The sequence below is a fragment of the Solanum lycopersicum genome, chromosome 6 (assembly GCF_036512215.1).
Source record: "Solanum lycopersicum chromosome 6, SLM_r2.1".
NCBI classification, from domain to species: Eukaryota; Viridiplantae; Streptophyta; class Magnoliopsida; order Solanales; family Solanaceae; genus Solanum; species Solanum lycopersicum.
In genome coordinates this window covers 33,646,870-33,718,958 of record NC_090805.1, presented here as the reverse complement: position 1 = coordinate 33,718,958, position 72,089 = coordinate 33,646,870, and the positions used below count along the sequence as shown (strand labels likewise).

Sequence of the window (72,089 nt, the reverse complement as noted above, 5' to 3'; positions counted from 1 at the left end):
TGTTTTATAAATTGTTTTCTGTTATATGTATTAAAACTATATTATAAATATTCAACTGATTTTTTTATTGCTATAAATGATATATATTTGCTTAATATAACAAATTTTTGTAAGTTTCCCTTTTTTGATCCAATAGATATATTGTCGAGGAACTTACTTAAATCTACTAATTTAGGAGTTAATTATTTAGATATACTCTACTTACAATATTGCGTATATTATCAGATTTTGTGCATCCAGATACGTCAATGCATGTATCTCGAAATACATGGGCTCAAAATTAAGTATAATTTGTTCTAGGTACAACGTATCCAAGTGGATTCATGTGTATTTGAGATACATAAGAAATCTCTCTCCCCTCTGTTTCCTCCCTCGCTTCTCTCCCGTCTCGTTCATCACTCTCTCATATATTTGGTATATTAGATACATGAGGATATCACAATATACATACATATACATGTATCTAATGTAAAATTCACACACACATAATATATATATATATATATATATATATATATATATATAATATAATATAATATGGAGCATATAACAAGCTACCTCCTTCACTATCTCTTTTACCTTTCTCCCTATTATAATGTATTTGATAGTAAAAATATATGTATCTAAATATTTTTTTCAATATACTATGAGCGAATTAAAGAAATCGCATATTTTTAATGTAAAATTACAATCCCTTAAAAGTTTATAATGACAAAAATCTCTCAAAACGGATACAATGATATAACCGTTGATACATTAATATAGTGCGCAAGATACATTATTTGATACACGAGATACACTAATTTGATGCAGGAGGTACATTTTGTACATGATACACTAATCTGATGCAAGAGATACATTAATTTGATGCGCAAGATACACTAATATGATGCATGAGATACCTTAATCTGATGCGCGAGGTACATTTTATACATGATACACTAATATGATGTGCGAGATACATTAGTGTTATGCCCGAAAATAAGAACTTTTAGAAATTTGTATAACTTATATGGGATAATGGTAATAAGTAAACTAAAAAGTGTAATTTTCGTTATTAATCCATATATTAATTAGTGGTAAGATAAGTAATATTTTTAAGGGATAATTGTAGAGAATGACAAATTGATGATTTAAATTAAATGGTAACTATCGTTGCAGCTATTTCCTTTAATAAGCAAAATCTCAATCACTTTGCTATTACACGTCCCACTGATTTGTATAAATTATAAAAAGAATAAAATGAAACAGACATTTTTTTCTTTTCTCTTCCTTTTATGCAATCTCTTCTCCTATTTTCTTCAATTTCTCCCAAATCTTCTCTTCAAATTCAATTTCAAATTTCAAATTTCTCCAGCACGTCCTCGTCACGTTTTCAAAATTACTTCAAAAATTTCAAGTACCGTCAAAAACTCTTCTCATTCTATCAATTTTTTTTATTTTTCCCACTTTTTTCAAACAACTTTTTCACATCAGTTCATAATTCATATAGATTTTTGGTTCAAACAATGGATGTTCAATCTCCATCGAAGAGATTCACAAGAGGTGTACGATTGAATGTCGAAAATAATGTTAAACATCCATCTTTTTTTTGGGTCTAACTCATGATTTTTGGGAGATTTCAAGTTCAATGTCTAAAATCAAATACAATGCAAGGGATTAGTTCAAATTGAGGAATGACTTAATTAGATTTCTGGATGGAGGTATCAAAGATAAGATTGATGTTGTTGCTGTGTCAAGTAAGAAAAGAAAAGATAAAACTAACGTTTATACAGAACACAATAATAAAATTGAAGTTGTTGTTTCTGGGTCATTGGAGCATGTTAAGGAATATGTATAATCATATGTATATCTTACAATTTTATGATATTTTTATAGTTTTTTGTGTTATTCATGTCTTCTACTGCTTGCTTATATAATTGTGGTTGTATAAATGTATAATATAGTAATTGTGTAATGTTCATTTAACCATATAAATTTTCTCACACTTATGCACACACATAAATTGATGTATTTCACTATACATACTATGTAAGAATTATACATTGAATTTGTTTGTATAAACATAATATCAATAGTTATTACCTTGACTTTTTGTCCTGCTTGTGTGCTTTTATCTTTTGCTTTGCAATTTATGAAATCGCTCTATTAATTATATATGTTTTGACTTTTCTGATTTTCGTATTTGTGTTTAATGTAGGAGAAACATTGTAGATCATGAATTTAAAAGATTGTTGTCACGACCCAAATCCGGGTCGCGACTGGCACCCACACTTACCCTTCTATGTGAGCGAACCAACCAATCTAAACCTTAACATTTCAATATAATATCAACAGAAAGTAATGCGGAAGACTTAACTCATTAATAAAATCAATAACTATTATTATCCCCAAAATCTGGAAGTCATCACCACAAGAACATCTACGATCAAATGACTAAACTAAGAGTATTCTAAGAAGCTAAAACAAATAAAAGCTAGTCCATGCCGGAAGTTCAAGGCATCAAGACATGAAGAAGAAGATCCAGTCTAAGCTAGAAGCATTAGCTCACCCTGAATTTCCGGTGTAGTAAAGACTGGCTTGAATTACTATTGAGTTGAAGACGACAGCACGTTTGCTGCACTCCACAAATAACAAAGAAGAAAACATAAAAGTAGGGGTCAGTACAAAACACGGGTACTGAGTAGATATCATCGGCCAACTCAAAATAGAAAACAATATATATTAAGCAATATCATAAAATCAACTAATATCCTTAGCATGCAGCATTTACAGTTACCATAACCCTTGGTTACAACACCAAGCACATCAATGAGGACTCACGCCTCCTCATCATACTCATTTGGGAATTAGGTTCATTAGATTGAATATATTAACATCTTTCAAAATTCATTATCTTTATTCCCCTCGTGTCGGTACGTGACACTCCGCTCCTCAATATACTATCCTGGTGTCGGAACGTGACACTCCGATCCTCATATACTATCCTGGTACCGGAACGTGGCACCCGATCCATATTCTATCCTGGTGTCGGAACGTGACACCTGATCCATATTCTATCCTGGTACTGGAACGTGGCACCCGATCCATATTCTATCCTGGTGTCGGAACGTGACACCCGATCCATATTCTATCCTGGTACCGGAACGTGGCACCCGATCCATATTCTATCCTGGTACTGGAACGTGGCACCCGATCCCCTAATCTCACTACTTTCATTCATCAAGCCTTCTTTTATACCAAGGCATCATCATTAACAAAGTAGATTAGGGTTTCTTTTCAAGATTTGAGATTCAATAGCTTCATCATGCTTATTTATTCATAATTACATAATCACATCATTCATGCAAGCATACAATTAAGCATATAGAAGGTTCACAATACTACTAACACATATGATTCGCTATTAAGAGTTTACTACGAATAGCATGAAAACCATAACCTACCTCCACCGAAGATTCGTGATCAAGCAAGCAATTTCCCAAGCTTTGTGTTTTTCCTCTCGTTCGTTCCTCTCTCTCGTTCAACTTTCTCTCTCTTTCTCTTGTTCTTTTTATTTTCTTTATTCAAACCCTCTTTCTTTTACCCTAATTAGTATATAATTAAGAATAAAAGGTGGCAATAATGACCCACTAATTAACTTAAGGTTACCTCTTTTAACCCCCAAGTAATTAGACTTATTAACATTAACCCTCTAACTTTATAATTAAAGTAGGAATAGTCCAAAACGTCCCTCAAAACGTGTAAAGAAATCTGACCCAGACTGGGATTTCGCAGTCTATGACGGCCCGTCGCGCCTGCGACGGTCCGTCCTGCTGCCCGTCACAGAGTTCAGAGACTCAATTTCTCTGAAGAGTCTGTGACGGTGCGTCACACCTGTGACGGTCCGTCCTGCCATTCCGTCACGAAGTTCAGAGAGTCGATTTTCAGTACCCAATTTCAGATTTTCTAAGTGTTTTGAAACGAGACCCTGCGACGGTCCGTCGTGCCCATGACGGTCCGTCGTGGGGTCCGTCGCTTCTGCCAGTTTTTCCAAAATTGAAATCTGCTGCTCAAAACGACTAAACAGGTCGTTACAATTGTATTTCGTCTGTTTGATTGCTAAATATATTTTGTGTTAATTCATCTCTTCTATTACTTTTTGTACAATTATGGGTGTATAAATGTATAATATTAATTACTGTATAATGTTCCTTTAACCATACACATTTGCTCACTCTTATACGCGTTTATAAATTGTTTCTATTTCAATATATATACACTATGTAACAATTGTATATTAAAATTTGTTTGTATAAGTATAATATCAATACTTATTGCCTTACTAGTGGTACAACAATGTACCTATATGAATTATATAAATATTTATACAATTGGAGTCACTGTGCATAATGAAACAGGATGTGCGTGACTTCATGATTTTTTTCCTTTTTTATAAACGAAATTAGCGTCTTTTTATTTATTTCCTATACAATCAAAATGTATATAAAAAAAGGGGAGGACTAGCGAATATACATAAAGAAACAAACTAAAATTTTGCCACGAAGTGCAATTTTTAAAAAGTTTGCTATAGATATAGTTAGCAAAAATAATCTAACTACACATCATTTATTATCATACTTTCTTATTTTTCCTACTATTTTAAAAACATATCAAATATCCCTTCTTTTGCTCCCATCATCCCTTTTTCTGGATACATTAATATGAAATCTCATATCCATGATTTTCCTTCCTTTTTTCAAGCCACAAATCTCTCTAGAGTTACTTCTATTAATTCATTTTTTAATTTTAATCTTTTATCGTTTCAATGAACGGTTGTTGATCGAAAAAATATTATGTCATGTCAAATACGTCTGCCTTCAAATAAATTTCTCAAAGTTAGATCAATGATTCAATTACTTACCTTATAAATTTACTATTATATAATATACTAGATCTGGGAACGTGCGTTACACGTTTATTTCAAAATACTTCATATAAATTTTGTATTGCAAATTACATATTTTATCCCCTTTGAATCTATGTAATTTACTAAAAAAAGTCATCTTTTTCAGATAGAAACTACATATATCTTTCTAAGAAAAGAATATATATTTGATTACTAAATTGATCAAAAGTGAATAAAATAAAAATAAATAACTATTGCACAAATTCAATATTCAAATGAGGATACTAAAATACCACATGCTAGGCTAATGTATATATAGCAACAAATCATGGTAAATTCTCAATAATAATAACAACATAAATTATAAAGTTTTTACAATAACAACAAACAAGAAACATAAATATTAAACTAAACAAATAAAAAGAGACGAGAGAAGAGACAAGAGAGAAGAGAGTAAAGATTTTTTTTTTGTAATTGGTTTAAGTATGTACATTATTGTGTCAAATGTGACTATTGATATGATAGTATTGAGGAACACAAAGAGTTGTCATGAATATGAAATTAATCCATTTGAGATTATGGTGAGAGATAGGAATAAAAACCATACTAAATATAATCAGGGAGTTACATATATTTACAATGAAAAATTAGTGATAATAAAATTTATGTGTATTAATATGATGATTTGTTATTTACTATTTACTATTTAGTTAAATAAATAATTTATACATTTAAATGTAATGTATGAGTAAAAATCTAAAGATAAAATATGTAAAAAAATGTATATATTAAATGTGTAATGAAAAATCGTTATGACTAATTTTTAAGAAATTTGTAGCAACTATCAATACAAAAAATCATCTCTATTAGTACGTGAAAGTTGTAAAGATTGTGATTTTTTTTTGTTTTCTTGTTAATAATAATTTACAATTTAATAATGAGTATTGGATTCTAAGTCTAGTTAGACATAGGAGTGTTATTATCATAATACGAAGAGTCAAAATCCATGAATTCCAAAATAAATATTAATAAAAAATTATTTCAAATGATTTCAAGATAATAAATTAATAGTCAAGAGATATTTTTGTAATTCAACTTTTGACTTAGAATCTTCTCAATTTTTTGTATAATTAATTTCTGGACACGTGTCTCATCCTAATTATATATTAATATAGACTTCCTAAAATGAAGTATATAATACTCTATTTAGCAATTGAACAGTCATTTAGTTAAAAAAAGTAGATTCAAATGCAACATATATTTGTAATGTAATATTATTTATCTGTCATGTAACAAAATGAGATACATGCTTGGGAGTTATTCTATTTCTACACGAAGATAGTAACTTTAGGTATGATACTAATAATATTTTAAAAATAAATATACATACTATATAAGAATTGAGAGGCCACAAAAGCATACAAAAATGACACTAAATGAAACCAAGAAAGTTAGATTTAAAATCAGACTAATCAAATATATACTCCGTACTTATGAATTTGGTTCAATAGCTACTCCCAAAGTGATACTTTTTGGAGCAAACTAAAAATACAGAGTGTGTGAAATAAATAAAATAAAAATAGTATCTATACACATTATTTTATAAACACAAGCCAAATTTAAGCAGTAAACAAAAATTGAACTTGTTCAAAGGAAAAAACATAGTATTACCTTATGCTAGGGTAAACTCAATAAATAAGAGGCCGATAATAATAGTTTTTTGTGTAGTCTAACAGAATAGGAGTAAGAATAGAATGATAAAGAAATTTGACAGGATGGTAACTTTATAAAGTGCAAAGAATATGAAAAGAGTATATATTATATAACTGATTGAAGTTTAAAAGACAAAAGAAATAAATGATGTAATAGAAAAAGTTTGATACATTAGTTAAATGATCAGGACAAAGTGGTTATTTTAAATATGATTAGGGATATTTTTGTAATTCAACTTTCAACTATGGAACTTCCCACTTTTAGTATAATATGATGAATTTGCCTCTTTTTATGTGATGTGTCGTCGGACCATATTTCATTATGGTAAGCAAATTATTATCTACAAAATATCTCTATAATTAGCTTATTCAGATAAAACATTGATTTGGAAAAGATCCTTTTATCATATTCCATAAATAATAAGTTGACTAAATAGATATGAATCAAATAACTTATGGACAACAATTACATGTTTAATATATTCCATAACAATACAATACTTATCAATCTAAACGAGATATACAAATTGGTCATGCACTAATTTTTTTTTAGATATGATACATAATTCGAATTTATGCTAAATGTATCAATTACATGATAACTACCACACGATAACGTATGATTTCAAATCTTACATCTTATAGGCAACAATTATTCATTTAAATGTATCTAGTATAAATATAATATTTATCAATTTAAACGAGATACACAAATTGGTAATATATCATGAATTAACTTTTTTAAACAGGATACGTAAATTCAAACTTATACTTAATGTATCAATTACATAACAACTACCACCGGTAACAGTTACATGCTAAATGTATCAATTACATGGTAACTACTACACGGTAACGTATGATTTAAAATCTTACATCTTATGGGCAACAATTATTTATTTAAATGTATTTAGTATAAATACAATACTTATCAATTTAAACGAGATACATAAATAGTAATGTATCATGCACTAATTTTTAGTTAAGATACGTAAATTTGAACTTATACTTAATGTATCAATTATATAGCAACTATCACCCGGTAATGTACCGATTTCAAATGTAACATCTTACGCGCAACAATTACTTATTTAATGTATCTAGTATAAATACAATACTTATCAATTTAAACGAGATATATAAATAGTAATGTATCGTGCACTAATTTATTAGATAGGATACATAAATTCGAATTTCTATTAAATGTATCAACCACACTGTAATGTATTGATTTCAAATCAAACATCTTATGGACAACAATTATTTATTTAATGTATCTAGTATAAATACAATATTTATCAATTTAAACAAGATATGTAAATAGTAAAATGCTAAGTAGCAAAAATATTTATGATGAATCTTCTCAAAAATTTCGATACTGATCTTCAATAAACTAGTAGAAGAACTTTGAATCAACAACTTTGAATCAAAATTGAAAGGATCTTCAATGAACTGGAGAAGAAAGAATCTTGAATCTCAATTTTTTTGACAATCTTGAATCAAAAATTGAAAGTGATGAACTTGATGATTTAAAAAGGAAAACAATTCCATCACTTTTGTCGCTTACCCAAAATTTCGATAAAATTTTTTGAATCAAATCTGAAAGATTTCTTCGTTGAACGGGGGAACAATTTGAAAATTTAAAATATTGATATTCTTCGATTTTTTCTATTTATGAATGAGAATAAGAAGAACGTAAGGCATAATTTATGAGATTTAATTAATTTTCAAATTTTATTCTCTTTTTAGCGCAATAAAAAGATTTTTCTTGTATTAGAATTAAGGCCAAAGTCATATGCGGTCACTCAAACTTGTCCCGATTATTCATTTGGACACCTCAACTAGACGTACTACCTATGGAACACCTCAACCACCCCAGATTTGAACCGTACAACCATTTTTAATCACTTCTCATTAATATATGGCGCGTGTAGTTAACCTCCCCAAGTTTATCTGACGTGTATTGAATGACCATTTAAAAAGTACCACGTGTATTTGACGTGTATTTTTTAACGCCTAAATTGGGGAAAATTCTCAAATCGTTAACTTTAACAGAACAGTTCTCTCTCTCTCTCTCTCTCTCTCTCTCTCTCTCTCTCTCTAACTTCACAATTTCTTTTGATTTCAATCTCTCCATCTCGCGATTCATTCCAGATTGAAGTTCGATTGTTGTCTGATTCCTCTTCTTCGTGTTACGATCTATCCTCCTGTAAGTTTGATTTTTGTTTCTTTACATGCTTTCTTATATGAATTTCATAAAGCTCTGATTTTGTAAAAATGTAGGGTTTGCGAATATTCTGTCCATTCTTTACTATTACCAAAAAGTATGACTTAAAGCTTTGTTTTTAGTTGTTTGTATGAGTATATTCCATTAAATCTAGGGTTTGGTTGATATTTTGTAGGGCTAACAATTGACCATGGAAGAAATCATATTTACGAAGATTTACCATATTGGAATCTTATCTGAGTTATCTGTCCCTACTTATGTTGGAAACTGTGTATCTGCACTCAGGTATATCATCAAGGACCACTTTTTCATTTTGGAACTATTGTATTATACTAAAGAATTAGGGTATGAAACTATTGGAGGCTTTTATGTGAAAGATTTATTGAATAAAAAATGAATCATACTTACAACTGAACAACATTTACTACACCTTATTAAAGACTTAAAACATAAGGACACTTTTGAAGTATATGTCTGTCATGTATTAGATAAACTCTTACTTGACACTGAGGTAACTATAGGATATCTAACTAATGGTGAAGATGGTGAGACTGTTAACTTAGGTGAAGGTAAGGCTTGTAACCTTAGTGGTGAGGGTGGTGAGAGTGAAGCTGTTAACCTAGGTGGAGAAGGTGAAGCTTGTAACCTTACTGGTGAGGGTGAGCATGTTAATCTAGGTGTAGAGGAAGTGGATGATAACCTAGGTGGAGAAGATGCATCTGATTTTTTGAGTAGTGATTCAGATTTAGATATACCTTCAGAAGATGGTTCAGATATTGATGAAGAGCTGAGAGTTTTTAGAGAAGAAAGAAGAAACAAAAAACAGAGAAAAAAGGCTACTAAATTTGAAGAAATACCAGTTGGAGAAGCTGGTAGTATAGATAGAGGCTTTGAGGATACAGGAAAGAACAAAACTGACAAATATGCAGGAAAATTGGGTGGGATGAAGATTAAATTGATAGCTTTGACTGTTGGAGTGATGATAGTGATGAACAACTAGATGTGGATGTTGTTAGGGGAGTAGACATACCTGCTAGAAGGAGAAGCAAAAAGGTTAGATATGAAGATTGTGAAGTGTCAATTTTTGAGCTTGAAATGGTCTTTGAAGGTGCAGATCATTTCAGGAAAGCAGTGACAGATTATGTTGTAGAGTATAGAAGACATTTAAAGCTAAGACCTAATGAAAAACATAGAGTGAGGGTGAAGTGCAAAAATGTTAAGTGTAAGTGGTTGTTATATGCTTCGATTGACAGGGACTCATGTGATTTTATTGTAAAGAACTATTATCCTATTCACAAGTGTATTCCATTAAACAGAAATAAGTTGTGTAATTCAAAGTTTATTGCTAGAAAGTTCAAGGACATAATATATCTCAACCATACATAAGGATTTGGGAAATTCAAGATTTGGTTAGAAAGACATTGGGTCTTTATGTTGGTAAGACTCTTTGTTACAGGCCTAAATAGATTATTATGAGGGAAGACATGGGTGATTGGAATATGGAATTTTCCAGATTGTGTGACTATGTAGATGTGATCAAACAAATCAATCCTGAAAGCTCTTGTTGGGTAAAAATTGATAAGAAAACTGAACCAGGGAAGAACCTTTTTGTGTATTTTTATGTATGCTTTCATGCATTTAAGCAAGGATGGTTGGAGGGGTGTAGGAATATAATTGGATTTGATGGTTGTTTTCTCATGGGAACTTGTAAGGGTGAATTATTAGTTGCTGTTGAAAAGAATGAGAACAATCAAATGTATCCCATTGTCTTGGCTGTTGTGGATACAGAAACAAAACATAGTTGGAGTTGGTTCATAAGTTATTTAATTGCTGATCTAAACTTGAGAACTGGTGAAGGTTTGACTGTGATATCAGATATGCAAAAGATATTTTTTACACAATTTCTTATTTTTTTAGTTTTAGTTTTACTACTCCAATTACTTATTCTGTATATACTTTTTGTTAGGGACTTATTCCTATATTGTTGGGGTTGTTACCAAATGTTGAGAAAAGAATGTGTGCTCGACATATATGGAGTAACTGGCATGTTAACTGGAAAGGAGAAGAAAGAAGGAAACTGTTTTGGAGATGCTCAAAGTCCTCTTTTGAAGTCAAGTTTGGTGAAGAAGTTCATGCAATGTCTAAGCTAGGTAAGAAGAAAATAACAGAGGACTTATTACATTATGATCCCATAAATTGGTGTAGACATTTTTTTCAGACTCATTCCAAGTGTGATGTTGTAGAAAATAACATGTGTGAGACTTTCAATTTTTGGATCTTAGCTGTTAGACATAAATCAATCATTACCATGCTAGAGAATATTAGGCATAAAATGATGAACAGACACATAGACATGATCAAATTTGCTGAAACATGAATATCAGACATTGCACCTGTGGCAAGGGAAATACTAGAAAGAAACAAGGAGTATTCAAAGAACTGTAATGTTCAATGGAATGGGATGAATGGTTTTGAGATTAGTGATGGTGAATAATCATTTATTGTTGACTTGGAGAAGAAGCATTGTAACTGTAGGTTGTGGATGTTGAGAGGTATTCCTTGCCCTCATGCTATTTGTGCTTATTATTACTTGAATCAAGATCCTGATCAACATGTAGAGCACTGGTATATGAAGGAAACATTTCTCAAGGCTTACAATCATTTCATCCAACCAATACCCAATATGAGAATGTGGCCTAAAACTACAAATCCATAAATAAAGCCTCCAAAACCAAGAAAAATGCAAGGCAGACCTGGCAAGAAGAGAAGAAAGAGCAAGGATGAGCCTCAAAAATGGGGAAAATTTTCCAGAAAAGGAGTAAAGATGACATGTTCCATTTGCAAGAAAACTGGTCATAACAAAGCTGTGTGTGCAAGAGTAAGTAATACTAGTCATATTCACATTTGTAAATTGCTTAAAGTTTATAATCATATGTTTTATTTTGTGGTGACATGGTATGGGACGGGGAGCACTTCTCAACCTACAAGTCAAGGAAACAGCCAACAAAGTTATTCTCAAACAAGAGTAAGATTTGTTTTACATATTCATTTAGACAGTTATTCATATGTACTTATTTTTATTCAATAAGTTAGAACACAAAGTTCTGTTTGTCCTGATACCAGTGCTGTGCCAAGAACTACGCAAGCAATAGTAAGATTAGATAATGGCTAGCCTTTAAAAATTCATTTGCATTTTAAGTTTGTTCTACAAGTTTTCATATATCCTTATTTATGTTATATAGTCTACAATTGGAGTTCCATCACATTCTACTTTCAGAACCACATATGCAACTATAAAATCAAGTCAACAAACTTCTATTTGTGCTGTCACAACATATGTGCCAAGACCTGCTCAAAATAGGGTTCAAGTTGGAATTGGAAGAGGATTAGAAAGAAAAAAAACTAATGCAAGAGAAACCCCATTTGTCACAGAAAGAGATAGTTCTTCTAGTCAATTGCCATCTTTATCAGGTCACAAGAGACCATACAGTTCTACCTCATTTGCTGCTGCTACTGGAGAAAACAGAAGGCCTGCAACTGATTTTGGTGTTTACTCTAATCCTACAACTGGAGCCCAAGTATTTAATGTATGTTCACTTAACATTTTTACTCTGTTTTAGTGTATATTTTATAGCCTTATAATCTAACCTTATTTTACACTTTCTATCTTATATTGCAGCCTGATGCATCAAGTGAGAAGATTCTACGAGGGTCAACAACATTGAAGAGTGCTTCACCAACAAATATATACATTGGTTTTAAACCCCGTGTCCTAAAATGGAAGGAAAAAGATGCAGTCAGCACCTCACAATTACAACAAATGAAAGCTAAAAAGAAAAACGGGAAGTAGTTCATTTGGGAAGTTGTTATGATTTTGACCCATGTTAAATGGGTGTCTATTTGAAAACAATTTACTCTTTGGTTTATTTGAACATCCGTCTAATGTATTTTTGAACATTGTATTTGTGTTAGCAAGACTATGTATTTTGTAAGACAATGATTTTTGATTACCTCTAAATGCATTTGTGTTATGTATTTTTCAACCATTACTGTGTGCTATGTATTTTCAGTCATGCATTTGTGTTATTAACTTGCTTTTTGAACAACAACTACACTACCTTTCAATGCATACATTTTGTTTTTGTCAATAAGACTACTGATCAATTCAATTCCAGAAAAAAAATTCAAAACACATGGCAAGTGATCAATTCAACAGTGATCAATTCAACTTAAACTTCCAATTTGATACAAAATATGAAGGACATATACCAATTAAAACATCACTAATTGATCTAGAATAGCTACCTAACTACTACAAAATTAAACAATTAAGTACTACAATCCTGAACTACTATCAACTACAAAATATTAAAGAACCATTTTATAGTTAGTAGACAAAGAAAAACAGTTACAACTCGGTTAAATTTGACATTTTCCCAATTCCTTTGGAGTTTAACTTCCTTAAGCTTCTTGTTCAATACCATCATTTCACTTCACTTTCATTCAATCAAAATTTCAAAGAATCTTTTTCTTCTTCAAGCTCTTTCACTTTTCTCTTTAGTCGATCAATCGAATTTTGACTGTCTATGAGTCTATTCATTGAGGATTATTCATCAACATTTTCAAGCGACGGATTAATCCATCTAAAATATCTACATCCACCATTTTCCTACAAACCATATAACAATAGTAAGGCGTAATAAATATACAAAAATGTTGATTTTTCAAATAGTACAACAAGAACAATTTTTGTTCGAAAAATAACAAATCTTTGATGCTTTGCATCCAAAAAATCGACGACCTGGGTTCAAAGGAGTCCTCGAAGTTTTCAGTCGACAATAATTGGAGATTTAGAGAAGAAGAGAGAATTGGAGATTTAGGGTTCTAAATGAATTTTGGGGAAGAGGAATTGGGAATTTCACTTCAACTTTAACATTGAAGTATAATATTAAAGTTGGTGCCATGTATGCAGGGTAAAAAACGAGAGAGAAAAAAATTCATGCACTTCATTTGCATGAATCACAAACGATTTGCCATGTAGGCCAAAAATGGTTGTACGATTCAAATCTGGGGTGGTTGAGGTGTTCAATAGATAGTACGTCTAGTTAAAATGTCTAAATAAATAATCGGGACAAGTTTGAGTGGCCGCATATGATTTTGGCCCAGAATTAATATATTCGGATAGTAAGTTAATATATTCAAGAGATACAAATTTTAATGAATTATTATAATTAAAAAAAGGAAAAATTGTATATAATAGCAAACTAATAACCTAAATTAAATGGAATAGCTAGGGTTTGATTTAATTGTGCTCCATAGCAAACATTAGCTAAAATTTGCCAGCGTCTCTCTTCCAAAAATCTCGCTCGCCACTCTCCATTCTCGTTTGCCTCTCTCGCTTTATACACAGAAGTGTATAATTATGTTTGTGTTTTGTATAAAGCGAGAGAAAATTGTATATACACATGCAAAAATGTATATCTTCGTGTTATACACTTAATTATACAATTTACAAACATTGTACTTCAAATATTGCAGAGAAAAAGACCAACGAATTATACAATTACGAATTATACAATTGCAGTGAAATACAATTTTCTCTAGATTTACACAACAGAAGTATAAATATTGTGTTTCTGTTTTTGTATAAAGCGAGAAAAACACATATCTTTTTGCTATACACTTATAATTATGCAATATACATACATTTTAATTCGATTCAACTGTATGCAAAACAAATTATACAATTGCAGCGAAATAGGCCAACGAATTATACAATTTAGGCCAGCGAATTATACAATTGTATATGTATAGCAAATTATACAATTTTATGTTTGCTATGGAGCGCAATTATGCAAAGTTTGCTATAACATACAAATATGAATTTTTTGTTTGCTATATGTGAAAGTTGTCCATAAAAAAAAAGAATAGAAATAAAATAAAAATATAATTTACTCTTTACGCTAGTGGGGATTTGTGTAAAATTTGCTCTATTTTTTTTAAAAAGCCCAATCACGATCGACCCAAAAGAGAACTCCTCGACCGCCCAGTACACTCCGAGCTCCTTTTTTTTTTTTCTTTGCTGTTTGAATAAAGTGAGATTGATGCAATCAGAATTCAGAAGTCGTTAAACGGATTTCCACTTATCAAATTTGTGTTGTTCCTATGGCTGTTTTCAGTCCCACTTGTTCTTCTACTTCCCCACTTCTCTCCTTCAGAAACAACATCTCTTTCTTCCCTTCACATCGCCCTTCTTTTCCCGGAGTCCGGTGCACTCTCACAGTGAAAGCCACCGTCAGCGTCGAATCTCCGTCGTCTTCCTCCACCGACTGCAGGGATGACTCGCCCAAGGTCTTACTTGAAGTCCGGGACCTCTCCGCTGTCATAGTCGAGTCAAAGCAGCAAATTCTCAATGGTGTTAACCTCACTGTCCGCCAAGGCGAGGTATTCAATTTCATTTCCACAAATTAGGTAATTCGTTTTTGAGTTATTACTTACAATTGATGGTTCTGCTGGATCATTCTACCTAAGTTGTATCCATATTTGATGAAAATTTTTGAGCTGTATTTGGTAATTCTAGAGGTATTTCATAGTTCTTTTGAAGTTTAGAGTTATAATCAATAGTTATACCCAACCTATTAAGTAATTGTGTATTCTGAATTATATAGTTTATTGTGTCTTTTGATAATTTCAATTTAGTGATTTGTGTTGGTCTTTCTGTGGAAGGAAAATTGGGAGGAAATTTGTGTATATCTAAGAAATTGGTACTACTGGATAAATGGTTGGATGAATTAGAGATTAACAAGAATTTTCTTTGTTTTCTTATCTATTCAGTTCCTATTTTTGTATATTGGAAGAAATGAGCAATAAACTGGATAAAAGGTCAATTGAACAAGATAAACAAACAACTAATTGTCTTCTTTTTCCTTATTCAATTTTGTTCCAGTTTTTGTTATTTTTTCAATGAGATGAGGCTTACCCATTCCTTTTGACATGGGGATAAGCAGATTATAATTGTCCAAGTTCTGACTATGTATTTATATTGGAACAGGTACATGCTGTAATGGGTAAGAATGGTTCTGGAAAGAGCACCTTTGCCAAGGTTAGTGCTTTTTTGTTGTTATCCTTGGATCTTCTATTGTGCATTTAGACTTTTCTTATGTTAGAATCCTTGTAGAAATTCTAGAATATGTGTGATTATAATAGGTAGCTTAACTTACTCCTATTGTAATTACTCTTAATTTCCTTTTTCTAGGACATGTAAGCATATTATTTAAACCCTAATAGTTTGAGGGAATAATCAAGGCGAGTTCTCTCTTTTATAAACCCCAATGGTGTAGAAGCAGAATATTGAGATATGTAGGTGGCGACATGTGAACTAATGTAGATCAAGCAACTACCAATGAGTTGAATTTTGGAGAGGCTAAGGAAATGGAGATTGTGTGTGAAAATGAAGTTGCACTTCACATTGCATCGGACCTAATGTTTCACACGAGGACCAAATACATAGAGATTGATTGTCATTGTGTCATAGAGAAAGACGCCGTCACGAGGTTTGTGCGGTCAAATGACTGACTAGCTTGCATACATATTCTTCAGTCCCTGGTTGGTCCCAAAACAGATTATATATGTAGCAAGCGTGGGGCATATAATTTGTATTCATCAGCTTAAGGGGAGTATTAGAATCCTTGTAGAATTGTATATTCTAGAATGTGAAACCATTGTAGGTAGCGTAATTTATTCCTATTGTAATTAGGTTTTGGTTTACTTTTCTTTTTAGGACATGAAACATTAATTTAAACCCCAATAGCTCTTATTTTCTCTTCTGTTTCACAGTTACCTAGTTCTTTGCACATCCGGATAGTATTATTGATATTGTAATTCATCTTCTTTGCACATCCGGATAGTATTATTGATATTGTAATTCATCTTCGTTTTCGGGTGATGTTATTTGTGCATACGCCTTTTCCGTGTCTATTCTTTTTTTCTTCGTCTCCCTGATGTTTTATAACAAAAGATAAATTCCTTTTTATTCTTTTGAATGATCTCTTTGGTTGGTCATCTCATTTTGTTTTACTTGGACTTTAGTAGGCATTTGGACAATATTTGGTTGAAGTTGGTAAAAAAAAAGTTTTTGAAGCTCAAGCTGAAAAAGGGTATTTGGAAGTTCATTATGTCAGGACATGAGTGTCTATTGGAAAAAAATAGTATAATTTGTGAGTGAACCATTATTCACATGAAATACTCAAAAGTAGTTTCTCAACTTCACTTTCTCTTTTTTCTCCATGTCTCCTTGCAAAGTCACCTATGGCCATGATTGCTATTTGCAATATGTTGTTTCTTGATCAGAACTTTTGGTATGGACTGAATTGTTTCAGGTTCTTGTTGGGCATCCAGATTATGAAATTACAGGAGGCAGTGTGTCATTTAAAGGTGAGAATCTACTTGAGATGGAACCCGAGGAAAGATCTCTTGCTGGTCTTTTCATGAGCTTCCAGTCCCCAGTTGCCATACCTGGAGTAAGCAATATTGACTTTCTTAACATGGCGTATAATGCTCAAAGGAGGAAACTTGGACTGCCAGAACTGGGACCAATTGAGGTATCTACATGTGACCTTCATATTGTATGAATATTAGCCTCCATCTCATAGGGAATTTTATGCCCTATTGTTTCTCAACTAGAAGAGACAGATAGGTATTTCCAATCTTGGATAATTCTCATGTGCAGTTTTACGGGTACATTGCCCCGAAGCTTGAACTTGTCAACATGAAGATAGACTTCTTGAACAGAAATGTAAATGAAGGATTCAGTGGTGGAGAAAGGAAACGCAATGAGATTCTGCAACTAGCGGTATTCCATGCTCCCTATCTTTCCTTCTCCAATCATGACCATGACATCAATGTTTATGTTTCAAGGCTGCTGTTTAATGAGTATTAATGAATATCAGATATGATCTAGGGTCTATGGTAACCAATTTTTGACTTACTGTATGATTATGACTTCTTTAATATACTTCTCAAGTTGGTCTTTACTTTTCAGACCGGAATATTGAAATTATAGCACTTAATTTAGTTTTATATAGAAGGAAGAGATGTTTTCTGTTCTTGACTATAATAAGCATTTGACTGAAAGTCACAAGTGTCTGAGCTTTCCAAAGTTTCTTGTTTGATACAGGTTCTCGGGGCTGACTTGGCAATACTGGATGAGATTGATTCTGGTTTAGATGTTGACGCACTTCGAGACGTAGCAAAGGCAGTAAATGGACTTCTATCGCCAAAGAATTCAGTGTTGATGATTACTCATTACTTACGATTATTAGAATTCATCAAGCCGACGTATATCCATATCATGGTAAGCAAGTGCCTACTCAACTAAGCTGAACGGAAAAGAAACAGATTGACCACTAAATTTGGTTTGTGATAAGAAGTAAAGTAGAAGAGGGTTGATACCTTGCCAGCATTAGGAAATAATGAACTATTCTTTCACTTAAAAAGTTTCTAGAAGCAAGTAAAACTACATTCTAGATTTGCCAAATATAATTTGTTTCTTCATATGATCTGCATTCTGATTCTGTAATCTTTTAGGTAGCTTGAATGGTACACTTAGGATGTAGCTGTATTATGATGCTCGTCTGTTATGTTATATAGATAAGCTGCCCAAGATTTTTGTAGTATTTATCTTCTTTAAGGTTTATCCCACTGTTGGTGCGGTTTTGATAGTACTAATGATTTGGATTGTTTATTAGAGTCTTCATTGCTTGGTTGATCAGGGTTCGACCTTTGTTTGCTTTGTCTTTTGCCCTTGTCACTAAATAGTAAAGGATGCCGAAGAATAAAAAATCCCTCTGCGGAATAGTTTTTGTGTTATACGTGTATTTTGGCTCTACCTTTTCATTAGTTTAGTTGTCACTAATTAATATCTGAATTTGATTTCCAGGAGAAAGGGAGAATCGTGAAGACTGGAGACATATCCATAGCTAAAGTTCTGGAGAAAGAAGGGTACAAAGCAATTTCTGGCCCATAGAGCTGCCATGAAGAATGATGATTTTGTCTCATCAGCTAGCTACTAGAGGAAATATTTCTACTGCTCCAACATTATTTAAGAAAGTGGCAATTAGTGATGCTTCCACTTTTCTCATCAAATGATTCAAAATATCAGTGCTCAATTGTCTCGAGATTTAAGAGTAAGGATAACTGTGTCCCCCTGATGTGGGCAAAATGACAAATTTTGATGACATGGGGAATGAGTCATATACTTGTATTTTATCCTGTCTTTTTTTTCTTCTAAAGATTAGTTTTGTATCGGGAATTATAGTAACTTATTTGGTTGGTTGCTGTCTAAATTCGGTGAGGGTTCGATTCTCCACCTGTGCCTGATGATCTACTTTATGAGGAGAGGCCTTTTACCTCTTAATTCAGTTGTGTGCAATTGCTTTCTTGGTCCCTTAGTTACTATAAAATTCTTATTTGGTTTTATTGATTGTGGAGAACTCCAAAGCATATATGTTTTTTGTTTCCAATTAAAATATCTTGATAATGTACTGAATCAAATCAAACTGATTGATGCATTTTCACTTTTTGCTCAAAATTGTTCATAAGATTAAAAAAAATCTAATAACTACTTATGATCAAATGTAATTTCGATTCAAATATAAATAAATTTACTTTTTAATATATTATATGTATGATGAAACATGAATAAATGTCTACATAAATTTTATTTACAGTATAGAGTTCAAGAGACTATTTTCAAAATACTCGCCACATAATTTTGACGAATGTTTCAAATATTTTGATTTCTCAGCCACGTCATTGCTAAACGCTAGCTCGACCCTTATCCACGTCATTTTAGTCCTCTGTCCTCTATGCTTATCGAAGTTGAGAGAGGTGAAGTGGTAAAATCTGATCGGCGCCGGAGTCAGAGTCGGAGATGAAAGTTCTTCACATCCCATGCTTAGATGACAACTATTCCTATATGTATATTACATATCAGAATATCTATTTCGATTTTCTAATTCATATCAGATCTATTTATCAGGTTTTCTTTTTTTTTTTGTTGCTTTTCTATGAATTTCGGCAGGATCATCGATGAAACTACTAAGGAAGCTGCGGTGGTAGACCCCGTCGAGCCGCATAAGGTCCTCAGAGTTGCTCAAGAGAACGAAGTTGACCTCAAGTTTGTTCTCACCACTCATCACCACTGGTCTGTTCACACTCCTAATTAATTATTACTTTAGGCATCTGGAATTCTGAATAATATTTGAGTTAAAAGTTGAGAAAAAGAGTGCGGAAGTTGAAAGTGGAATTTTTTTTTGTGAAATTCATAAGTTGTGTTTGTTCATGAAATTAACTTGAAAGTGTATGTTGATAGTTGAATGTTTGAAACCAATAATTCAATTCAGATATACCTTTAGGCTAGTATTTATGTATCTCAATACAAGTGCTGAAATAGTACTCACGCCCAAGAAGCCATTATCTACGGGGTAAAATTATTATAAGGGGATGATCAATTCTGTTGAATGCCTTGAATTGGGCCCTTAATTATCTGTCAATTATGTATTTTGGGCCCAAGCCTGTTAGGGCGTAGCTTAGCACTATATATAGACGCTATGGTAAACCCTATTCTGTAATTCTGTTTTTGCCTCTCCATAATAAAACTGTCCCCCTCTTCCCGTGGACGTAGCCAATTTATTGGTGAATCACGTAAATCTGTTGTCTTATTTTTCGCATTTATATTTTCTCGTATTATCTCGAATTCCGCATAACAAATTGGTATCAGAGCCTCTCGGTTAATCGGTGTTCTTGGAGAATTCAAGATGTCTGCTTTGAACGTGAAAATCGACAAATTCACAGGGAGGAACAGTTTCAGTTTATGGCAGATCAACATGCGGGCTTTGTTGAAACAGCAAGGCTTCTGGGCGCCGTTGTCGAAAGACAAGAACGCCGTCGTTACTCCTGAGATGGCGATTCTGGAGGAAAAGGCGCACTCGACGATCATGCTGTGTCTCGCGGATGACGTCATCACAGAGGTCTCGGATGAAGAGACTGCTGCTGGTTTGTGGTTGAAGCTGGAGAGTTTGTACATGACAAAATCTCTAACCAACAAGCTGCTTCTGAAACAACGTCTATTCGGTTTACGAATGGCTGAAGGTACACAACTCAGGGAACATTTAGAGCAATTGAATACTTTGTTATTCGAATTGCGTAATATCGATGTGAAGATCGAGGATGAAGATGCTGCCCTGATTCTGTTAGTATCTCTCCCAATGTCGTTTGAGAATTTTGTTCAATCGTTCATTGTTGGGAAAGATACTGTGTCGCTGGAAGAAGTCAGATCGGCCCTTCATAGCAGGGAATTATGGCATAAGGCTAACGGCACAAGTACGGACATACAGTCTTCCGGTCTGTTCACCAGTAGAGGAAAGGGAAGGAAAAACAACGGAAAGAAAAATAAGCCGATGTCGAAGGGTGCAAAGCCGGATGATGTTTGTAATTACTGCAAGGAGAAGGGACATTGGAAATTTGATTGTCCGAAGAAGAAGAAGCAATCGGAAAAACAATCAGTTTCTGCTGCTGTTGCTGAAGAAGACACCAATTCTGAAGAAGACATTGCCCTAGTTGCGGATGAGCACACTCATCATTCAGATATGTGGGTTCTCGATTCTGGGGCATCCTATCACATCTGTCCTAGGAGAGAGTGGTTCACGACTTATGACCAGGTAGACGGAGGCAGCATCTCGATGGCCAACAGTTCTGTCTGCAAGGTGGTTGGGACAGGCTCGATCAAGATAAGGACACATGATGGTAGCTTCTGCACATTGAACGAGGTCAGGCACGTTCCATTGATGACGAAAAATCTGATATCTCTCAGTCTTTTGGACAGCAAGGGATTCAGCTGGTCAGGAAAAGATGGAGTCTTGCGGGTCTGGAAGGGTTCAAATCTGATTCTGAAAGGTGTCATGCGTGGTACTTTGTATTTTCTACAAGGTTCCACGGTTACAGGTTCAGCCCATGTTGCATCGTCAGAAGTTCACCAGAAGGATATGACTAAGTTATGGCACATGAGACTTGGTCATATGGGTGAAAGAGGGATGCAAATTTTGTCAAAGGAGGATCTTCTTGCTGGTCATAAGGTTAAGAGCCTAGAGTTTTGTGAACATTGTGTCTTTGGAAAACTACATCGCAACAAGTTTCAAAAGGCCATTCACAGAACAAAAGGCACACTTGATTATATCCATTCTGATTGATGGGGTCCATGCCGTGTTGAGTCTTTGGGAGGCTGCAGATTTTTTGTGTCCATTATTGATGACTACTCAAGGATGACTTGGGTGTACATGATGAAGCATAAAAGTGAAGCTTTCCAGAAGTTCAAGGAGTGGAAAATTTTGATGGAAAATCAAACAGGGAAGAAGATCAAGAGGTTGCGAACTGATAATAGGCTGGAATTCTGCTGGTCTGAATTTGATCAATTCTGTAAGGGTGAAGGGATTGCTCGACATCGTACAGTCAGAAATACACCACAGCAGAACGGTGTAGCTGAGCGGATGAATCAAACACTTCTGGAGAGAGCAAGGTGCATGTTCTCTAATGCTGGGCTAGGTAGAAGATTCTGGGCAGAAGCGATTAGTACAGCTTGCTACTTGGTTAACCGCGGACCACATACAGGCATACAGTGCAAGACACCTATGGAGATGTGGTCAGGAAAAGCTGCTGATTATTCAAATCTGAAAGCTTTTGGTTGTACGGCTTACTATCACGTCAGTGAAGGTAAGTTAGAACCAAAAGCTAAAAAGGGAGTATTTGTGGGCTACGGAGATGGAGTGAAAGGTTTCAGAATCTGGTCTCCAGCAGAAAAGAGGGTCATTATGAGCAGGAACGTTGTCTTTGATGAAAGTTCTCTGCTTAGAACCATTGTGAAGCCTACAACTACGTCAGAAACTGGGAGTCTTGATAAACAGGTGGAGTTTCAAGTCATTCAGAGCGAGAGCGATTTGAAAGAACCTGAAGAGGAGGATCAAGAGCCACAGACAGAAACTGATATTCCAGAATCTATGCCATCAGATATCCATCAGAGTATAGCTCAAGATCGGCCAAGGAGGGTTGGAGTTCGGCCACCTACAAGGTATGGTTTTGAGGACATGGTGGGTTATGCACTGCAGGTTGCTGAAGAGGTAGATACATCTGAGCCGTCTACTTACAAAGAAGCCATTTTAAGTCCTGATTCTGAAAAATGGTTTGCTGCTATGGGAGATGAGATGGAGTCCCTACACAAGAATCAGACATGAGATTTGGTCATACAGCCTTTGGGGAGAAAGATTATTACTTGCAAATGGGTTTTCAAGAAGAAGGAAGGGATATCACCAGCAGAAGGAGTCAAGTATAAAGCCAAGGTTGTTGCCAGAGGTTTCAACCAAAGAGAGGGAGTGGACTACAATGAGATCTTCTCACCAGTGGTCAGACATACTTCCATCCGAGTGTTACTAGCGATAGTTACACATCAGAATCTGGAGCTTGAACAACTTGATGTGAAGACAGCGTTTCTACATGGAGAGTTGGAGGAAGAGATATACATGACTCAGCCGAATGGTTTCCAAGTTCCAGGGAAGGAAAATCACGTCTGCAAGTTGAAGTCCTTATATGGACTTAAGCAGTCTCCAAGGCAGTGGTACAAAATGTTTGACAGCTATATGGTGAAGTTGGGCTATACTCGGAGCTCATATGATTGTTGTGTCTACTACAATAGGCTCAAGGATGATTCATTCATCTATCTGGTGCTTTATGTAGATGATATGCTGATAGCTGCAAAGAAGAAGTATGACATTCAGAAGCTGAAGGGTTTACTTAGTGCTGAGTTTGAGATGAAGGACCAGGGAGCCGCTCGGAAGATTCTAGGGATGGAGATCATTAGAGACAGAGAGAGAAGGAAACTTTTCTTGTCACAGAGAAGCTACATTCAGAAGGTCTTGGCGAGGTTTGGCATGTCTTCATCTAAGCCTATTGATACCCCCAGTGCTTCCAATATCCATCTCACTGCCATGTTCGCTCCACAGTCAGAAGAAGAGAAGGAGTATATGTCACGAGTCCCTTATGCCAGTGCCGTAGGAAGTTTGATGTATGCTATGGTCTGTACAAGGCCAGATTTAGCACATGCCGTCAGTGTAGTGAGCAGATTCATGGGACAACCAGGGAAAGAACATTGGCAGGCTGTGAAGAGAATTTTCCGGTATCTTAGAGGTACATCTGACGTTGGTCTCATTTATGGAGGTGATACTCAGTGCTTGGTTACTGGCTATTCTGATTCTGACTATGCTGGAGATGTTGACACAAGAAGATCGATGACTGGCTATGTGTTTACCCTTGGAGGATCTGTCGTCAGTTGGAAGACAACTTTGCAACCTACAGTGACTTTGTCTACTACGGAAGCGGAGTACATGGCCTTGACAGAGGCTGCAAAAGAAGGGATTTAGCTGAAAGGGCTAGTTAGTGATCTTGGTCTGCATCATGATCAGGCTATGGTCTATTGTGACAGTTTGAGCGCAATTTGTCTAGCCAAGGATCAAGTCCATCATGAGAGAACCAAGCATATTGACGTGAGGTATCATTTTCTGAGAAGTGAGAAGAGAATCAAGGTGAAGAAAGTAGGAACTGCTGATAATCCTGCTGATATGTTCACAAAGCCGGTTCCACAGAGCAAGTTTCAACACTGTTTGGACTTGCTCAACATCAGAAGCTGTAATTGCCCTGCGGGGCAATTCTGAGGAAGAGGGGGAGGCCTGGCACTATCATAGTGCGTCTGAAGAATCTGTTTGGAGAATTCAAGTCAAGGTGGAGATTTGTTGAATGCCTTGAATTGGGCCCTTAATTATCTGTCAATTATGTATTTTGGGCCCAAGCCTGTTAGGGCGTAGCTTAGCACTATATATAGACGCTATGGCAAACCCTATTCTGTAATTTTGTTTTTGCCTCTCCATAATAAAACTGCCCCCCCTCTTCCCGTGGACGTAGCCAATTTATTGGTGACCCACGTAAATCTGTTGTCTTGTTTTTCGCATTTATATTTTCTCGTATTATCTCGAATTCCGCATAACAAATTCAATCTGATGTATGATGAAGGATTGATTATCCTGAAATTGCTATTTTCAAGTTTATAAATAAGGGCGCGTGAGTTTTTGAACTTGGCTTACTAGTTGGACGAGTGTAGGCAAATACAAACTTAATGACATATTGTCTTGTAAATAGAGAAAGAGATTCGTGGGACCGTTTGATCATGCTTGCTTTTCAAATGGCATCAGTCTCCTGAGAAAACAGGTTACTTTTGTTTCTTCATATCAATGTTGGACAAATTTGGGAATTATGTGAACTCGAAATCCCAAATTCTCCTTGTTTCAGCCCGAGAAAGATATTCTTTGCCAGCTCTCTTGAAAAAAATGTTGATAATAGATGCCCTCTCCATCACATTTATATGACGTTGTCAACACGCCACAGAGCTTTTAAGATGTTCATTGACTTGTATGCTTTATTAGTGTTGGTAGAGAAATATTAATATAATGGCTGAAAGTTTGTTCATAGAGATAACAGCACATCTAAGTTAAAATTTGAATAGTTTAACAAAATAATTGAATCCTTGAAAGTTGTGAAACATTGAATACTATTTAACATTTTTGGACCTCCAAAAACGGAGATTGTGTCATGTAAATTAGGAAAGAGAGTGTAATGGTTTATAACTTATAGTTTGTTAAACTAAGTAGAAAGAGATAAGATACAGATCGAAACAATATCTAGCTAATAATAATATAGTTGCTATTGCAACTAAGATGGACACAAAAACGTGAAACTGAAAAGTTGGAAACTGCAAATTTGCAGAGGGCCTCCTCTTGAGGTGTTAAAATGTAGTGCAAAGGAGAATATTCTAGAGTATTGGGGGATCAGAAGACAGACTATCTTGAAAACTTGGGAACCGTGCCTTTTGAGCATAATATCTAATGAACCAACGATGTTTGATGTGTGCTACTTTTTTTGGGTGTTGGTGGTGGTGGCCTGGTGGGGGATTGGTAGTTGGTTTGTTTGAGGAGGGTATGTGATTGTAGCTTAGCTGCTTTTAGGATGAGCGCTATCTAATCAAACAAATTCATTTCTGATGGTTTGCCATCTGTTTTCTTCTTTTTCTTTCCATTTGTGCGCTGGGCGTTATTTAGTTTACACATATTTCAATAGGGGAAAATAATTCACAAGCTTGATCCATGGCTAGCATGGGTCATACAACACACCACGGAAACACACTTTTTAGGACAATCAACTCAACTGTAGGATGTCTTACATTTAGTTGTCTACATATGCTATAAACATTTATTTAGGTACATCGGTGGGATCTGCATTTATCTGATAACAACACATTTCAGGGATCATGCTGGAGGAAATGATAAAATAAAGCAGCTCATTCCTGGAATAAAAATTTATGGTGGATCAGTTGATAATGTGAGGGGCTGTACAGATAAAGTAGAAAATGGTGACAGGGTATCCCTTGGTGCTGACATCAGCATATTATCTCTTCACACACCAGCGTAAGTGATTTTAAGTTTGTATACTTACTCCTTCCGTTACTAATTTTAAACTTGATGTTCTTAATACTAATAGGTTGTCAAGGATACTCTTGTTTGATGACCCTGCCTCTTGATACTAATGAAAAAAGTGTAACTCATTTTGGAAATAGCTCTTGCATAGCAGTAGGCTCGATGGATTTTATGAAGCATACCATTATAATCTCTGGAACGTAATAGACTCATATATGGAATTAAATCTCATATCGTTATCCTGACGATCATTTCTCACAAAATTAATTGCTTTTCTTTCCTCTCAGCCACACTAAAGGTCATATAAGCTATTATGTTACTGACAAAGAGGGAGAGGATCTCGCTGTTTTTACTGGGGATACATTGGTGAGTGGAGGTTTCTACCTTTAAATCTTTAGGAGCACGTAGAACTTAATTAATCATTCTGTACAGGGTGAGTCTTGCTTTGTGTCGAGACAATCTTTCTACTTTAAGAATTTGTTAATAGAATTATACTTCTTGTGCAACTAGCACATACTTTTTGTTCATTGTTTCCTGTTTTTAGGTCATTAATGGTGCACCTATTCTTTTTTTCCTATATTATTGCTCTCATAATTCTATTGCTTCTGTTTGTTTATAATTTGTTATTTCAGGAAGGGTGTTCCTTCCTGATGAAAATCATTGTGGAAAGACCGTTATTTTGCTGTGACCTACTGTCTAAAAAAAACCTGGTTCTTTGAGTAATTATGCAAGAAGCTAAAGTTCGGAATAATAAATAAACATAAGGATTTTTACGTGGGAAACTCCTTGCTCAAGAGAGGCAAAAACCAAGACCTATCTCTCTATAGAATTTTCCTCAACTCTTCACTAAAACTAGAGTAATTGAAGGTTACAACTTTTCTTGCATACCTAATAATTGTTCCCAGCAGTACCTACCCCTCTCCCCAAACTGTTCCATGACTCTACCCAGTCAATGAAGTCCCTTACAATACAAAACAACACCTACTACAATCAACTAAGAATGTAATCAATTGTCAAGGTTTTCTTTTTTGTGCCAAGAATAGCTTCTTCTTAGCGACCCAAAACCATCTCTCGTTCTGCTCAATCTGAGCAGTACCACTGCACTGTTGCCAACTTCACCAGTTCCTTTTGGAGACCTGTTAAGAACCTGGTTCTTGTACTTATTTCGTCATTCTTCTTGTGCATAGATTGTCATTTGTACAATGATTGTCAATCATCAAAACAACATATGATCTTGAATGTATATTCAGAGATCAAGGTAGCTCCTGGCATCTTAACACATGGATAGTGTTCAATTGATGAGAGCTTTCTTTTCTTCCAGTTTCTGTTCTCAAGGGAAAAATGGAACAGGTTATGGAGATAAAGGAAGGAACTTCAAATGCTTTGAGCGCGTAAGGCAGAGCAAATGAGGAAGAACAGTTCAACTGTCTCTGGTCACTCCTTTTTGGTGTGAAATGAATAAATAGAGAATGCTGAAAATCTCATACTTAATTAGCTTCATACAGGATTCAATGGGAATATTTTATCTGCTTTTGTTGTACACACTGCAGCAGAGTTAATGAAATTTCATCTTTTATTGAATAAGAAATTAAGGAAATTGATAAAGTTTTCTGGTGCATAAACCAGAGGAGAGGTTTCTTGAACACCCTTCATATGCAGCTTCAACTTAAAGGCTCTCAGGTATTTCCATGTTTTCAAAATAAATCAAACTCAAAAGAGAACCTGTAATAAGATGAGGTTCTCGATTCTCCTAGCTGACGAGTTATTTTTCTGACAGAGGATAACACTTCCTCTTCATCATTAATATCCCTACCATGCTTTATTTGAATTTCACTCTCTTTCCTCTGTCCTCTTTGTATGCACAACTCTAAATCTTTTGGTTTATACCTTGCAATCACAACATTAAATCCATCTGCTTCTTCTTTCTTTTTTTCTGGTAAATCTCTCTCAACTTTGAGCTGTTATAATAGATAGCACAAGAATCTGTGGTTTCAACCTCCTTAAGTTTCACTATAACTTTGCTCAAGATTTAGAAGGGTAGTGGTGGGTTGTACCTAATTTGGCTTACTGTCTACTTCTTCTAGCTTTCTCTGCTCTATCTTGGAATATAGGTGTATGGATTTGAAAAGGTTTTTGGGAGAAGATGATAGGAACTCTAAACCATTCCATGCAATTTTTGGTAAATGTGGAATACGAAGCAACTAACCAATATTTGAAACCAGAAGATTGTCTGACAATGCGAGCAAGAGGAGCTATTATGGACGGACAACCTCTTTCAAAGAATTGTATTATTATACAGTTGGATGGTTAAAATAGTTTTCTCTGAACGCTTCCATCTTTTTGTCTTGCAGTTTATAGCTGGTTGCGGTAAGTTTTTTGAAGGCACTGCAGAACAAATGTATCAATCACTGTGTGTGACATTAGGTTCTTTGCCTAAGCCAACTCGGGTATATTGTGGTCATGAGGTAATGTGTGCATGCTCTTATAATTTTTTCTTAAAGAAAAGAGTTATTCTATGTCTTCATATAGTGGTCTCAGATCAGATTCTAGATTCTGTAATGTGCCATTTTCGCAGACCTTTCAGTAATAGTAAAAATTGTGTTGATAAAAGAGTGAAAAAGTGAGCGGAACTTGTGGTTAAATTGCCTTTTCTTTGTCCATATGTTAAGGACTAGATAAACTTTAGCTCCTAGCTGTATTTTATCTTTATAGCACAGAAATTATTTCTCGTTTTTACTAATCAAAAGAGTTTCTCCTTTAATTTTCTCCTTCTTTAGACTTGGTGTACCGTTTATTTGCATTCAGTATGATGAACACTTTAGTTGAAAGGAAGGACAAATAAAAAATTTATATAGTACCACCTTGCATGTACTCACTCACATCAAAAAGCTCTCTCTAAATATGTGTGTAGTATATATCACATGTATTTGGCCTGCGCAAGTATTCTTTTTTCTCTTGCGAAAAGATGTAATAAATTGTAAGACACTGCTGCATTTTGAATGAACCTCCAATTAGTAGATACATTCAGTAGTTTTGATTCCAATACTTGTATATGTATGATTCTCCTGGCGGCTCTTCTACATCAGAATTGTTCTTTGACTTTAGATCCTTGTATCTATTTTTCTTCCTCCAGTGAGAGCATTTGAACTTGAGGAGATCTTAAACCCCCTCTTCTACCCCCAAAAAATAATGATAAAGGAGAAAAATTATATCTTAGGCAGAGTAAAAATATCCTCCCGCTTATTCTCCCTCATCCCCTCGCTGCCTCTCCTATCAGTACAAATTCATTGCGTTAGTGCTCTCCTTCACATACTTCGACTAAAGGTAACTCCAGGGTAAGGTGATCTGAATATACATACATGAATTGTAGGTGCTCATTCATGGAAATTGAATTTTTCCACAAATAATTTTTCAAGCATCACTGTACGCCTCTCATATTGTAGGTGCTCATTCATGCAGTGTTGCCAATTTCTCTCATGTTTGGTTTTAGCAGCCATTGTATACTCTCTAAGATAATTCTAATGTTTTTTAAGTGATTTGCAGTACACAGTAAAAAATTTGCAGTTTGCATTAACAGTTGAACCAGACAATGCCAAAATTGCAGAAAAGTTGGCATGGGCTGAGCGTCAGAGAAGAGTAGGCCTTCCAACTATTCCATCGACTATTCAGGAAGAATTTGAGAGTAACCCATTCATGCGGGTTGATCTTCCAGAGGTTCAGGTAAACAATACCTCTTTTAATTTATTGCATGTCAGATGAAAGGAAGAAATACTTGTGTTAAATTAGCATAGATAGAGTCAGGACCGGAGTGTGTGACAGAATGATAAATTCTGCTTGTCTTCATGTGCTACAAAGCCTCTTTTACCAAGGATTTTCTGCTTGCTAAACAGGATAAAGTGGGGTGCAAGTCTCCTGTTGAAGCCATGCGTGAAATCAGGCAACGGAAGGATAACTGGAAGGGCTGAATAATAACGGGAGCCCCAGTGTAATATCTCTTATGGTTAATGTTTGTGCATCTAATAAGGTGGATATGTCAAGTGGCAAAATCAAATTGAACTTTTTGTTGGAAGTGTGCATTTTCATTGTTCGCATCATAATTCTGTCATTTACTTTGAACATATCTGTGTATGAAAAACATATCTGGTGCCCCGCTCCATTGTCATCATTCCTATGAAATTAACTTAACAAGCAAAACTTAACAAAATGTTTTTATACCATTTGTATTTGATCTATTGAGCACATAAGCCTCTAATCAAAATCACAACTAGGTTCACCTTTAAAGACAAAACAGCATGATAATTTTTGAACCATCATCCAGTTTAGTTTGTTTCTCAAATCCATTGAATATCCAGACTCTCCGGAACAAGGATGAAAAAAATAAGAACATAACTGGATGTAATTCGAAGGAAAATAAAAACGAAAACAATCTAAGAAAGCAAAGTCTATAATAATAAGGCAATTCTAAGAAAGTAAAGAGTAATTAAATTAAAGGATGATGAGCTCGACTCCTATGGGAACTTGTCCTTCTAGTTTCTTGCTCTTCGTTGCGCTTTGGAATTCTTCAATACATGAAACATTTGATCAATAGGAGTTTTATCAAGTGCCAAAGTATTTTCAAAAAGGTTAAGATATAAATTCCAAATCATTTGTGTAGCCCATATATATAACCTCTTTCAAATGTTTATGGAGAGATTTCGGAGTGGTCCCCGAACCTCATAATGTACCTGTCAATCTGAAAAGGGTAAAAGGGAGGGATAATTATATACTAGGCACGTGCACGGATTCAATATCTGTTATTTTTTTTGTCCCACTTTATGTGACACATATAAAATTTGAAAAGTTCATTAAATTTTAATATGATTTTTAAATACTTTTAACTTATTAATTGTTGCAACTTATAGTATCTTTAAGTAATTTTAAATAATATGTGTCTTTGTCCCAATGTATGTGACACAAAAAGAATTTCAAGAGTCAATATGTTATTAATTATAGCGTGGAACCACACATGTGAAGCAGACATGTTGGCTGTCTCATGCGTTGTTAAGATGAAATAATTAAAATATGAATAAGAAATATGTTAACGTATACGAAATGTCAAATCCAAATCAATAAATAAGATTGAAATTAATTAAAGACCTCTACTAATTAAAACACAAATTTTCAAAAAAAAATCTCTTGAATCAATTAGTAGATGGAGAAGTCTTTACTTATCAAAAATAATACTCCCTCCGTCTTCATTTTAAAAGTCAAATTATAAAAAATTTGACTAACATTTTTCAATATATTTTTTAAATATATTGATATTCGAAAAATTGCAATATAGTTTTTGATATCTACATTTTTGTTTAAAATATCAAATTAATGTAATTTAATTTAACTTTGAAAATTAATCAAATTAACATTTAAAAAGTGTAATATAACAATTAAAAAAAGATGAAACTAAAACAGAAATAGAAAATGATGCTGACAACGTTTGAACGCCAGACGTTGGGGTTGGAATGTCAAGCCTAATCCAATAGGCCAAATAGCTAATCATGAAAATAAGCATATAAAAGAAGCACAAATGTTGATCATTAGCTGTGTGCTTATTGCCATTTATATATAAGTAATAGAAGTAGAAGGAGATATATATAGTTGTTCTTCAAACATACAAAGAAACAAATATTGTGTTTAACATAATAACTTGATTTTCAACTTGTGAAGGTATAGAGATGAGCATGATGGCTGCAACTACTGAACTAAAGTAATCCGATATGTTAGACGGTCAAATGATTGATATATTTTTTAAAAACAGAACTTTGAGTAAGGAAAATAGATATATTTTTCTTATATATCGATTTTTTAAAAAAAAATTTGAATACTTACGTTAAAAGATGAAAAAAAAGTTTGTGATGGACTATTCAATTTAAAAAATATATTTGTATGCATAAATACATGAAGATTTCATCCATTAATTCGTTATTTGACGGTTAAATCTATAATGAGCTCATATCATAAGCTTATATCTCGTGAACCAAGATTTCTGTTATTTAATCTTTTGTTCTTTTTTATATATTATTTTCTCATTTTAATACATTATTTTTTCAAGATATGAGTTATGACCAACATTTAATAACAATGTACTAGTTAAAATTATATTTGCATCAGAAAAGCTATAATTTATAATATTTTTTTTTATAGATTTTAAATATCTAAACTTTCATTTTAATAGATCAATTAAATAGAATCCTAACTATCTTTTAAAAAAGAGCAAATTAACTTTCAAAAAGCAAAATATTACAAATATTTTAAAACGAAGAAAATATATTAAAAATTTATGTTCTGCATCTCCATAATAAATAAGGAAGAAAATAATCGTCGTTTTTTTACTCCTACTCCATAGAAAATAAATATATATACAAAAACACATTGTTAATTGACTTAATTTTTGCCATAGTAATAAATAAGAAAGTAAGTTTTAAATACTTATATTATGATTTTGTTAGGATATACTATTAACCATGCGTTTTGCGATAGTATTAACATTGAACAATTATTTTTTTGTTTATTCAATTTAATAAAGTGTTACATTAAATAGATCAATTGTCATATATGTGTCCTTAACTTATATAGTAGATGATTTGGAGTATAAAGTTTAAGCTTATACACAGAAGATTAAATCATCGATTTTTATAAGTTAAAATTTATAGTTCACAATCATAGATGGAAATTTGGACTAAACCATCGGAAAGATTGTAGGACGAGATTAAATGTAATTTATCTTGATTATGAGAATGACATAGTTCTAACTTCTCGTGCTAGTGCATTTTGGTATGTATTGAACGGGACCAAGCAGCGATAGTTATTTTAGACTAAATAATAAAACATATTCTCTAAACTATTAAATGTAATTATATTCTTAATCTTGATATAATGATTATGATCTGTATATATTATTTATCATTTTGATTTATTAAAAGGTGAGATTCTGAGATGGGTCAATATGCATGGTAGATTGGATGATAATAATATACATTGGTGAAATAATTAGTTAGTTGATGGAATCCATGTCTCAGTATAGAGATTGATGATACACCTTTTATGAGAAACTTATAAGTTTTCATGTGTAAACCTGATCGATAGATTTATGAATCTGGCACATGAAATAAGTTAAGTATTGCTCTAAAAAAAAGTTAATCATTGAATTAAATTCGCCAGTAATTTAATTTATTGATTAGTATCGGTAATTTTAACATGGAAAATTGCATAAGTGTTTAATGGTGAATTTTAAATAAATAGATGAGTGCAATTATGAATTTTTAGTGGAATGATTTGTAATTTATTATGGTAAGAATAATTCAAATTAATTATTTAGAATTATTACCATAATAGGGAGCCTCAGTAATTAAATTCTGTGGTCCCTCCAGTGCGCAACCAGAACTCAGAATTCTATTTTCTAGTAGAAGATGGAAAAGTAGCGTATATTTTTTCTTCGAAGAAGAAACGTGTGTTTCAAGTTTTCTTGAAGAAAAAAGATTTGTTTTTCTTCTCCTTTTTGGACTAGGAAGACATCTCTATAGATAGGCATTCTTCTAACCTAGAATCAGAACTCAGTATTCTATACAATATTTGCCCACCCAAGTATTGAGAGAGTTCAATTGTTAACTGGGATCACTGTAGAAGACTGTAGAACTGGAGTGGAATTTGCTTCAAGATATCTACACATGCTTCAAGAGGTAATTCTGAGTTAATTTTCAGCATACTTTGTATGTGATGACTATTTGTGATTGTTGTTTATATTCATGCGAGATGTGTGATTTTGGAATGCTTCTACTGTGTATGCTATTTTCTAACAATTGGCATCAAGAGCCACACTTGCATCTTTATAGAAAATATAAAAATATACGCATGTGCAACTTATGCGTGATAATATTTTTTTTGAAAAGAACTAACAGTTGCATCTAAGTCATGCGTGAAAGGATATCAATGAATGAATTTTTGTTTGTGCTAGTTTCCACGTTCCCTACTGTAATTCCTTTTAAAAGGTGCTCTTTAGTTGATGAACTATTAAATAAAAATTATTTTTATTGAGATACATGTGGCGGCTAAGCCACAGATTAACAAACCTTTATTTTTGTTTTATCTGAAAAATATATCAATGTTGAGCATATTTTTTGAACACTTATGATTAAAAAAAATTAATAGTAATAATAATTGGAATTTATTTCTCAAAGTAAGTTGCTGGTTGTTTTCTTGTGTTAATGGAAATCAAGTGAATAATAATTAATACAAGTAATCTATATATGCTTAGTGGAGCTTAAAAGATGAGTGAATTATTTGTGTTAAGGCGGCAGTGAACAAGATACACTGGAATATTGCATATTGAACTAGTCATGTCTATGTTTATTTTTCTGGATTTTTTTTTGTATAAATTGAAAAAGAAAATATAAATTGTGATGAAAGTTCTTTTCAATATTTACCAAGATTAAATAGTAATGAAGTATTAAGTTTATGTGATGGCTTAGATCTTCCTCTCCATCGGATGAATTTAATACAAGTCACTACATATTTAATCACTAGTTTGATAATTTGTATTAACTCTTCTAAACTGAGTAATATATAATTAGATCAATGTAACTAGAGGGTATTCACTTGACTTAAACTAACAGTAGACTCTCCATCTGAGTTAGCTCTGATAAATTTATGGAGTGAATAATCGTTCATTATATATGTATATTGTATGAATAGTACTCCAATCCTATCGATTGGCTATTCAAGAGGCATGAATATATATGTATATGATGAGTTTGAATGTAAATATTCAAGGTTATATGACTGTTTGATTGATCTATTGTAACTATTTCTTAAATCTCATATTCAACATGTCTCTTTTTAATCCCATTAGTACTCTTTTGTGTCAAAACAAACTAGAGGGTTCTAACTATGTTGATGGAGGAGAAATCTCGACATTGTGTTAACTATTGAAGAATATAAGTTTGTGCTTCATGAGGAATATCCATTGAAACCAAATGATCAGTCTAGTGATGAGGATAAGTTAGCTTATCAGTAATGGCGCATAGCTGATGAGGCGGCGCAATGTTACATTATGGCTTCAATGTCTAATGTTTTGCAACATCAACATCAAGCTATGTTGTCTGCTTTTGAAATTCTGGATAATCTCAAACAAATGTTTGGAGACCAGGGTCGATCAGCTAAGCAGACTGCCATGAGAACTCTCATGACCACTAAGATGGTTGAAGGCACTCCTGTAATAGACCATGTTCTGAAGATGATAGGTCTTCTGAATGAACTAGAGGTCTTGGGGGCTGAAATTGACAATGATTCCCAAGTTGAGATGATATTGCAGTCTCTGCTTGACAGTTTTCAACAGTTTTGCCTAAATTATAATATGAATAAGATGAATCTATCTTTGGCACAATTATTGAATGAACTGCAGGCGGCAAAGACTCTTGTCAATAAACATGCACCATCAATGACACTTAATGTTGAGAAAGGTTCTACTTCTAAATCACAAGGTGGACAAAAGATAAAAAGTCTCACAAAGCTAAGGCAATCGCACCTCCAACTGGGGGCGTGAAAAAGTCCGAGGGTAAGTGTTTTCATTGCTAGAGTCAGGCAATTGGAAGACACATTGTCTAGATTTCTTAGCCAAGAAGAAAGACAAACAGGTAACTCACTCTCACTTGTCGTTGAAACATTTTTAGCTGCTGTTTCTACCATTTCATGGTGTGTAGATTCAGGAGTCACTGATCATATCTGCATTACTTTGCAGGTGTTTCAAGAAACGCACAAGCTGATTAGAGGTGAAGTTAGCGTTTTTCAAGCGGATGCTCAGAAGCTCCAATATTAGCATTAGGAAATATTACTTTTTCGTTTGATAGTGGTAGAGTTTTAATTTTAAAAGACATTCTATATGCACTTGCTGTTAGAAGAAATTTAATTTCGGTTTCTAAACTTTTGAGAGATAGTTATGATGTTAGTTTTTCTGATAAAGGTTGTGTTATTAGCTATAATAAACATCTTGTCTCTGCTGGTACATTGATTGATGGTCTTTTTATTATTAATATCTCTCCTGAATTACAACAAACCATATAACTGAATAATGTTAACCTTTCAAGTAAAAGAAAACGTTCTTCTGATTTTAATGAGACTCGTCTATGACACTTGCGTCTATGTCATAAAAATCTATATAGGATTTCAAGGTTGGTTCGAGATGGACCTTTAGGTTCATTAAAAGTGGAAACACTACCAACATGTGAATCTTGTTTAGAAGGAAAAATGACTAAGAGACATTTCCCCTCAAAAGGAAATAGAGTCAATGATAAACTAGAGTTAAGTCATTCTGATTTGTGTGGCCCAATAAACATTCAAGCGAGAAGTAGGTATGATTACTTCGTGACTTTCATTGATGACTACACAAATTATGGATATATATATTTGTTGCGTCGTAAGTCTGAATGCTTTGAGAAATTCAGAGAGTTTAAGGCTGAAATGGAGAAACGACATGGAATATATATCAAGTCATTGCGATCTGATCGTGGTGGCGAATACCTCTCTAATGAGTTTATTAGTTACTTATCAGAACAAGGAATTACATCTCAAATGTCTTCACCTGGAACGCCACAACAAAATGGTGTAGCAGAAAGAAGAAATAGAACTTTTTTAGAAATGGTTAGATCAATGATGAGTTACTCTGATTTGCCTTATTCATTTTGGGGATATGCCTTAGAAACTGCAAATTACATTCTGAACTTAGTTCCTTCTAAATTTGCTCCTTTGACACCCATTGAACTGTGGACTAGGTACAAACCTAGTTTGAAACATATTCGGCTTTGGGGATGTCTAGCACATGTATGAAAGGGAAGGCAGAAAAATTGGAACATAAAATAGAAGTATGTGTTTTTATTGGATACCCTAAAGGAATGAAAGGTAGTATGTTTTATAATCCTAAAGAAAAGAAGGTCATTGTGACTACAAATGCCAAGTTTCTGGAAGGGATTTTTTAACAAACCATATTCCTAGAAGTAAACTAGTTTTACAGGAATTAAGCAAAGAGATAACAAATAAATCTACTGAAAATAATGAAAACCAAATTCAGACCCCACATGTTAGAGTTCACATACCATTGCATTATAATAGTGGGAGAGTTGTTACCAAACATAAAATTCCACAAGTACAAGATCTTGAAAATTCATTGCATCAAGATAGTAAGAGTAATAATGAGCAGATTGTATTAGAGGAAGAACTTGTTGATATCTCTACACCGCAAGGTACTGAAGATAACATGAAAACTCAAGATCCTAAAAATGATGTGGTTCCACCACAAGATCATAATGATGCAAATCTCTATAAATCTGCCCCTGCAACTGTAGTGTCTCGTCGTAGTAGGAGAGTGATAATAAAACCACTTCGGTATGCACTCTTGGGAGAGTCTTTTGACAGAATCCCTGAAGATTCGAATACCGAACCTGTGAATTACGACGAAGCACTACAAGATAAAGATGCAGAAAAATATATTGTTGCCATGAAATCAGAAATGAAGTCTATGTACTCTAACAAAATCTGGGATCTTGTAGAACCACCTGTAGATGGAGTCAAACCCATTGGATGCAAGTGGATATATATGAAAAAGAGAGGAGTACATGGACAAGTGCTAACTTACAAAGCTAGACTTGTTGCAAAAGAGTTTACTCAGAAAGAAGGGATCGATTATGAGGAAACTTTTTCGCCAGTAGTCATGCTTAAGTCTATTAGAATTCTCTTATCCATTGTTGCTCATTATGATTATGAAATTTGGCAAATGGATGTCAAGACAGCTTTCCTTAATAGAACTCTTGATGAAAGCATATTTATGCGACAACCAGACGGTTTCATAGAAAAAGGAAAAGAACACATGTTGTGCAAGTTTAAAAGATCTATTTATGAATTAAAGCAAGCTTCTAGGGAATGGAACACTTGCTTCGACAATGCAGTCAAGTATTTTAATTTTGAGCAATGTCTTGATGAGTCTTGTGTGTACAAAAAGTGGAATGGGGATAAAGTGGTGTTTCTGGTATTATATGTAGATGATATCTTGCTCATAGGAAATAATGTGGGCTTGATGAATTTAGTTAAGGAATGGTTGTCCACAAACTTTCATATGAAGGATTTGGGAGAAGCTGCTCACATCCTTGTGATCAAGGTTCTACGTGATCGCAACAAAATGATGTTAGGTTTATCTCAAGCTCTTTATATTGATACAACTCTTACCAGGTTTAGCATGCATAATTCTAAGAAATGATTTCTTCCTTTCATACATGGAATTTCTTTATCTAAGGATCAATTTCCTAAGACAGATGAGGAAACATAACCACGAAGACAGTTCCTTATGCATCAGCAGTAAGAAGCCTCATGTATGCCATGTTATGCACTAGACCTGACATTTGTTTTGTCGTAGGCATGGTTAGCAGATATCAGTCTAATCCTAGACGCGAACATTGGACATCAGTTAAGCATATAATCAAGTACCTGAAAAGGACTAGGGATTACATGCTAGTCTATCATTAGGATGAGTTGGTGCCCATAGGGTACACAGACTCAGATTTCCAGTCTGATATGGACTCTAGAAAGTCGACCTTAGAAAATGTGTTTACTTTGGGAGGTGGAGCCATTGTTTGGAGAAACATAAAACAAACATGTGTTGTTGATTCTACCATGGAAGCCGATTATGTAGCAACCTCTGAGGCAGCTAAGGAGGCAGTGTGGATCATAAACTTTCTTAAAGACTTAGCGGTTGTTCCTGCAATAGAAATGCCACTTACAATGTTTTGTATAATAGTGGAACGGTTGCAAATTCAAAAGGAACCACGAAGTCATAGTAAGGCAAAACACATAGAGAGAAAATACCATTTGATTCGAGACATAGTACAGAGAGGGGATGTGATGGTGGTGAAGATTGCATCAGAGAACAACCTTGCAAACCCTTTCACAAAATCTTTACCGCAAAAGTCTTTTGATAGACATGTTGAAGGAATGGGTGTAAGAGTTGTAGGTGAATGGTTATGAGTCTAAGTGGGAGATTGTTAGGATATACTATTAACCATGTGTTTTGCGATAGTATTAATATTGAACAATTGTTTATTCGTTTATTCAATTCAATAAAGTGTTACATTAAATAGATCAATTGTCATATATGTGTCTTTAAGTTATATAGTAGATGATTTGGTGTATAGAGTTTAAGCTTATACATAGAAGATTAAATCATCGGTTCTTATAAGTTAAAATTTATAGTTCACAATCATAGATGGAAATTTGGACAAATCCATCAGAAATATTGTAGCACGAGATTAAATGTAATTTATCTTGATTTTGAGAATGACATGGTTCTTACTTCTCGTGCTAGTGCATTTCGGTATGTATTGAACGGGACCAAGTAGAGATAGTTATTTTAGACTGACTAATAAAAACATATTCTCTAAACTATTAAATATAATTATATATTCTTAATCTTGATATAACAATTATGATCTATATCCCTGTAAGAGGCAGTAGTTTCTTGTTTCTCCACGATGAATGATGTCACATAACTCCATTTGGGATCTTCAAATTCAACGCCTTTCTTGATCTATCATTTCAAATGTGTTGGAGATACAATACCCAGCTTAGAAACCAACCTTTGCTATCCCAGAAACCACATAACAGGAAGCTGGTTTGAAATACCTTCTAAAACCAAGTAAACATCAACTAAATAAGTCTAAAACTGATTGCAAAAATAAAAACCAGAGATCTATAAATTAAAATTAAAATATACTTAACAGATAGATTTTCATGTTAATTGCAAACTATTAGACAACTCTAATTGGTGAGAGCTTAAGAATTACATTCTCAAAATTTAAGTAACTCCCAGTGCAATTAACTAAAAAATAACTCAAACAACCAAGTAAATAATAGATTAAAGCTAAGAACTTCATATATTCTAGTGTGAGTGACTTCCAATAACAAGTTGTATAAATGCAGGGGTAATTTAGGATGTTTTATCGTCAAAAGATATTGCTAGATTTTAAGTACAACATACCCATAGAGTTAACTTTGATGTGGCTACAATAAACAATACACCAGATACTTATCTCAACTGTAAGGTGTTTTGGGAAAAGGTCAATGAGCATGTTTGTGGTGCGTCTCAGAGGTGTGTTAGTATAGATAGCTAACGCAAAGTAGATCAGGGTTCATTCAACCAACTGAAACAATAGCATGAAATTCGATGGTTCAATATGAAACATTTAAGTAATCACAAAAAAGAAATATTGAAAACCAAAGCTATCATAAAATCGACAAGCACATCAGAATTCATAGTAATTTTCCCCAGGCTCTCTAACTCTTCTACCATAAATTTCAAGAATATAAGACCAAAGCTATCATAGAATTGACAAGCACGTCAGACTTAAGAGTAAGTTTCCCCAGGTTCTCTAACTCTTCTACCAGAAATTTCAAGAATATAAGACCCGTCATTGTCTATTTTCACACATTCTAGAGTAACCGGCGATGAAGCCGTAAATATGGTCTATAAAATCATTAAAATTAGTAAACCTTTTGTTTACTACGGCATGTGATTCAACTGTACTAATATTTGTATTATGCAACCCAGAAGAAAGTACATGTAATTTTTCATGCACAATTTTCTTCTCTACATTAATTGTAGTAATGTAAAGGTATTCAACCTTTCCTTTATTAGACGTCTCAACATGATAGCCATTTTGGCGAATAAATTTGAAACTTAATAAGTTTCTTTGAGACTTACTACAATATAATGCATTATAAATGGTCAATATTGTCCCTCCAGGTAGAAATAAGGTCGCTCTTCCAGAGCCCTCAATTAATTTGTACTACCTGATATTGTGTTGACATATGCCATTTTCATAACCAAATTAGAAAAGAATTTCTTTTCTTTTAATATTGTATGTGTTGTAGCACTATCAAAAAGTCATACATCTCCATTACTCATCTTGGATCCAACTGACGACTGGGGATTTCTATTAATTTTCATTAAAATACAAATACATTAAAAGAAGTACGAAACAAAACTAACAATGGAATTTTAAATACTTCAACATGAAGAACATGATAATTAAAAACATATAAGTAAAATATTAACAGACTTCATTCCCTAGCTAAAGAATCAAACATCAGTTTTGATAGACAAAGAAGTCATCAACTTCCATATGAGTAATGTCACCAAGGCCATCAAAAACATCATTCTTTAAAGTCAAATTTGCTTCAATATTCCTATCATATATTTGAGATGTTCCCGGTTTATCATCATCTTTAAGAGTCATTTGTGACTGAGCTCGATCATTGGAAGAGGAAGCACCACTTTTATTTTCTTTCTTTTAAAGGAATTTTGGTAGAGCTTAATAAAATGCTCATGCGTGCGACATTCATTCTTCCAATGGTCTTTCATGCCACAACGATGACAATTACTTTTTGAGGGGTTATTTTGAGAACTCATGTTGTTCTCCCTTTTATTATGACCACTACCTCGACGATTGGTGTATCACCTCTTTTCTTTGCCACATCCTCTTGCATTATTATAACCCCGATGATCATCTCTTTTTACTTCAAATTGATCACATGCTTTCACCATATTTGCTTCAGTTTCAGTGGGACGAGCTTCATGATTTTTCATTAAAAGAGCATTATGTTTTTCAGACACCAGGAGACATGAGATCAGTTCAGAGTATTTATATTGTTGTTGCAATATCACATTTGAGGCATGGAAAGTAGCGTCTTTTTCAACATGTCCTCATCTTTTATAATCTCCCCACATAATTTCAGTTGGGAGGTTATCCTGAATACAACAGATATGTATTCAATTACGGTCTTAAAATCTTAAAATTGTAAATGCATCCTCTCATAACGAGCTCTTGGAAACACTTGTCTTTAGGTGGTCATATCTTCCCTTTAAATTAGTCCACAATTCAAGTGGATCTTTTACCGTCAGATATTCAATCTTCAGTCCCTCCTCAAGATGATGACGAACGAAAATCATAGCCTTCGCCTTATATTGGATCGATGCTTCTTTTCCCTGAGCAATGGTGGCATTAGAACCTTTAGCAGCTAAATGAATCTCCGCAACGAGTACCCATGAAAGATAATTCTTTGCAGAAATATCTAGTGCCACAAACTCAAGTTTGGATAAATTCGACATAACGAAATTATGAGAGAATATGTGAATTAAATAATAATATTTATATAATACCTTTGCAAGTAGCGATTTCGTGCTAATAACGTATTATAAAGAAAACTCAGAATATTATAATAATGATAAGAAAAACAAGAAGTATAAGATGGAGGAGAGAACTTTTCTTATTCAAGTGTGTCTTCCAAATGGTGAGTGATTCTCTATTTATAGTGTTGAGATATCACTCCAAAAGTTATCTAATTAATAGATACATAGTTATCTTGGAAGTTCTTATCACCTTGGAAGCACCTATACATGAATCCAATTAATAGTGGACAAATCTAATGGATAATCCACATATACTATATAATGGATTTATAAAAAATTTGAATTAATAACTGTAATAACTTGAAGGTCAATTTTGAAAATTATTTTTAAAAAAATTATTTTACCCTTTTGATGATTGCACCGAATCATGTTTATGAGATTTATTTTGAAGTTGAAAAAAACAGTTGTGGTTTTTGAGAGTTTTGGAGGCTTTAAATTGTTAAAAGTGAGTCTTGTTAAAACCCGAATCTACGAATCTTGAAATAAAATTATGTTAATTTCATCATCTCCGAGATGCAAAATTTGGTTGAAGGATGTTGTCGTTTTCAGTTTATGTGGACTTGAGCTCTTGAAATTGCAAGTTTAAGTGAATTTAGATTAAAAAATTGACTTTAGTCAATGTTCGAAGGTCGGATACTCGGATTGGATTTTCGACGATTTTGTTGGAAATGAAAAATTTAGGTTAAGATAAAGACTGATTAAATTTTTGGAGAGTCTAAAGGCGTATCAATTTTTTGGGTGAAAGTTAGTTAATTTGTTGCTTACACGAGTGTCGTACCAAGAAGACCTTAAATACGTATTTGATTTCATTGAGTTTGAAATGTCAAATGAGTTGGATTACATATTTGTTTTGTGTGCACGAAATTTGAATAAATCTTGAGGGTTCACTCGGTAAATTTTATGTCTTGGTGTTGTTGTTCTCGTTGCATCTTTTGTCCAGTAGTTCCTTCTTCGTGGTTACAATGCCCTTCATCACGGTCGAATAGGTATTTTCTTGTTGTACATTGCGATCACATTAGACTTATCGCGATCGTGTAGGGCAAGTCTTCCGAGCATCATGATCACATGGGTCAGTGAAGCAATCACAATAGTCATTAAATGAGTTGACTTTTTTCCTTCATCTCGATAGCGTGGTGTGAATCTCGATCACGATGAGTAAATTGATTTAGGAATAATTCAATTATTGTATCTTAATTTTAAAATAAAAAGTTGTGTGAAAAAAATATTCATTCCTCTTCAGATTTGAAAAATTAAGAAATAATAATATTTTTATTAAGAAAAAAATATATACTATTTGATTTAAAAAGGTCTAACCCATTGATGACCCCTTAAACTTGGCACGAAATTTCACTTAGACCCCTCAAGTGGGTGATGTTCATTTTAGACACCTCATGTAAGGTCTCGCATTGTCATTTTGAGACATTTTTCTTACATGGCTTAGTGAGTGTAATACACTTACTCAGCGCGCGTGAAAAACCTGTTTAGTCGAATTATTAATTATTTTTTTCTTCTTCTTTCCCATTTTCAGCCACCATTTTTGCAAACTCAAATATCCAATATGGTGAATAAAAATAGATACCATAAAATGATGAGAATTATTTTAGTAATTTAGGAATAGACTCATTTCAAGATTAAATATTAAGTTATTCATGATATTCTTTCTTGAAAGAATTTAATATTTAAAGAGAAGTAGGTTTAATTTTTGTAAATTTAAAATCTGCTAATTAGGGTAAAAAAGAATTTTTTTTTTTTTTGAAGAACACACTAATAAAAAAGGAAGAGTACGTAGCCGCACCCAGATGTTTTAGCAAAAAAGAGATGGAGGTATTTGGAGAAAACAATGGAGTTGAAAAACGAGTATGTGTAGATTTTCTTCAAATGAGTAGAGGTATTTGGAGAAGCCGGTGGGAGATGGGGGGGGGGGGCAGGTTTTTCTACAAATGGGTATGATTTTTGGAGAAGATAATTGGGGGGAGGTGTTCTGCAAATGGGTATGTATTTTTAGAGAAGACAATGGTGGGTGGGAGGGTCATGTGGAATTTTATTGATTTAATTTGTTTTTAAAAAAATTATAAGGGAAAAAATCTACGTGTCATTGAATCATTGGTTGCTTTATATTTATACTCAAAATTTATTATCTATAAATTATTTTTGACAAAATGTCATCATTTAATTTGCCACTTTACACGTCATTCGCGAGTGTAACACACACACGTCATATGTTTTTGTTGATTGGCAAAAGAGTGTCAAAATGATACAACGAGACCTTACATGAGGTGTCTAAAATGAACATCTCCCACATAAAGTGCTTAAGTGAAACTTCGTGTCAAGTTTAAGGGGTCACCGATTAATTAAGCCATTTAAAAAAAATACTTTCTCTATTACTTGTTACTTATTCCTAAAATAGATTTTTATTTTTATTTGTCATTGTTGACATATCAAAAAAAAGACAATTATATATTTCCATGTCATACCCTCTACATCAAATAGTACTCTTTCTCCAAATCATTTTTCAAGACTTAGCAAGCGTTTCGCCATGCGACACCATATCAAGATATGAAATCGTGAGATGAAACCAGCGTTTGAACATGTAATTTTACGTTAATTTCATCTCATGGTTCCAAATCATAAATGTGATTTCATATTCTCCAAAAACCATGATACTGAAATTCCATATCATGATTTGAGACCTTTATAATACAAAAGTTGATTCACCACTTTATATTTTGTTAAAACAACCCCACATGACCACATTTATATTTACTAACCATTTATTTCATATGTGAATAAAATTTATAATCACATAATTAATTTTTAATATTTATTATTTTCACCAACATAAATTTATTATTCACACCAACGTAATCACTTAAGTCACGTCAAACGATTTTTGAGTAATAAATTTGTTCTCTTCATTTACTCCAATACCTAATGTCTTACATCTATCGTTTTGTATTTAATACAATTCAAAAGTAAAATGTTGGTTTGTCTTCTCGATTACATGATCGAGAAATGCAAATTCAACATGAGGAAATTATTCATACTATGTAAGGATTAATACTAAAGACAAATACACTATAATTTATGTTCAATTTTTTTTATTGAATTAAAGTTAGATGGAAAAAGTTACTAAAGTGGAGAACAAATAGATTTGAACAAATAATTTATCACGCGATTTTTATAGAATTTTATTTATTTGATAAGATTGAATAAATAATTGATGTTATTTTAATAGTTGTAAAACTATTGAGATTTTTATACAAAAATTTCATATCGTGTATCCAAAAGAAACTTTAATTTCATCTTTATAATTTCATATCATGATACCATATTATATAAACAAATGAACCCTTAAAATGAATATCAGATAGTTTAGTAATACTCTCTGATTTAAATTGAATGAAAATATTGAAATACAAGTATTTTCAGACAAGTCAATTGTCGTTTGTTCTTCCCCATTTTGGTCTGATATTTCTTTCTTTGATGTTAAGTTAGCTTTCTCCCTCATCTGACTTTTCTTCTTCACCATTTTCTTCCCAACTCTTCACAGCTACAAAACTACTTTGTGTTATCTTATCACATAACCAAAACTTCATAGTCTTCCATTGATGGAGACTACGACTTCTTCAAGCGTTTCAGATTTTGACAGAAACCCAAATTCCAATTCTAATTCTAGTTCATCTCCACATACTTCAAATTCAACAGCCTTTGGAGTTAATCTATCTCCTCTCCGGGTTTTCAGATACCCACTTTCTACTTTCCTTGAATATTCCGGTTTGCTCCGAGTCCGACCCGAAAACCCAGAAACCGATTTGCTCCTTCCTGATAATCCTACTCCCAACTCCTCTGGATCAACTACTTCTAGTAACGGGGAAGTTTCAATTAGGATAATTGGCTCTGGAGAGAATGATCGGGTTAGGACTGATGATGGGTCGGTGATGGATGGTGGGGAAAGGGAGGAGGAGAGGGGTTCGAATGTGGAAGGGTCTACTTCTTCTGGGAGTGGGAATAATAGGGATTCTTCATATCAAAGGTATGATATACAACAGATTGCAAGGTGGATTGAACAGTTTCTTCCATTTTCTTTGCTACTTTTGGTTGTTTTCATCCGCCAACACTTGCAAGGTAAACCCCTTTTTCTTCTTTTAAGATTTCCCTTGTTCACTTTCAACTTCATAATTTACTATTGATTAAGGACGTCATTAGCAGTAATGAGCTAAAGGTTTTTAATTATGTAGCAAATGATAATGAACTAAACTCAAAGTGATTAATTTTTAAAATGTTGGTTGTTGTCTTCTCCACAAATTTGAGAAGATGTGGCAATGAACAAGCACTCTTTAATGTACACTAAAACCCTGGAATAAGTAGGTTTCACTTAATATTTCGTTGGTGATAGATGCTTGATATGCAGTCATATGGCAATATGTACCTCTACACTGTGCTGACTATGATGGTACTATATACATGGAGTGAGAAGACAAATTGGCATAAGTTACCATGTGCACACTTCTTTCTTATGATTTTTGCATTAACATGTGTACAATTAAATTATACGTCTGAAGACTAGACTAGCTGGCAGTGATGGTATCTTCAATTTGCTTTAGATCGAGTCCCTTGACTAACGCCATGAAGGGCACTCCTACTCCTTATGCATTGGTGGTTCTCTCACATCTTAGAGTCCATGAGACTAATGAAAAGAAACATGAAGATGAAACTTCAATTTTGGAAAATGTTTCAAAAGTGATCAACAGGTCAATGATAAATGTTTTACTTGTTGGTTGATTCTTAGAGCTCCTTTCTACCTTATAAATGGGAAGATTAAGCAGAGTTGCATAACTCAATCTTTTCAGCTGATACAACAACTACTATGTAATCCCAAGCAAGTCGGGATCGGCTATAAGAATTCTCAGTGAGTCAGTGTCCATGTTGTTCCATTCAAGCTAGTTTCATACTAATGTTTTGTACCAATAAATGAAAATTAAAGTAAAAGTACCAGTAGCACTCTTATGTTTTCTGCCAGCATATAAATTCCCTTACAGAACTAAGGGACTCGAAACATGGGACCTATATTTTTAGAACTTTTTTAGCTGGTGAATCTTGGAAAATTTGGATCTCTTAATGGTTGTTGAAGGCATTATGTTATTTTCCATGACGTGCCTACTCACCTGTTTTTCCTGCTGTGTGATTATATGTTGATGAACATGCTCCTTCCGATGTTTGATGGCATTATATGTTTTTCGTGTCTAGCAAGATTTACTGGAATCCTCGGTAGTACTTTCCCCAAGGTGATGTATACTGAAGCAAGATGGGCTTTCAATTAATTTTAGATGAAGTTCTAAGAGAAAAAGGAAGGAGCATATGATTAATATGATTAAGCCGGTTGTTTATTAATCCTTAGGTTTATTAGATGAGCCCAAAATATGATAAAACAATCGGCGACTTTTCAGCTTTGTCATGGAGATTAGTGCATTATGATGCATGTTGCTGACGGTAAGCTGCTGATAGTACAAGTAGACCAAGTGCCTGATAAAAATTGACGAGTACTGCATAAATTGAACTGGCTCTCAATTGGTTCTATTTAGAAATGATCACTTTCTGTATATTGGCGCCTACTGTTCCTATTTAATTGTTAAAATTCTTTAAATATATCATGTGAACTTTTTTTACATCTGAATAAATCCTTCATTTCATTTTCTAATTATTGTTTCGCAGGTTTCTTTGTCATAATTTGGATTACGGCCTTCATGTTCAGGTCAAATGACATTCTTCGAAAGCAGACAGCTTTAAAGGTGACATTATGCTCTGTTTTCAAATGTTATTTAGTGTTACATGCTGTGCAGCACTTTTTGTCCTTGAAGCTCGATAAAAGATTAAAAATGACTCAGAATCTGGTCATAATGAAGTATCCACATTTGCAGGGGGAGAGAAAGATCACTGTCCTTCTTGGTTATTTTCTGGTGTTTATGCTTCATATTAGTGGAATCTACTGGTGGAATCACAAAGATGATATATTTTATCCGTTACTTATGGTTCCTCCTAAGGGTATCCCACCTTTCTGGCATGCTATTTTCATCATCCTGGTAAACGGTATGGTTTTTGAAACACTTGTTTGATACTCTCTTTTTTTATAGATAAATTATGTGTTTCGGTACTCTTTTCGGTACTCTTTGTTATGCATATAATTTTTTTATGTCACCGGCTGACTAATCTTTAGTGTCGGGAGCGGACATATCGAAGGCAGCCCGCAACAGTTATTATGTTATACACATTCTGGTCACCTTGAGAAGATCACCATTATTTAAACGCACGAAAATATCGTATCAGAGTGCTTTTTTAAGTAGCAACTTAAGCTCGGAAATTTCTTCTGGTTCTGATTATTATTCTAGGTTCACTCAAATTAAAAATTCACTTTCTATTTCTCAATTTTTCCTATTTGCGAGTTTGTGAGATATGAACTTCATTGTAGTCAAGTAATAGAGAACCTATTTCCTTCATAGCCCCTGTCAGATAAATAAATAAAAAGAAGATAAATTCCTCAGCTTAGGGCCAGACCCCATTGAAATGAAGGAATGTCAAAAAGAGTACAGAGAAATACATTCATGAAATCTTACCAGGAATTTCCCCTTCACAATCTTTAACTTGTCAAAAATAGTTATTAATGAAATTGTAAAGAGATCCTAAAGGTTGCCCCCTGACAAAATTTTAGCTTTGCCGAACCCTACTTCAGGTGTCCATTATGCTTTATGTGTTTACCATGTATAGGTGATTTTCTCTCTATTTATTGTACTGACATTTCCTACCAGTATCGATGGACGTACTCTTAGAAATAATTTTTAAGGCTTTATTAATTAATCTACCTATTTATATTCATCTTTTTTGGGTGCAATGCTTAAATCTAGACCTCTGATAGAAAGGAGTATTGGTCCTCACCTTTTCGTAAATGTTCTTACATCCAGATACAATGGTGCGGCAGGCAGCAATGACTTTGAAGTTGGTACTGCTTATGGTTTACAAGAATGGCAGGGGCCACAATTTCCGCAGACAGGTATACTATGTGGTTGATGTTTAGTCTGGTGATTTATTGAATGCCTCTATATTCTTTTTGCAAAGAAAACTGAATTTTATTGGTCTGTTAGGGCCAATTGCTGACTCTGGTGGAGTATATGTTGCTCCTATACCGTGCACTATTACCAACCCCTGTCTGGTATAGGTTCTTTCTCAACAAAGATTATGGAAGCCTTTTTTCATCACTGATAACAGGATTGTACTTGACGTTTAAGCTTACATCAATCGTTGAGAAGGTAAGGTCCTTGTAGAACTAAATTTCTTTTGTGGACCCCCGCACCCCATGATCTTTATATACAACTTTGGCATGGTTTTCTTCTACATCACACTTAGTTTCTGGTCTGCAGGTTCGGTCATTCCTTACTGCTTTGAAGGCACTGTCAATTAAGGAAATCCATTATGGGTCACATGCCACACCTGAACAGGTATTATTTTGTCATTGACTTGCAAAATTTCTTCTATTTTACAATTAGAAACAGTCACATATTTGATAGATCACTACATGAATATCATAACATATACTCATATGAAGTGGGAGAAAAATTGATTATCCTCTTCATGGAGAATGAGAGGGTACTGTGCTGAGATTCTACAGTCTCCTTGTTTTTCCTTGGGCGGATAATAAACTTCGTGTCACTTCCTTGAAGCAACTTTATTCCTCTACAGATTTGACTCATATATTTTTGGTAGGCTCAGTAGTTGAATTACCAACATTAATTTAGTGTGTCTTGTAACCTCTTTGTTTTTTACGCGCTTTTTTGCGTTGTTTCCTATCTTTACACTACTCACCATCTGTTACCTAGTTGATAATGTTGGTTTAACCTCTAAATGACTATTGGACGCTCTAGTTTACAAACTTATCTCATGTAAAGACAATTTACATTTTCATTCTCAAAAAATAAAGACAATCTGCATTCTGCACCCAAGGGTGTGACCTAGTGGTCAATGAAGTGGGCTGAGCAGCAGAGACAAAACATTAGGTAATATCTTCCATTTGTTCTAGCCTTGGTGGACAGAGTTACTTGGTACTTGCTGCTGGTGGGAGATGATTGGTACCCCATGGAATTAGTCGAGATGCTCACAAGTGGGTCCGGACACCACGGTTTTCCAAAGAAAAAAGAAAGACAATTTTCATACATAGAACTGTACCCTTTGCTTGGTGTCTTGGTCAAGACAACGGAAATTATGATTGAGACTACCAAATGTACAAGCCTTTGAGCAAATGTTAGGGTCTTCCGTGGCACCCAAGGGTGCGTCATTGTCATCAATGAGGTGGATCGAGAACAATGAAGCTTTATGTTCAGATTCAAGCAGGGACAAAAACACTAGATGATTTTTTCCTACCTTTCCAAGCCTTTGTGAACTGAGTTAGTTGGTACTTATGCTAGTGGGAGGTAGCAGGTGTCCCGTGGAATTAACTGGGGTGCGCAAGCTGGCCCAGACACCATGGCTATAAAGAAAACCTTTAGGTGTTTTGCACAGTTAATTTCAGCTAGAAGCAATCTAAAGCGATCCCTAGTTTAGTATGCTGACAGGCAGATTGTGTGACATAAAAATAGCTGACGCAAGATTAAAGTGACACTAGATTTGGAGCTATAATGAAATAAAGATCCATTCTTATTGTGTAGCCTTAGATTTACAGGTACTTTTTCTATCAGCTACAACTGTGACATAGAAGCTGTAAAGCTGAACTCTAGTTTTCTTAGAGTTGCTTTTATGAGCAGTAAGCATGTTATAACTTTTTTTTGGTGGAGGGAGAGAATTACCTAACTAGACATGTTTCCTATATCTTAGAGCTTTCTTTTGCAACTGTCGTGTAATCCTGTCTTTTATGTTCCAACCAGGTAAATGCAGCTGGTGATCTATGTGCTATTTGCCAAGAGAAGATGAATACACCAATTCTATTGTGCTGCAAACACATCTTTTGTGAAGATTGTGTCTCAGAATGGTTAGTATTCCTATTGCACTTTGTTGCGTGAGTTCCTCTATTTGATGTGTCAAATTGGAAACTTCTTGTTGTTTTTGTATAACAAACAATGTACTAGAGGAACTTCTTACATAGGAGCCGGAAGTTTTTTTGATGAAGACATAGGAGTCTGAAGTTAACTTTAATATAGTAGGTAACCATTTTCTATGCCTAATTTCGGAGGTAAATATATTCTTAATTAAATACAAATTACCCTATGTATCCTACAAAATATTCTGTTGTATTTTCTCATTCAAATAAGTGAATCACATGTATATATTTGGACACACTCTTCTATCTTCCGTTGTTTGATGCAAGCTTCTCCCTCCAATGATCCATGTCTCTACTTTGAGACAACTGTCCAGTTGTTGCTCCTCTCTCAGACAACCCTTTAGGAGTGGCTCCTATCATTCAAGCACCACTCTCCTCTGCAACAAGCCAACAACTGGTTATCCTCCTCTCTCGGATGGTACCCAGCCATTCCTCTCTCCAACAATCAGTCCTGTCTTAGGCAGCAGGCACTGCTAATCTAGTTGGCGACCTTTCTGGTGCCACTCCTCTCTCCTACGGCCATTTAGGCATTATTTCTCTCTTGGCCTGCCAACCGGTCACCTCCCCAATGATTGGACATCCTTCTCTCTAGGGAACAGGTGCCTTTCTCCCTATGGCAACCGCCATCCCATTAAAAGGCTTGATCTTTTTATACTTAAAATCGTTATGCATAGAGGATAATATCTATCTAATCTAGGCATAACATTAGATATTATCATATCTACAATTTCTTAGAAATCCTTAGAATAATTATAGAGATTGGTACCAGGGTAGACAAAGGTCCTGGGTTTACTTACCGTTTAAGTTTCAGCGTCAATCACCCAATAAAAAAGAGTTCAGACCGCATGTGAAGAGCGCGTAGAAAATGTACTATAAATAAAATAAAAGCGTTTTCTTTGTGATAGTTCAAACATTTTCAATGAAGTACCCACACGATTGAACAAAATTCATGTATTATTATATGTGTTTTTGTGGTCAACATTCATTACCAAGTTCTTTATTAGCATTTTGCTTCTAATAAAATCTCATAATTGCACTAAACTGAATCCTGGCACTTCTTGCTGGTGAAGGCAATAGTTAGCCATTAAACCAAGGCATGCCAACTGTTTCATACACCATACCACCTTCAAATCATCAATAATATGAGTTTTGTAACAAGAGTGAAACTATTTCAGTAACGACATTTGTATTTAATGTATGTATCATCTCGTGGACAAAGTTGGAAAGAGAGAACATATAACCGGTGGATGTCTAGATCATTTTACTTTTTGTGCTATTACTTGGAAATAAAAATTACAGTAAAGAAGTTTGATGTGATATTTACATATCAGTCTGAGAGGGTTAGTGAGTTAGAATCCAAATAATCCTGCTCACTACCTGAATAGTCAATTGGGTGACACTTCCCTGAATAAATAAATGATCGATTGGGAAATATGCTTCTTGTTGCTACTGCTTTTATTGCTGATCAGGGAGTAATGTACCTGCATTTTCTTTATTTCCTTATAAGTTGGTTGCCCTACCTATTTGGACTGAATCTTTTGTTGTGTTTCCTCTGCCGGTCTGATAAGCTTTTCGTCAGTTAAGTGTTCCTTTTGTTTCATGATCAGTTTTAAGAATAAAGTGGTGAAACTTGAAAGAAAAAACCTAGAAAATAGGTTTTCTCATTGTTGTGTTTTCTACTAAAATGATCTATCAACTTTGCTGTGATTTTTTTTTTGGTCCATTCATATTGCCATTGGCAAATCTAGTCCTTCAACTTAGCAAACACTGAAAAGGAGAGAACACCGTGTTTGCACAGGTTATTATGTAGTACGAACTGTTTAATGTCTGTTTTGTTCCCACTTTCTTTTGAGAAAGAAAAAATATGATCCTTTTAATCATATGCTTTTATTACTGAATGCTAAAAATGACATATTGTCTATACTTGTGCTAACAGTTAGTGTTCGCTACTTACCAAGTTTCAGGTTTGAAAGAGAGAGAACTTGTCCTTTGTGTAGAGCCTTGGTCAGACCTGCTGATCTAAGATCTTTTGGAGATGGATCAACTAGCCTTTTATTCCAGTTATTCTAATATTGATATTACACCCCCGATACCATTTTGAAAGAAAGAAATGTCCCATGTTACAACAAGCGAATGTCTGCTAGTACCATTTCTCCTCAACTTGGTCTGTTAGAGAGTTATAACATCACCTGTTTAGGTTGCCTCCCATGAAGATGTTGTGTAAAACGGAGCTTCTTTGAGGATTTTAGTGGGATGAGAGGAGTTGATACAATATGCAGCACTTGCATTTTGGTGTATTCTTCTTCCTTAAGTACATATTGTGCTTCATTTTTGTTTATACAGGGAAAAAACGTCCATGTAAAGTTAATGTAATTCACAGAATTTAACCACAATGTTTAAAATTGCCTACTGTACTGATCATCATTAACATTCCAATTTACATAAATTAATACCCTAGTATATTCCGTGTAGTCAACAATTGCTAATAAAAATGTATGTGTTGGATCGGTGTACGTTGTACCACTGTATCCAATTTGTGGATTTACTTTCTGACTCTTTTTTAGCATGTGCCATATTTTTCTTTTTCATGATCAACTTCACAAATATAAAGGCAAAATGGAAAAATGTATGTATTGGTCTAAGCTTGGGTTGTTTGTACTTCGGTCTGGATTGGTTATTGGTTAAAATTAAAATCAAATTGATCTAATCGATTTTAAAATTTTTAAAATCAAACCAAACAAAGAAAATGATCACCGATTTAGTTATTGTTGGCTTGGTTTAAAGAAAATGTGACTATCTCATGTGAAATAGCTTTGGTAAGTAAAGAATTTTGATGGACTTTGACCTAGGATTGTAATAGTTGGGCTAAAATTTTAAGTATTGAGCTTGAGAAAATAATAATGTTAAAGATTTAAGTTAATTAAAATTTAACAGAATATTTATATTTTATTTATTAATAATATATAAATAATTATAAAAATTTATCTATCTAATTTATTGATTTGATTTGATTATTTTTTCAATTATATTTTAATAAAACCAAACCAAATAATATCTTTTTTTCAAACTTTAAAATCAAACCAAACCAAATATCAATTATTTTGATAGGTTTGGTTCGAATTGCGATTTAGTTTGATTGTTTTCTAACAAATAACCATGAGTGGCCCTAGTCTAAGCCAACAAGGGCCAATAGACTTTTATTTTTTAAAAAAAAAAAATTCAAGGTCCGAAAGCAAGTTGAGGCATGTTTCAGCGTTAGAGCTGTGCGCCCTGAGTCCATTGCATGATACAAGTGAAACTATTTCACTCTTTTACACAATGGACGATCAAGATGTTAATTGTCCGATGCATTTTCAGAACAGAACACTTGACTAAAAGTAATCAACTGGCTCTTAAACCAATTAGTAAAACTAAACCACTGCCTGTCAAGCGCTCATAACGCATCAACCATAGCTTCCATTAGAAAATGGAAGTTAGTAAAACCTGTACAAGGTCATAAACATCAGTACCAACTTGGTCCAAAGATGGGTAAACCTATTGAACTGCAGGGCATACAATAGCATCTTGGGTGCTAGGAAAAGCACAATCAACTGCACCAAAAGTACTAAAACACTGCTTATTTGTGAAGCAATCACAGTGATCATGACGCATCATTGCAAGTAATAGTACAGAATAAAGTACATTAGTATAAAAACACACGGCATAATCTAAGTACATTAGTATAAAAAATACGGGATGATCTCAACACTATATAAAGAGCCATTATATACACATTAATCAGCAAACACAGCTTATCTACTGGTGTTTGTTTCCCATCTTTTCACAATAGATAAAACATCAGATTTATTTACAAGGAAAGTACTTTTGGAACAGAACTATCTCGGCCTACTTTCTGTTTTCAGAAAGCGGACATATTCCTGCTGTACCATTTCTCCTCCATTCACAGGATCGAAGCTGCACCTATAGAAACTGAAAGAAGTCCAACAGGTGGTGAGATAAAGGAGAACCGGCTAGCTGAATTGGTGTAAACTTTTTAGTTCTAATGCCAAAATACTTTAAACTAATGCTAAAATGTTAAACTGAATTTGCTAACTGACGTTGCAATAGAGTAACATATTGAGCCAGAAAGATGAGTGTTTAGTACCTTCCATCAGTGCCAGCAGTTATAATGGTGTTCTGAGAACCAAATGCAGCAATGTACTGGGTACATTCTGGCAAATGAAATTGAGCAAATGACCATTCAGAGCTAAAGTATTTTGGCAGAACTCCTGAAAAATTGTATCAAAAAAAGAAATCAAATCAGAACTTATCCAGCAGAAATTTTGAGTCACCTCACCACCATAGACGACAGGTAAGGTATTGTGAGAATACCAAATCAGTTTAGAAAATAAACAAATCTTCATCAAAGTTGGCAGTTAGAACAATACAACATAATCATTACAAAATGAGTAAAAAACACTGGTTAATCCTATTAGTTCCACTATTGTTGACAGGTAAACCTGTCTGGAGACCCTAAAAATTGGTTATCAGGCACAATATACAGCCAATTGGGATAGCACACCTAATCTCGTAATACACTCACCTTTCATGAAAGACAGTGATGAACCAGGGTTGGCTCCAGTACTTGGAGAAATAAGTGCATCAAGAGAAGATGATGAATTCTGACACAACAATGTTGGAGTTCTAACAGCAGCATCAGCTGAAGCATCCTCTCCAACAACACGTACTCTAAGGCTGTATACATGGATAGTACCTTTGTCGCTCGAGACGACCAACCACTGAACATTTGGTGATAGAGCAATACTACAGATATCCGCTCTGTCAACCCCTCTACGCACCTAAGATAAAGCGTAGGTAAGGAATAAGCACTATGCTAAAGAGAACATATCAAAATGCAGAGTTAGAGTCACCATTAGCTGAAAGGATAGCGAGTATAGAAAAGGAATCACATATAAAGCATGCTTCAAAATCAAAGAGGAACTAGAGAAAAACATCTCAAAATCAGTATCCAAAGAAGTGGGGGCATTAATGCCATTTTATATTTTGTAGACGATTAGAAGTCAACATTGTTTGTTGATTGTCTCACAAGAGTATCACAGGACCTGAAAAATTCTTAAGGGACAGATTGTCAGCAAACTAGCAGCAGAGTAAAGAGCTAAAAGCAGACCCAACTAACTGGAGATAACAACTAATTCTTAAAGCTAAGATGACTCGTGAAGTCTTGTTCATTGTGCAATTCCATTTTCCGTAGTCAGAAATCAGACAGAAGTATAGTCGAGAAATATTACCTCCCCTAGTGAATAGATACTGTACATTTCATAGTAAAACCGCGCACATACAGAAAACAGAACTTCAAATTATACTTCTTTCTCCAATCCAATTTGACATAGTTCGATTTACACAACATTTAAAGAGTACTTTTACATGTGAACAGATTTAGAATAATTAGAATTTTTTGAAGTTGTGAAAAGAAATTTAGATAGCAACTGGGAATTTCTCCTCACTCTGTGAAGATAAGAAGTTTGTGGAGTTTTCATCCCTTGACCAAGTATATGTTGAACATGCCAGTAAACATAAACTGGTGAGTGTTTATACAATGTCTCCCAAACAAACTGGGGTTGATTATATGATCCCTCACTGAACATGCTTCTCGCCTTCTCCATTAAAATTCATCTCATGTCATAATCATACTTGTATTATTGTTTTTAAGTGGTATATAAATCTATGATAAGACCAAAGTACTAGAAAAGCATCGGACCTAAATAGATGTATAACAACTAGAACATATTCTCAACTAGCTGATATCACGTATGTCGTTTTTTTTATTTCAGTGTCCTATCTTTGACTAAGTCTCCAAGAAATTGTAGGTTTTTCCAAGACAACTTTCTTTCATGTGATTTTTGGTCTACCTCATCCCCTTTTAGCACCTCACTGATCACACCTACATACAGGTGCATCACGAGGCCGATGTAGGACCAGGCCAAACCATCTCAAGCAATCTTCTCTCATTTTATCCCTAATATGCTTACTTGCACCTTCTAGCAAATATGGTTTTTCTAAAATCTTATTTAGTCTTGTATGACCGGATATTTGGGTTAGCATCCATCTCCGCACTCATCTTGTGGATATGTTGCACTTTAGCTCTCTAACATTCACCACCATATAAGATTGACCCATAATCATCTATTGCTGTAGAGAATGCCTCATATAACAACTTTTTTCCGATGACTAATTACGCGAAATCCCCACCAGATACCCTGGGATCTTTTCCCCCCACATCCACCCCTGAACTTCGTACCAAAACTCCATTTTTGACACCTCACCTGTGGCCCATAGACTCCCACATAGTCCCACTAAATAACAGTTCCCGCTTTTTTTACAAACAATAACACAATGGAATGACTTTCCTTCCTCACATCCCAAAAGACCAATTGACTCTGATATTTATTAAAATTTGATTCTTGTAAACACAGAAAAATTGCACTCCACTCCACTGGACACGTATTGATGAAGGACGAAATTACCCTCTCTCCCGTTGTGGTTTATAGACATTGATTAATGTTATTTAAAATTCTCATCTTGGTTTAATTTTTTTATAACTACAGGCAAGGGTTTGTTATCAAAATATATGAATGCTTAGACTCAATTAGAAATTTTAAGCTTTTAAATTAACTATATACTTAGGACACCTCATTACGTGTGGCCAGAATCATTTTGTTGGCCGAACATATGGAGATTTTCTCAAGGATAGATGATGGTAAGAACCAAACCACAACAACTCTAATAGCAGATATAATAATGTGAATTGTTGTTACTACTACAGAAAGGAAACTTTTGAATGCACTTATATATCTCTAACACTTATTATTTCACATTTTGCAATTACTTACCCTTTCTATTAATATGTTCCTTCTTGTGCTAGAATCGGAGATGAAATGGCTTCCAAGTCAAGTTCAGATGACAATCAGTATCTTACCACTCCTTACCAGCTAGAAATACTTCCCATATGGTGCAACCCACAAGATTGACTTCTTTTACTAGGAGGCAGTTATACAATTATGTTCTGAATATTTTGACCTTAATATGATATGTATTGACATTTAAACACTTTTTTCCAAGTATGTATTTCGCCATGTCTAGCATAATCTCTAAGCCCAGCAAACTAATTCAGATAAAAAATGGAAAGGATTAGTGATGACGATGTCTGATTTTTATGAGAGCTCTGCACTAAGAAAGCTGCAAATGAATGAGACAATGAGCTAGCTTTGTGCTCATCCCTTCCAATCACCATATAAACGCCTAGTTCTTCACCAAAAACAAGATATGAGAGAAAGGAAGTACCTCTTGCAACTGAGTCCCATCAATGGTGTTGAAGAGTCTTATCAAAGTTCCCCGAGTGCTTGCTGTTGCAAGAAGCAGCCCATCAATTGTCAAGGTTAGGCATGCTATCTGGGAATCATGTGCCTTGATTAATTTTGTCATATTCAGGCCAAAATGTTCAACCCGGACCTGTCCTCTTCGAAGGCCTGGGCAAGCCAATACAGATGTACTTAACTGGTGTGAGAGGCAGCAAAGTCCCCTAGGATTGGCCACAGTCTCTATCTGATGAAGAAGCTTCAGATCCATAAAGTTGTAGACATATATCTTGTGCTCAAGAACTACAACAATACAATCCCGTCTTAGTTTCACTGCACGAACCTCGGACCTAAATGAAAATTCGCCTATGCACCGGCTTTGATGATCATCCCATATAATAACTTTATTAGGTGGGTATTGAGTGTTGGCCTTGGCACCCACAAGTGCTAAAATATTGCATCGGAACAGCATCTCCACTATTCCAAATCCACCACTTTTCAGATCACGTCTGAAAGTCTCTTTGAAAGGATCACAGTTATACACACGAAAGCCACGACTTGTGCCAGCAGCAAAGCAACTGTAATCCTGATTCCATGATACAAAGTGTAGCTCTGTTTCATCATTATCAGTGATCGCCGGTTCAGAATGGCCAGAATGAGAGTCCCCAGGCATGGGAGATTCATATGTCCCAAAGGCTGCTGGAGAAATTGTCCCTCCAGAAGGTGAAACAGTTGAACTATTGAGGGATGATAGCGTAGTCATAACCAAATGCAGACAGAAGCTATGGAAATCTACAACATCAAATTTGAAACACAGTATTAAGACGCCAGACTAATTTAAAGCAATTAGTGTATACCTTAAAGACAGCAAGGAACAAATGTAATATGCTAGTAACACTTAATCCTCATGTGTATGTGTGTGAACAATAGTGGAGCACCCAAAACAGACTTAACTACAATGAGTATCTGCTTGACTTTTCACCGTCAACAACAAAATTTGTTGTAGAAAGTTCATTTCTTTGTCCATACAACAGAAGAACCTCTATAGATCTACCAAAAACATTTATGTTTTAGAGGGCAACACGCAATAATATCAATTATATTGAAATAGGAAATTCTTATTAATTGAAGCAAACTTTCAAACAGAACATTTTCTGATAAATTCCAACTTCAAAACAGTTTGACCCACATGGAAAAGATAATATAAAGACTTGAGACCTTCCCACACGTTCTTCTTTGCTGTTTTTTTGTCAGTAATTTAAGAATATTTACCAAATAACTTTTTGCATGCATCAGCATTATGTATGGCGTTCAGTTATCAGTGATCAGATAAAAGCTGACAGGAAGGTTTAGGAAACCTGCCCCTCTCAAAGAGCATGACTTTGCAAACACTACCACCAGTTAGATGATCCCTTTCTGAGACCACTTGGTCTTTCTCTAAGAGTTGCTTTGCCTAAATCATGTCTCAAACAAAAAAGGGCATTGTTAAATAACTCTTTCATCGCAGACAACTAAAGCATCTCAGTGTATTGAGTTAACTACATAATGGACATATACTACAGGGTTCACACCATAATTTTTATGAAAATAGCCAAATGTCCCCGAACCTATTAGTCAATTCCCAACAACACCCTTATACTTCAAAGGAGTCTAATTATCTACTTGAACCTTTTATTTTCAGAATTTGGTAATCCTTAAGTGTTGACCTGCCCAAGAAGGTGAATACACCTCTAGTAGGCACACAAGGAATAAACCAAAAGTCCTAAAATGGCTAAAACTGAAACAAATAGTTCATGTTTCAGTTTCTAATTGAAGATTATATGTTTTAATTATTCTTTTCCCTTTTTTTGATATCACAAAAACATCATAACCATTTCAAGTTTTTCAAAGTCCTACAATGGTGGTTCTCTGAATTTTGCAATCATTCTTCAAACACGGCATAAATCCGATGAAAACTAGAAACGCGACGATAATCATGTTGAAATAGCCCAACGGAATGTTGAATTTTAAAGAAATTGAAGGAACCCAAAAAGAAGCAAAATCAAAGAATATAAAATCAAGATCTCAATCTTCGAGAAACTTAGCCATGGATTCTTCAAGTCCATTCAATGTTATGAAAGGCTTAAGCCCTAAGTGAGGCTCGAAACGCATTGAACGCTTTGTCTCACTTCATAAGCACTTCATTGTCATCATCAAGGCTCTAAGATATACTTCTCCACGTGAATGAGCTTTTATGAAGAGGCGATGCTAAACCATTGATATTTCATTTCATTGTACAAACAATCAATTTATTTGTCCATGTATTTTGTTATTCATGCTTATAATTATTAGTCTAAGACTAAAACATATACAGATGTGTATGTTTTCTCCATTTGCGCCTTGACTCAATAAAGCCCACACTTTATTTGCACTTTGCGCTTAAAGCCTCAACGAGCCTTGGAGCTTTTTGCGCTTTTTACTTTTGATAACACCGAGTTCATCTTGAGCAATTTTGAGCAGTGTTATCAAAGGCGAAAAGCACAAAAAAGCTCTAAGGACTGTCGCGGCTTTAAGCGCAAAGCGCAAATAAAGTGTGGGTTCTAATTAAAAAAAGGCTCAACGGGAAGAAAAAACATAAATATATATGTTTAGTTAATTATAAACATGAATGACAATGACAAATGTATGGCCAATGAAATAGAATTTTGTTAATTATAAAGTGAAATATCAATTGTTTAGTGTCAATTCATCATAAGAGACTCATTGGCAAGGAATAGCTTGTCTTAGAACCTTGATGACGACATTGAAGCGCAAATAAAGCGAGGCGAAGCGCTCAATACATTTTGAGCCTCGTTTTAGGGCTTAAGCGCGCTTAAAGCACGCCTTTGATAACATTGATTTTGAGGTACTTGGCTTGCTAATAAGGTACATCAATGGTGGCTTTTTTTGTTAGCTTTTCGATGTTGGAAATAGGATGTTCGACGAAATTTAAAAAGGGGGACAGACTTCGGGAAGTTTTGGGCACAATAAATATTTCTAGGAGTAGAAATAAAAGGACCAGTGTGATCCATTAGTGCTATGGGCTTTCAGAGATCTAAATATGGAAATCATATGGTCAAAAGCAAGCGAGAGCAAGGGGTTTACCTTCTAGATTGAGCTCATCGCATCAGACTTGCCTAGTGCAGGTACAAGTTATTGCACAAGAGCGGGGATTTTACCTTATGTGCACCCAAAGGGTAGCGGAGGCAGGTTTCCATTGTCATTACAAAAAAATATATATGGTCAAAAGTCAGCCATGGAAATACAACATCATGTAACTTTTTGTCATTTTACGCCATTGTTGTGTGATATACCTAGCATTACTTCATGAATTTCAAGAGATCAAATGAAGAAAAAAGAAAGAAAAAACAAATGAATACACTCTACATCAATGGTGGCCCCGAGCAACGAGGAAAAAAACAAAGAGAAAGAGAAAGACCAAGTAAAAAAGGAAAAGAACAAAAAAAAATGAACCTACAGTCGTATATTGTTTTGCATAGCTTTAGCATAGAATTGGTTATGATTTCTGGGGAAGTGATAATTCCATTTTAAAGTCGTTTGGGTTTTGGTTGGGGGGGGGGGGGGGATAGGAACCCCGTGATCGGCATGGTACACTTATAGCCATGAGTGGTCGACATGATAGCCATGGCACTTTGGCTAAAAGTCTTTTAAAAACTTTGCAAGTGGTTGAGCGATTACTTCTTGGGATACCGTCTTTTCCCTTTTTTCTTTATATCTATTATCTATATTTGGGATAGTTTAGTTTTCATGCATTCTTTACTATTTTCATACCTCTTGATGTCAACTCTTTCTCCTTGCTCCTCTTTCATTGTATGCCTAACTATGTCATAATTAATCTTCAAATATTTAGAGTTTATTTGCTTAAGTGATAAATGTTGTTTTAATTATTCAACTTGTTTAATTATCTCGTTACTTAAATCTTGTTTTAAGGAATTAATAATCAACCTCATCTACTTTGTTCACTTATCTTAAATATAGGTTTGAGTACCTTATCACAGCCATTTTAGCCTAATAATTAATGAGCTTTGTTTGTCATGCAATCCCCCACATAATTTATGAGATTCGACTAGGACTCACATTTGTGGACCTCGATTGGTGTTTAACACCTTTCTTTCGAGGTAACTTGAACTCTTGCCCGATATATGATTTTGTAAACTAGTTAATTAGATGTATTTGTAATTTGCACGTTTTTAGTTCGTTAGGTGTCAACTCTTTATCTTCTCATTGATCCAAAAAGAGTTGTCACTTTGTTGGAACCCATTTTTTTCTTTTTGCGAGGAAAAAAAGGGGCAGAACAGTGTCTTAAGTGTAACAAGTGAATATAAGTGAACCCATATAACTATCATGATTGTATTCATCAAGATTGCATGCGTTTATACAAACATAATGTGAATGAACACAAGTAATACAAATTGGTGATAACATTTATACAATAGGGCCGAATGAATACAGTCCCTGTATTTTTACTATTTGTATCTTTATATATTCCCAGACTATATTTGTCGATACAACCTATATCATACCACAAATACAATCACATGATACCTTACGTCACATAATTGTTATAAATAGGAAATATCTAAATTATAGTTATAGATTATTAAAAAGGCTCAAACAATAGTCATTTCAGAAACTTCATCCATTAAAAATCCCTCAATTTATTATTTGTACAAAAGAACCACACGATCAATAGTATAATCAAATTTATTTTAGATTTATGGATGATATAATTTCCATTTCCTCTTTTTGTAGACATTTCATTTATAAACTATGTTATAATGGATTGGATTGATGATAAAGAAAAGATAATTTACGACTACATTTTCTTCAAAATTTTAAGACTTAGGGTTGTTTGGTAGTTGATTTGACAATTGAGTTATGCAAGTATTAAGTTTTGCATAAATAATATCACATTTGGTGGTTGATAAAGAGGCAAGTTATTAATGTATAAATCAATATTGATTAGGTTTGCAATTTAGCCACATAACTAATACATGTATAAGTTATAAGGGAATCTATGTAATATTTCATTTATGAAAGATAAAAGGTGGACTAATTAATACATGAATAATTAAGCCCCCATAACTACATATCCTCATAAGTAATCACTACATTACTAGCCAGCAAAAAAATAACCTTAGCTTGATAGAATTATGCAAGCATTAGTAATTTTTTTGGTAAAACTTTGGGTAAGATGCCAAGTTGCACAAATTCTTCGGTTGCCACGCCCGTGTGAACACAAGACGAGTGCGAATGTGGGATTCAATCAACCGGCACCAAATATTTTGACCAAAGTTCATGGACAAATTTGGGGGAAGATTGAGATTTTCATAAAAGATAAAATAGATTTAAGAATGAGAAATGACATATTCAATATTATAGTCCTTTGTCTCTTTTTCAGCCTTTCCCCTGTGTCAATATTTGATGCTTCATGTTCACGACAATCAGAGAGAAACTAAGAATTCAAGAGGTTGTGTTCTTTTAGAAGACAGCAACAACATCTCTAAGGAGAGTTAGTGAAAGGCTTTGAATGACTTCCTTTTTAAGGGTAGAACACGAGAGCTTGAAAGAAGTAGTTGTTGGTCTTGGAAAAGACGACCTAGCTTCCAAAATTTAAAATATCTTTATAGCTCTATTTTATAGGTTCAGAAGTGGTAATCTCAGCATTGATATCCATACTTAGAAATTGTTCCCCCCGAATCTTAAAATTTAGATTTTGTCAAATCCAACCCTTGGATTCACCCGCATCATATACACACACCTGAGTCTGAGCAACTCAGGTGAGATGTACACCGAAAGGAACTGACGCTCCAAAAACTTTTCACTGGTATCCTCGAGTGAAAGTTAGCTCGACTCAGGTCGATAGGCGAGAGACAGAGTTGGGTGAAGGTACAAGCCTACAAGGCATCGTATGGGACCTACAATCTATTGTGTGTTGTTGGCTTTGTAGATGCTTTCAAATACTCTAGCAATATCTTCCATTCATCGTATATATCTCTTTTTCGTGTCATTGGGATTAGAGATTGCATTCGACCGAATGGTCTGACACAAGAGATGTTCTAGTCTACTTGCAGTAGTTTTATTTGTTTATAGTAGAGTAGTACATGAAGGTCAATTAATAGGTAGAGTATTTATCTCTTTTACATTTTCTGAGTCCGCCGAATTGTGCAATGTCATGTACTTCCTCCTAAATTAGGGTTTACTATCTTTCTCAATTTTTTATTTTACCTTTTAACTCTACAATTCTAATACAAGCAATGAGCTTCTTCACTGATCATTGTTGGCGCTCCATAAGAAGTTATTTTGGTTTCAACTGTTTTTTTCCAATCTGTAACTATCGATTTTTATTGCCTAAAGGATACTTTAGGTGTTTTTTTACCCTTCACTCTCGGTAAATCATTGAAAAGTTTCGCCTACTTTAAAGACTAGTCCTTGTTGCAATTTGGTATCAGATATATCAATTGCACAGGTTGATAAATGATCATTCTGAAGAAGTATTTAAATTGTTTAGAGTGATGATAGATTAATAGGCTTTAATAATATGATCTTCGTCTTATATGAGACTCTGTGGTTTTAAGAGACAATAGCCAAATGCCTCCTCCCCACCCACAAACCTATCAACAAATTACCAACTATACATATACTTCACGGGGTCCTATTACCCCCATCACCCCAAACTACTTTAAACTAAAATAATTTGATTAAAATTATTGCCAATTACAATAGTGATTGTAATAATTACAGAACTCGATTGTAATAATTTGTATTAAATTATTTCCAAAAATCAAGCATTACAATCAGCAAACCCAAAATTATGCCATAATGAATTGAGCACTCGAGCTATCCAATTCAATTTAAAGGAAATGAAACAGGAAAGAATTGAGTTAATTCAGCTTAACAGCAAATGAAATTCATCAATCAGCATGTCAAAACATCTCACATTGCCATATTTAGACATGTAGGGATGCTCAAAAGAGAATATACAAAATTGTGCAAAGAAAGATAACATTTCGTATAGATATCAAACCAAACAAGCTGATTAGTGTGCCAAAACATAGATTTAACAGCTAAAACATGATCATGTATCAACCAGGAAACAGTTTAGGCACCTGTCCTTTCTAGGGGCTCACATATTCATCTAATAGAATAAACACATAGAAATCACAGAAATTTACACACAAGTAACTGTCAGTCAAGCGTCCAAAATCAGATCTCCTAATGTATTCAAAGGGAAAAAAAAGAACAGAAGTGATAAGCATAGCAAAAAAAAAAAGGAACAGAAGTGATGAGCATAGCAAATGAGTATTTGAAAGATGATGGATCTGTAAGGATCCGTCTTGATAGAAATGATATCCAACCTGGAAATGCCTGATCGATTTGGACTTGACCACTGTGGTTGTCGCTGTCACTGTGGGCCGGTGTTCACGCGGCTCGCCGTTGCGGACATCAAACAGAAGCGGTGGTCACGCCGACATAGACGGCGGTCGATCAGCCGCTGTCTCAGAGATGGATATGAGAGAGAAAGGAAGAAAGTAGAGAAGAGGAGGAAGAGGTGAGAAAGGCGGCGGTCTCTTTAGTGGTTTGGAAGAAGAGATATATTTTGTTTGTTCGGTGGTCCACCGGCCATAGACAAACGGCGGCGGTGGAAGTCACAGACGGTCCTGGGCAGTGGAGGGGCTGAGAGAGGAGGGAAGAGTACGGCTCGGGTCTCGCCGGTGGAGCAGCGGAGAAAGATGAGAAAGTGGACTTATATATTATACACATATATTACGTTTATATGTATTATACGTATATTTTAATTTATAATTATTATAATTATAATTATAAAGACGAAAAATACAAATATCATTATTCCGAGTCAATAGTAAAAAAAAGTAAATATCATAAAAATAATTTTATAAATAGTTAATATAGACACAAGAGCTAATTTTCTATACAAAGATTTAAAAAGAAATATAAATACAACAATCAAGATAAAATTACAAAATATAGTAATTGCCAAAAAAAATTCTTGACCAAAAATACAAATATCATTATTTCGAGTCAATAATTAAAAAAAGTCCAAGAAATAATCATAAAAATAATTTTATAAATTGTTAATATAGACACAATACAAGAGCAAATTTTGTATACAAAGATTTAAAAAAGTTAGAAATACAATTATTAAGATAAAATTACAAGACATACTAATTGTCAAAAATAATTCTTGATAAAAAAAAATACAAATATCATTATCCGAGTCAATAAAAAAACTACAAAAAAAATCATAAAAATAATTTTATAAATTGTTAATATAGACACAATACAAGAGCAAATTTTGTGTATACAGAGATTTTAAAAAAAACTATAAATTTCGATAATTATATGTCTAATGAAGAGCATATATGCCCTTAGGATAGCCTATTAGGGGTACATAGGCACCTCAATGCTCAATATTAAGAAATATTGGGCATAGTATAGAAAAATTGGCTAAGGGATATTAGTCATTTTTCTATATACGAATAAGAAATATACTTTTTGGGTTGTCATACCTTAATCCACGATTGTTGTTCAATAAATGTACCTGCATTGAAGACCCTAAACTAAAATGATTTTTCCTTTAACTCACAAAAAGGTATGAGGCTTCCAAGTGTCAAGCCTAGATATCATGTCACGTGATCAATTAAAATGATCATGTAGAGTAAGCAGTGCCCAAAGACATAGTGAGGATCACTGGGACAATAAGTAAACATCCCCAAAGGAACCATAAGTAATAGTTAGTTAGGAAAGTACAATCAACACATGTGCAAGACATGTGAAGAAGCACCAAAGGAGGGGACCACCCTAACCGAATTTGGTTAGGGTAGTTAAAGGGACAAAAACGTGCATAAGGGACCACACCATGTGGGGCCTAACTTCCTAAGCAATTTTAGATTCTAACCTACTGCCCCAAATAGCTAACTAACCTAGGACTAACCAAAATGGATCCCCTAGTGCACTCGACAACCTAGGACCAAAACCGGGTTGAAACTAACATAATACTAGTTAAAGAGACAACCTAGTACCTAACCTAGGATGGTCTAAAAGATTATTTATGGTCCTATCAACTAAGGGCTACTTTAGTAATTCCCCTAGGTTACCTAATTAATTTATTTAGCAAATTAATTAATTAATTTAAAAGGGCTAAAACCAAAACTACAAAGAAAATTTTCAGATTTTGGTTTAGACAAGAAAGGGACAACCTAGTACCTAACCTAGGATGGTCCAAAGAGTTAGTTAAGGTCCTAACAACTTAGGGATACTTTAGTAAGTACCCTAGGCTACTTAATTAATTAATTTATCAGCTTAATTAATTAATTTAAAGGGTAAAAACCGAAATCACAAAGAAGTTTCAAGATTTCGGTTGAGACAAGAAAAAAGACAACCTAATATTTAACCTAGGATGGTCCAAAGGATTAGTTATGGTTATAACGACTTAAGGGTACTTTAGTAATTACCCTAGGTTAATTAATTAATTAAATTATCAATTTAATCAATTAAACTAAAGAGGTCAAATCGAAATTCTTATGCTAACCTAGTACAATGCTAGAAACATCCTAGTACTTAACCTAGGATGTTCCTAAAAGGTTGATTATGGTTTCAATGACTTAGGGGTACTTCAGTTACCCTAGCTACCTAAATTAATTAAATTAAGGATTTAATTAATTAATATAAAGTCAAAATGTTGACCTAAATCATAGTCAACACCAAAAATTCAGATTTTAGGTCAAGTCAACATTGTCCTATGTTTAGTCAACTTAGGAGGGTTTTTTTAGTAATTAGTTAATTAATTTATTTAATTAACTTATTAAACCCTAAGTTGAATAAGTCAAGGTCAGTTCCTAAACGTAAAAATCACGTTCAAACTCAAACAAATACACGACTAAAACCAGAAAACAAGCCCGAAAAAAACAGTGAACAAAACGCAAGAAAAATAACAGAAAATTTCTTAGATGATTTTCAAGATATGTTCAAGGTTCGTTCAAGGTGGTCTTCGTAGATTAAGTTCTACTTAAGGTATGGGTTTCTCTCTTGGACTTCTTTCTCCAAGAGAATTTTCTTTCCAACGATTCAAAGATCTTGAATACTAGGGTTGTTCCCTTGTTCTCGTCGAACTCCTTTGTCCCTAGTATCCTTTTCGATTCCATGTTGAATAGGTTAAATATCATGTTGTTGGTATGTGGTGATGTCTGATCTTATGTGTAATGTTCTTGAACTATGAAAGTTGATTAACCTATGAAGTTGTGATCATATAAAGTTAAGTGCTTAAAACGTGAATCATGAATCGACGATGTGTTAGTTACACCCGTAATTGTTGTAAGTGTTGATGTGTTTGTCCAAATGTTGCATTGTTGTTATAGTGACGTTATGAAGGTGTTAAATTCATCAAATACTAATATGATGTTGTTCAATATGTCTTAAAACGTTATCCTAAAGTCATGAACCAAGATTGATTAAGAGAATGATACTATGTTAAGATATGTCCGAAACTGTTATGTATGAAGATGATTATGGTTTGTTGTGCATACCTAATGTAAATGTGACTTGTTGATGATGTTGTGTTCGCTAAATGATCATATTATACTGTTCAATATGTTTAAAAACGTTATGCCTAAAGTTATGTTATAAGGTTGGATAAAAAGATCTCCATGAAATCATAATTTGAGTGATCGTTTAGCTTATGCCAATAAAATGGCTAACAATACATTGTCCAAAAAGAATGCATCCAAATGGCTATAATATTATGTTAAATAACTAAAAGATTGTCTAATGAATAATATACATATCCAACCAAGCATGAAAGAATGTAAAATTTGACCTATGCCAACAAATAAGCTTATGTAATCTATACCCAATTGTTTATGCCAATACTAATCGTATGTCAATAAAATGGCTAACGATACATTGTCTAAAAGTGATGCATGTAAATAACTATAATATTATGTTAAATAGTTAAAGATTGGCTAATGGTTCATACGTATTAAATTTAAATATGAATATATGTAAAATTGACACATTCCAACAAAAATGGTTATGTAGTTTAATATTCAAAGGTTGAGGCCAACACTAATCATATGCTAATCTTGTCTAGTTAGAATATCAAATGATAATATAAGCACTTCTAAACTATTTCAATGAACCCATAATTAAGTGCATGCCACTCATTGGGACAACTCCCAACATGCTCTAAAAGAATGACATATGAACACATGAAACTCATTGAATGAAGTGTTCATCGTTCATAAACGGTGATATGAAGCTACTACACTAAAGTAAGTAAGTAACATGAGTTATAAAATAATTAAAGGGGTCTAAATTAAGTAAGTGACCAGAATGGAGTGTTAAAGGAAGTGAGACAAGTCTTACTTACACCTAAGCTACTATGTTAAAAGAATACTCATGAATGAAGGTGTTAGAATGTGTGAGACTAGTCACATTAACACCTAAGGATGATATGTAAGGACAACTCACATTCATCAATGTAAAGTAAGAATGATATGTAAGGACAATTCACATTTCATCAATGTAAATTAAGAATGTTATGTAAGGACAATTCACATTTCATCAATGTAAAGTAAGGATGACAAATCATCAAAAGAGTAAGTAAATCTCAATCTAGAAGTAAGCCTCCATAATGCTTGAGTCAACACTAGAAGATAAAGAAGAAATGAACATTCACGTAATGAGGTGAGTAATTATGTTAATCTATGATGCTAATGAAAAACGGTGACAACATGATAAGAGGCTAATGTGATAGATGAGAGCAATCTCAAATGAGCCATAGTAAATGTTACCAAAACATACTCACCTATGAGAGTGTAAAGTTAATGAAGAGATCAGTTTTTATGTACACACTAATGAAAGTATTGAGACTGATGTGTACTTAATACTAATGATGAGATGAGAAATCATCTATTGAGCTATGATGTCCTCATACTAGAAGTCAGCTTCCATGACGTATTAGTTGAATGAAATAAAACTTTATACTCAGCACCGATAGGCTAGCGATGAGCGGTGATGACTTCTGTCGGGAAGGACGGAGGTTCACGTAACTCTCATGAGATGAGACTATCCGGCATGCCGGGTATGAGTCTCATTATATCTCCTAGTCTTCGAACCTATACTGCCAATATAGGGATCTGGCGGGGTTCAATTCTCATGTACGCTAGCATGTTTTGGGTCACTTTGGCCGGTGATTCCACCTCTTTTCAGTGTGGAATAGACACTGAATTTCATGATACTCACACGATCTATGTCGGTTAAGGTTGGAGTTCCTCAATGTATGAAAGATAATGAAATGAACGATACCGAAGGGATTTATGCAAGACAACCAGGAGGTGAAATCAGATTCAAGTAATGACATTAGGTCATTCTTGGTCATTGCACTTCATGATACCGATGAGAGTCTTAAACTTCATCCTAGGTATAGCTGGTGTTTACATCAACCTACGAATTAATGAAATGAATAAGGTGAAGTATGAATGAACGAATGAAGCAGACTTTGTGTTTGCCAAAAAAGACCCTCGGGTTGAGGTCCCATATGTTGGCCCTCACTTGAGATGTCTTATGCTACATCAACGATTCCAAAGTCTCATGTATATGAAATGTATAATATATAAAACATGAAAGTAATGAAATCAATGGCATGATCAATAGAGAATTTCTTATGAAAGGTAATGAATATATAGTGTAAAGAATGACTCACTATAAGGTAGGGAAATCATTCCTTAGTCCTTGGATTACTTACATTCATTCATTGTGGGTATGAGACTAAAATAAATCATTGCACTTGTAAGTAAAGTATAGGACCAAAAGAATTATTGAACTACACAACAACAAGAAGAAAAAAACTGAAAATTACTCTAAGTGTACAAAGAGGAGCTCTCGTCCTAAGAGGATCAAAATCTCAAATCTTCGCCCGAGTTGTTCTAAA

The 72,089-nt window shown here is 34.1% G+C and overlaps 4 protein-coding genes and 1 pseudogene across 4 annotated transcripts; 4 read left to right on the top strand and 1 right to left on the bottom strand.

Annotated features, from left to right (window-relative positions):
- Positions 1 to 14,946: 14,946 nt before the first annotated feature.
- ABCI6 (ABC transporter I family member 6, chloroplastic) lies at positions 14,947 to 19,212 on the top strand. The gene is made up of 6 exons (NM_001366615.1): positions 14,947 to 15,271; positions 15,879 to 15,929; positions 17,206 to 17,427; positions 17,556 to 17,678; positions 18,003 to 18,179; positions 18,765 to 19,212. Exons 1-6 carry the CDS (start codon positions 14,993 to 14,995, stop codon positions 18,849 to 18,851), a joined length of 939 nt encoding a protein of 312 aa, NP_001353544.1. The 5' UTR covers positions 14,947 to 14,992; the 3' UTR covers positions 18,852 to 19,212.
- A 435-nt stretch (positions 19,213 to 19,647) lies between these two features.
- LOC101247226 (hydroxyacylglutathione hydrolase cytoplasmic) lies at positions 19,648 to 30,562 on the top strand. The gene is made up of 7 exons (XM_004240793.5): positions 19,648 to 19,804; positions 19,908 to 20,030; positions 26,227 to 26,388; positions 26,685 to 26,763; positions 28,749 to 28,862; positions 29,941 to 30,117; positions 30,288 to 30,562. The coding sequence occupies exons 1-7, from the start codon at positions 19,758 to 19,760 to the stop codon at positions 30,360 to 30,362; spliced, it is 777 nt and encodes a 258-aa protein (XP_004240841.1). The 5' UTR covers positions 19,648 to 19,757; the 3' UTR covers positions 30,363 to 30,562.
- Positions 30,563 to 35,258: 4,696 nt separating this feature from the next.
- On the top strand, positions 35,259 to 36,247 carry LOC138349346 (uncharacterized; annotated as a pseudogene).
- A 9,751-nt stretch (positions 36,248 to 45,998) lies between these two features.
- Positions 45,999 to 54,288, top strand: LOC101246930 (uncharacterized). The gene is made up of 8 exons (XM_004240792.5): positions 45,999 to 46,786; positions 48,374 to 48,450; positions 48,580 to 48,748; positions 49,618 to 49,706; positions 49,798 to 49,962; positions 50,074 to 50,151; positions 51,571 to 51,674; positions 53,708 to 54,288. The coding sequence occupies exons 1-8, from the start codon at positions 46,270 to 46,272 to the stop codon at positions 53,811 to 53,813; spliced, it is 1,305 nt and encodes a 434-aa protein (XP_004240840.1). The 5' UTR covers positions 45,999 to 46,269; the 3' UTR covers positions 53,814 to 54,288.
- A 1,158-nt stretch (positions 54,289 to 55,446) lies between these two features.
- On the bottom strand, positions 55,447 to 66,910 carry LOC101246636 (autophagy-related protein 18d). Its single transcript, XM_004240791.5, has 5 exons — positions 66,496 to 66,910; positions 59,085 to 59,890; positions 56,326 to 56,581; positions 55,888 to 56,011; positions 55,447 to 55,712 (listed from the first exon to the last, which is right to left on the bottom strand). Exons 2-5 carry the CDS (start codon positions 59,859 to 59,861, stop codon positions 55,619 to 55,621), a joined length of 1,251 nt encoding a protein of 416 aa, XP_004240839.1. The 5' UTR covers positions 59,862 to 59,890; positions 66,496 to 66,910; the 3' UTR covers positions 55,447 to 55,618.
- Positions 66,911 to 72,089: the final 5,179 nt, after the last annotated feature.

Bases quoted from the DNA above. Each gene is read 5' to 3' on its own strand.
- ABCI6 (NM_001366615.1), top strand. From the start codon at position 14,993: ATGGCTGTTTTCAGTCCCACTTGTTCTTCTACTTCCCCACTTCTCTCC. The intron at 17,428-17,555 runs GTATCTACATGT...TCTCATGTGCAG, and splicing joins CAGAACTGGGACCAATTGAG to TTTTACGGGTACATTGCCCC. The intron at 17,679-18,002 runs GTATTCCATGCT...TGTTTGATACAG, and splicing joins ATGAGATTCTGCAACTAGCG to GTTCTCGGGGCTGACTTGGC.
- LOC101246636 (XM_004240791.5), bottom strand. From the start codon at position 59,861: ATGACTACGCTATCATCCCTCAATAGTTCAACTGTTTCACCTTCTGGA. The intron at 56,582-59,084 runs GTACTTCCTTTC...GCTTTATCTTAG, and splicing joins ATGGGACTCAGTTGCAAGAG to GTGCGTAGAGGGGTTGACAG. The intron at 55,713-55,887 runs GTACTAAACACT...GACTTCTTTCAG, and splicing joins ACTGCTGGCACTGATGGAAG to TTTCTATAGGTGCAGCTTCG.
- LOC101246930 (XM_004240792.5), top strand. From the start codon at position 46,270: ATGGAGACTACGACTTCTTCAAGCGTTTCAGATTTTGACAGAAACCCA. The intron at 48,451-48,579 runs GTGACATTATGC...CCACATTTGCAG, and splicing joins GAAAGCAGACAGCTTTAAAG to GGGGAGAGAAAGATCACTGT. The intron at 51,675-53,707 runs GTTAGTATTCCT...ACCAAGTTTCAG, and splicing joins GAAGATTGTGTCTCAGAATG to GTTTGAAAGAGAGAGAACTT.
- LOC101247226 (XM_004240793.5), top strand. From the start codon at position 19,758: ATGAAAGTTCTTCACATCCCATGCTTAGATGACAACTATTCCTATAT. The intron at 26,764-28,748 runs GTGAGTGGAGGT...TTTGTCTTGCAG, and splicing joins TTTTTACTGGGGATACATTG to TTTATAGCTGGTTGCGGTAA. The intron at 28,863-29,940 runs GTAATGTGTGCA...AGTGATTTGCAG, and splicing joins GGGTATATTGTGGTCATGAG to TACACAGTAAAAAATTTGCA.